The sequence below is a fragment of the Anastrepha ludens genome, chromosome 2 (assembly GCF_028408465.1).
Source record: "Anastrepha ludens isolate Willacy chromosome 2, idAnaLude1.1, whole genome shotgun sequence".
NCBI lineage: Eukaryota > Metazoa > Arthropoda > Insecta > Diptera > Tephritidae > Anastrepha > Anastrepha ludens.
In genome coordinates this window covers 57,541,455-57,613,543 of record NC_071498.1, presented here as the reverse complement: position 1 = coordinate 57,613,543, position 72,089 = coordinate 57,541,455, and the positions used below count along the sequence as shown (strand labels likewise).

The 72,089-nt window shown below is 34.2% G+C and overlaps 1 protein-coding gene across 9 annotated transcripts; it reads left to right on the top strand.

The window, feature by feature from the left end:
* Window positions 1–29,946: 29,946 nt before the first annotated feature.
* LOC128871536 (uncharacterized) lies at window positions 29,947–71,687 on the top strand. 9 transcript variants are annotated; one of them, XM_054113369.1, is made up of 9 exons: window positions 29,947–30,056; window positions 32,166–32,346; window positions 38,330–38,542; window positions 44,627–44,675; window positions 46,404–46,513; window positions 58,820–59,050; window positions 64,309–64,557; window positions 66,740–67,124; window positions 70,576–71,687. In XM_054113369.1, exons 2-8 carry the CDS (start codon window positions 32,256–32,258, stop codon window positions 66,760–66,762), a joined length of 966 nt encoding a protein of 321 aa, XP_053969344.1. In that variant the 5' UTR covers window positions 29,947–30,056; window positions 32,166–32,255; the 3' UTR covers window positions 66,763–67,124; window positions 70,576–71,687. The 9 variants fall into 9 exon arrangements, with proteins under 9 accessions (XP_053969344.1, XP_053969342.1, XP_053969341.1 ...); XM_054113367.1 differs by having other exon boundaries at window positions 44,606–44,675; XM_054113366.1 differs by having other exon boundaries at window positions 44,606–44,675; window positions 58,820–59,170; window positions 67,079–67,124.
* The last annotated feature ends 402 nt before the right edge of the window (window positions 71,688–72,089 follow it).

Genomic DNA, 72,089 nt, shown 5'->3' with positions numbered 1-72,089 from the left:
AGCGAATTTTGATCCCTCCCAGCAAATGATTTCATATTTTAAGGCAATACTGAAGTATTATTAGCCTTCTTATACTGGTAAATCATTTCATAAATTTAATTAACTGCCACTTTTTTTCTCTTTTTACAATTATTTTTAGGTAATAGAGATTTCGACAAGAGACTGGCCGGCTAATATTGCCAACCTCCACCCCATAATGGCAAATTTTGAAAACTATATCAACAGATCTTATCTAAGTGTGTTCTTACACTTGAATCGGCTTGGTATAATGAAATTGAGGAATAAATATATCGGAAAATTAGTTGAGTGCGATGTTGTTTCTAGCTGAAAAAGTCCCTCAGTCTTCTTACCACTAGAGAGTTCTTGTTTTGCTCCATGCTGCATTTCCTACTCGAGGGGTGCCTTTTATATGTCGGGATTAGATAACAAAAACAAATTTTAATCATCGAAAATCACTTTATTGTTTTTCAAAATATTCTCCATGAAGATCTATACACTTTTGCATGCGTTTGAACCAATTGTCGAAGCACTTTTGCCACTCTGAATGAGGTACCTCCAAAACATGCATTCTGAATGCCGCACCCGCTTCTTCAGGTGTCGAAAAACGTTGACCTCTCAGTTTGTTTTTTACGTGCGGGAATAAAAAAATGTGTGAGAGCTCGCATTGTCCTGGTGAAGAGTGATCCGTCTTTGGCGATTGGTTTTCCTAATTTCTTGGAAGACAACTAGCAAACAAATGGTTGTGTACCACTCAGAATTTACTGTTCTGCGTTGTTCTAATGGTTCGGTTGCGACATGTCCAGTTTTTCCGAAAAAACAGGCGACCATTTGCTTGGAAGTGCTTCGTGCGCGAACAACTTTTGTTGGATTTGGCTCATCTTGAAACACCCATACAGTCGACTGCTGTTTACTTTCGGGCTCATACGCGCGAATCCATGATTCATCACCTGTCACGATGTCATAGACGTGTTTCGAAGCCCCGCGATCGTATTTTTTGAGCATTTCCTACGACCAATCGACACGAGCCTTTTTTTGAGCGATTGACAAATTGTGTGGGATCCAACGCGAACAAATTTTTTTGACAGTCAAAAGTTTATGCAATATTGAATGTATGCTGGTCGCACTAATGCCTAAGACTGTCTCAATCTCACGATAGGTCGGTCACATGACGATCTTGCAATATCAGTTCGCGCACAGCATCAATGGTTTTCGGAACAACAACTGATTTTGGACGACCTTCACGAAATTCGTCTTGGAGTGAACTACGACCACGATTGAATTCATCATACCATCGATAAACACTGGTCCTTGATGGAGCTTCATCACCAAAAAATGAATTAAGTTCATCCATGCAATGTGGCTGAGTTAATCCATGTCGAAAGTTGTAAAAAATAATCGCACGAAAATGTTCACGATTTAATTCCATTTTTGGACCGAGATGAATCTTTTAGTGACCGTAAACAACACAAATAGTGCTGGTATTTCAAAACGTTCTGAGTACGTAAAAGCCAAAAAATGTCAAACTTTGCGATACAGCTGTCAGTTGCCAGATTGCAATGCCAGGGTTGCCAAATCCTGCCAAATAAAAGGCACCCCTCGTATAAGCAAAAAACTTTCTTGTCTCAATTAATTATAATATTTTCTACAAATTTTAAATTACTCTAAAATATTAGTTATTATTTGTTTACAGTTCCTTTTAAAAGAAAACATATTTTATTTCTTATATCATACCATAAAAATCGCAGTTTGTTTGATCTGCACTAATGACGCAGCAGGACATCACTTTATTGAAGTAAAAATTTGTTCTGTCATCTTTGAGCATACAACTTGATCGTCATGCTATTGACGAGATGTTAATTTCATGATATTCATATTGGAAGTGATGTTAACTCCTCTGCTCTGTTCTGTGTACTCCCTTGCTATTCATAGTGAATGTGATGTTAACTGCTCTGCTCTATTCTGGGGAGTCATGTTATGCGTAGCAAATGTTAGTTAATTACTCTGCTCTGTTCTGTGTACTCTCATGTTAATCATGTGAAGTGATGTTAATTTCTCTGCTCTGTTCTGTGTACTTTCTGTTCTGGCTCCTCTAATGTTATTCATAGTGAATGTCATGTTACCGCACTGATCTGTTCTGGGTCCTCTAATGTTATTCACAGTGAATGTGATGTTAATTGCTCTTCTTTGTTCCGGGTTGAAACATTACGCCCGCTTAACCGTTTGAGTGCTAAGCGATTTTCTTTAATACATACGAAAATTGCGAAGCAAAATTTGGTCTAAGAAAACTGAAATATGATGGCTTTACAAATATAAGCATAGAGAACACAAAAAGTTACATATTTCAATAATTTTATTTTTATTTTGTAGACTAAACTATTAGTTATGATTATAAGAAAAACTTATTTACATTTTTTTAATATCACCTTTTTTTTTTTTTTTACAACAAGTTCCGGCGTTATTATTCAAATTTTGGCACATTTGTAGTTCCCCACACATGTACCATGCACACCTTTTTTGCAAATCTTGCATATTAGCCGGGAACGCTTTGGATTTTTAGATCCTTTTACACTACATACTACACATTTGCGCAATTTATTTTCAAAATATCGATATTGAACGAAAAATAAAAATTGTTTTTAATGGTCTCAACTAATTTATACTTTTATATGACATAAATTTTTTATAAATATCGCAAAATAATATTCAACACGTTCCTAGCCGAACGCCAAATGCACAGTGATGCAATCGTCGCTATAGCAACGCGCCGCAAATTTGGAGTAATTAGTTATCGTCGCTATATCGACGAATCGCACTCAAACGGTTAAGAAAAATAAATTTGTACTTAGTGCGCCTGCATCCCATTCTTTGTGTGCTACAGCTTAGTGTAGACTTAATTTACGTAACTTAACTCAACTTAAATTAACTTAATATTTTGCCCAATTTCTGGATTGAAAACCTTATAAAGAAATGTATCTAAAAATAACTTTTTTATTTATTATTTATTTTTAAAAATAATTTATTTGATGTGACACTATAGGAAGCGAACTGCTAAACTGATGTAAAAAAAGATACAAAAACAAAGATTGACGTTTTAAGTGATCCTAGCCAATATATTAAGTGAAGTTAAGACTTCACTACCTTAGAGTTTTTAGATTTCTTAATATAATAACGAGTTACTATAACAAAAAAAGGAGTTTCATAACAATATAAAATACACATGAAGAGTCACAGGAATTTTTTTAGTTTCCGCATAACTTTATTTCGTACAATGTTTCGAACGTTTCTTTGTGTTTTTCATTGGATTTCCCTCACTTATTTTTTAATATTATACAAGTATAATAAATTCCTGAAACCAATTACGTTTTACAAACGAAAGAATCTTTTCAATGGGGATGGCTGAAGGAAGAACTTGCCTTGGCTTTTCACTATACTGTACACGCCTACATATGTATATACAAAAATATGTTTTTGTATGTTGATTATAAATAAAATATTGTGTCTGAATGGGTATGTGTATATGTATATGTATATGTGTGCATTTTCGTGTATATTTTAGTTTCTGTCCCTCTGCTTAATTTTTTTGTGCATGTATTGTACATATTGAATTTTTAATCTCTATAAATTTCCTTGTTTACATACAAACATACAAATGGTCGTATGTATTGGTACTGTCTGCTGAAATGAATTGTTTGAATTTGTGTGTTTGGCCTACGTAAATGAACTTGAAAATCAATGATTGGCATTAGCATCCATCTGTATGTACATATATACAAAGTCATACATACAAGCGTATTTCGTAAAGTATGCATATGTATGTGTGTATGTATTTCTGAGTTATTTGTTTTCTGATTAAATTCTCACTCATATTCACATTTAGAATTCGCAGCTATTCATGTGGCTATGCGCAAATGTAAATGTATATACGCACACAAATGTTATACTATACATACAAATAATAAATAATTTAGTTTAGCCATTTTTTAGCACTTATTTTGAATATTTATTATTAGTCAAAAATTTAATTGGAAGGGCAGATTCATAAATATGTCTGTACGTACTAGCATTTAGAGTACTTATAAATTGGAAAGTGGTGAAAGTTAGATACATACAAATGCAGATAATCTACATATGTATATATATATATATATATATATACAATATGTATATTGGGTTGGGGAATAAGTTCATAGCGTTTTTACCGAAGACTTTAATTTAAACAAAAAACAAAAAAAAAATAATCATATCAACAAGTTGATCAATTATATATTCACCGTTGCGGTTTACAACCTCTTCACACCTTTCGACCAATTTGCTGATGCCGTTCCGCCAAAGATCGCTTAGCCTGGTGTCAAAGAAGTTGTTGAGCCTGTTTTTAAGAACCTCTTTGACCCTTCATATGGTTTGACAGGGAGCGGAAAAGATGTTAATCGGTCTGTGCAAGGTCCGGAGAATACGGAGGATGCTGAAGGACCTCTCATTCGAGCTCTTGGAGTGCGGGTTCGACGACTTTTGCAACATGTGGACTGGCGTTGCCATGAAGGAGCATGGCTTGATCATGTCGATCAAAGCTTTTCAGTCGAATAGCCTCATTGACGCCGTGTAGCTGAGCAATGTAGAGCTTCTTGTTGACCGTGGCATTCTTCTTGAGCATTTCCTAGTGCACCATGCTCTCCCAGTTCCATCAAATACATATCATGATATTCTCTGGATGAAGATCCGGCTTGACTCTCGGCTTTGCCGTGTCTCCTGGAGCCACCCACTCCTCCCTTTTCTTCATATTGATGTATAGGTATTGTATCATTTCTCATCTTCTTCTTCAGAATCGTTTTATGACACCTTCTTCATACACTTCAGAATTGTCTCGGGCTGCTTCGCAGCTTTTTGATCTCGATGAAAAGAAAGAAGAACAGGTGTCGAAAATGTCGATTTTTGCCTCCTGGGTATACTTTTTCTAAGCCCCAATACTAATAAAAAATTGAATAGCTCAAAAATACAATTAACATAGTTTTGTAGAGCAGAAAGAGTTCTATCGAATGAACACCTACCTATAAAAACGCTATGAACTTATTCCGCAACCAATAAAAAGGAAAAAAATTTAAAAAACTAAAAATATAAATACATAAAAAAAATTAAAAACATGCATTAGACCTGTACATTAAGACCTTAACGGTGTAACATATCAAAATATATAATGCACATTTTTTTCCTAAATGAGCTCTCAGCGACTCCAAGTGAAATTTTCAAACAAATTTATCTCGTAAATTGGTGTCAATCTGACAAAACGGGAGACGCCATTGCATTTAGAAGGCCCCAATTAAGTAAAACCAACATTCAAACCAAAAAGTTGAAAATCCAAGGCCACTGTTTTTAATGGCTCAAAAAATCAATTTTAATATCTCATGAAGTTTTGCAGATTGACGTGACAAAGTAAAAGTAACAGCACTCAAGCGGATTCATTTTTTTTGTCGTATGCCATATTGGTTGGGGTGAAAAGAGAACTCGCGGGCATTATTTAATTTTAATTTTTTGTAAGCTTTATTTTTTAAATTTTTTAGATGACAAAGCCTCGAGTTAAACCAGGAGGGTTTCTTATGAGATTTCCAATTTCGTAGAGGAACAAAACGGGTAATTGTTGATAGTAACTTGTCACATAAAATACTATAAGATGTTTTAGGATCATCGAAAGAGTTCAAAAATTACCAATCTGTGTTATCAATGTATTCGCTCATCTTTGTAACGTCAGCTTTAGAGTAATTGCGTCCAAGTGTAGTGATCGACGATAGTTTATCGAATTTATAAAATTCAAAATTTATTGAGAGCGCTTTATGATGTTGACTATTACTTAAAATAGGTAAATAGCATTTGGTTGGTTGGTTGGTTAGAGTGGTGATTCAGCCAGAATCCAACTAGCGCTTCCGCACCATTTTGTTGCCACATCCTCGTTACCAAATTGTTTAACAGTTATTTGCAGCAGGACTATATCCAGTCTGTGCGGTTTAGGAACCTTATTAGGTTGTTGACGTCTAAGCCAGACAGTTGCTCGAGACTCTCGAACAGCGGTTTGCCCAGGGTTAACATTCTGTCCCTCCATAGGGCAGGGCATTCACAGAGGAAATGGAAGATTGTTTCTTTTTCCTCCGGTTGTTTACAACTATGACAGTATGTGTTGTGAGGGATGCCCATTTTGGCGGCTTGTTCTCCGATAGACCAGAAGCCAGTTATGACTGCCGTAAGTCTACAGGTGTCCCGTCGTTTCATGTTTATTAATGTCGACGATTGCTTGAGGTTGTAGGTGGGCCATAACGTTCTGCTGTTTTTGCATTTCGTCTGGTCTCTCCATCTACAATCTGCAATTCGAAGGTATTTTAGGGAAATTGCGTTCTTGACCGCACCTAGTGGAGTGAATACTGGTACTGCAAGAGCGCTATTCATGGCAGATCCCCCTCTTGCCAGTTCATCAGCTTTTTCGTTACCTTCTATGTTCCGGTGTCCCGGGACCCAAATCAAGGTTCCTCTATGGTTTTCACTCAAGTTGGTGAGGCTATTCCTACTTTGCTCCACCATTTTAGAGGTTGTTATAGTCGCGTCCAGCGCCTGGATTGCGGCTTGGCTAACCGAAAGAATAGCGATATTGCCCTTAAAAGAGAAATCTACGATTAGTAACCTACAGGCTTCCCCAATTGCTAGTACTTCCGCTTGGAAGACGCTGCTGGTATTAGGGAGACGCACAGATTTTTCAATTCCAAGTCTATGAGAATATATACCAGTTCCAACACCACAATCCATTTTACTGCCATCTGTATAGACTGTGGTATCGAAGTTGTTTAGAGAGAATCCCTTATTCCATTCTTTTTTAGATGGAAATAGCATTGTTGGCAGGATGAATTCAAGTCTGCAGAATTAAAAGCTAAATCCAATATTCGATTGTTATCGTTTAGAACTGAATTGATCTGTTTAAGGCCAAACGATAATAAAGTGCTTACAAACAGTAACTCAATTTCAGATTTAACGTTAGAAGGTATTAGATTATTATTATATGACAACCATGAAATATTTCCTAAATTAAAGTCTCCAAGATACATAATTTCATCATTTTGAGTTAAATTATTATAAATAGATGCTAAATTATTTAAATGCTTTTCATAGATATCATACGTGCTATCTGGTGGAATGTAGGATAACAAGAAGAAGATACAGCGGTTCAATGAAAATTTTATCTTAACACATATTTGTTCTATACTGTTAGAGTATAAGTTTAGAGAAACATTACTACTACACAAATTAGCTGTTACTGCCCACAGTACTCCACCTCCTCTAGAAAGGCCAGTGGTTGTTGGGTTGCGATCTAAGCGATAGACGTGATAATTTTCGTCGAAAAATTCTGATGAAAATATTTGCTCGTGAAACCAAGTTTCTGATAAAGCAATAATTTCGTAATCGTGTAAATGCATATCTCGACGAAACCGAAGTGGAAATAAAGCTGCGGACTTTATTTCCATTTTTTTTATGACACTTCATGCCAATTGAGAATGGAATTATAGCCCTCATACCACTGTGTGACGCCATTCACAGCATTTCTGCGTGAAGCTGCTTTCTCATGCATGCTTCCAAATAATAACCTTCATCAGTTCGAGCTTACTTCAATGTTCTTCTATACTTGCATAAAAGTATGCGCCCCTTAATGGTAGTTCGAAGTGGGAATAACAAGCGCGGGCTTTATTTATTGCTTGTAAATAGTGGGATTTATTTCCATACAAATATTGAAATAACGACTACCTTTTTTTCGCAGCAGTTATTTCTCTACACCTAAGAGAGTGCAAAAGTTCAATTATCTATATATATATAATATATATATATAAATATACCGAGATACATATGTATACATAATTATCACTTGCAAAACTTCATTTGGAGTTTGGCCGAGCTTGTCCTCCTATTTGTTGATTTTTTTTTTTTTATGAGCAGCTTTTTCATGGCAGAAATACACTCGTGGGTTATTGCCTGCCGAAAGCAACCGCTATTAGGAAAAGCTTCTACTATCATTTGATGTTTCATGCTCGAAATTTCAAGCCAAGACACTACCGCAAGGTAGTCAGGCAGTTATCCATTCGGCTACGGCGACCGTTCAATTATCTACCGAACTGAAATCGGTCTGCATCTTCTGTTGTCAAGTAAGGAAAGCGGTAGTATTGAAAGTTTTTGAAGGACCAGCCAACAAGTAGAAATTTGGATGGAATAGGTAATTGGGGTAGGATTTCTCTTATTAAATCAAGAACTACACATTTTCTTACTGACTAATTAGGCCCAGAACTTCGAAAAATATATAAATATGTATATTAACATGTAGAGAGTGTACCATTTCAAGTGTAAAGTGAATACATAGACATAATTTTTTTTTATTTTTGAAAAATTTTTATTTCTTGTTTACATTTTAGCTGATTAAATTCTCTACAAACGTGCAATCTCCTATATTTTCTCATTTCAGTACGCCCTTCGCATTGTAAGGCACTTGCCAACCTTTGCTGGTTATGGCTGACGAATAACGTAGGCAATGGAACCATGAGTTGCACGAGTTTTATGAGGGCGCTGGCATACACATCATATCGCACCCTAAATACAAAAGGGTCACAACTCAAAATGTACTTCTGCTCAAATATGAACGAGACGTTATCAATAAAACGGTCCGCGGATGACATATGGCAAAAATACATTTTTTGTTTTTTGGTAGGACTGTTATAAGCTTACATGGCAAATTTCAGCGTGATATGTCACATAGTTTGTTTTCTGTGCTACTGTAAACAAGTCAAGCTCGAGTGTGGAAAATTTTGAGTTGTGCCCCTTTTGTATTTAGGGTGCGATATATGTATGAATATAAATAAAATAAATAAATAGTTGGCGCGTTCTGTTAGGTGTTTGGCCGAGCTCTTCCTCCTATTTGTGGTGTGCGTCTTGATGTTGTTTCACAAATGGAGAGACCTACAGATTTAAGCGGAGGTTTGCCATTGACTGCCAGGATAATGAACCTGCACACGCCCGAATGGTAATCACGCACCAACTCATTCGGGTACGGCGGTCGCGTGTATGAATATGTAGTGCGTTAATTAACTATTGCAGACGGACTTACTGACAAGTTTTGACAACTTATTTCCATTTACTTAATTTTAATAATTTTTTTAAGAGAATAGTAGTTCGTTCTGATTCAAAAACCTCATAAATCGACCTTTTATACTTAGTGTAAATTAAAAAAAAAAAAAAGATTCAAAAGATTTTCATTAAAATTAGGAAAAAAATTTGTTTCAGAAAATTCTGACCATGCATTTATAGCATATTAAATTTTTGTATGATAAAGGGCAGGTTTTAAGAGGCACAAACATCGGATTGATTTTTAACAATTTTATTTTGCTGACAGTGTTAGGTGTTTTCGTTTATGTACAAAAATGTTGAGCATTCGTTATATGGAGAAAATATTCAAGGCCGCCAGCAATAATAAAAGAAATGCTAAAAATCAACGTACAAATTGTTTGTATTTTTTGAATTTTCCCGCTCACAGTGCGTAGAGATAGAACATTTGGTCGCGCAAAGGTCTTATCGACTACGGCGTCCGCAGACTACGGCGAGCAAACAATTTTGTAAAGAAAATATACAAACAAAAACCATATAAATCCAAATTTTAAACTTCGTGCAAATTAAAAACATCATCAACTTTTCAAAAAAAGACAAATTTTGGGTACCATTGAATTTTGGTACAACAAAGTGCAAGTTTGAAGAAGGCTTAAAAATCTCTTGAATTTTGGCCATTTTTTTTTTGGTGACGGTGTCGGGTAGTTTCTTCCATATGAAAAAAAACTTTGAGCTTTTGTTATATGGAGCAAATAATCACGTGCTGGCGTGACAATAATCAACGTGATTGTTTTTGTATTTTTTTATTTTACCCCGCTCACAGTGGGAAGAGATAGAATATTTCGTGAGGCAATGGTCTTATCGACTACGGCGTCCACACACTACGTCAAAGCAGAAAAATTAAAAAAAATATATAGTTCATTCTGCTACAAAAACCTTATAAATCCACGTTTTATATTTTGTGTAAATTAAAAAACAATTAAATTAAAATTTCATCAACTTTTGAAAGAAAAAAATGTTTGAGTACGTAGTTTTACAATCCATTTAATTCTGAAATAACAAATTGTAAGTTTTTACAGGCTCAAAAATAGCATTTAAAAAATTTCGAGTATTTGTTATATGGAGCTAATATTACGGACTGGCGAGAAGAATAGAGGCGTATTGTAGATGAGGTTTTATCGACTACGGCTTCCGCAGAAGGCGTCGGCGTAGTTCAGTGATTTAAGGTTCAGTGCTCAACTTCATGGATTAGCTCGTCCAAATTAATAGCTGACTTATTAATTTAGAGGAAAGAAGGAACGTTTTCGGTGTTGAAAACATCAAATACAATTCGGTTTGCTTATCAAAATAAGGAGTAAACTATTGGAATGCTTTACTGAATTCTTGCGAGATCGAAGAGGAGAAGACAAATGATTTTAGCGAAATTAATGTATTATAGTTATTTAAAATATATTTTAATATCACACCACTTTGGCGAAATGTAATAATAAGAATAATAAAAGAGAGGTAATAAGAAGAATCTAGCTGCAGCATAAAAATAGGGTGTAATCATAAAAAAGGTCACGATCTCATAGGAGTATTGCGAATTGTGAGCTGTTTTAACGGAACCAAACAATTATTTCAAATGTTAACTGGAGTAGATAAAGAAAATCAGTCAGAATTGGAAATACATTGAAAAGTTCTGTTCCACAAAGTTGATGCAAAATCTTTGTTGTCTAACGAAATATTTTTGGTACTAAGATGGAAAATGCCCTAGTTTTGCGCCCCACTAACATCACTTATTTTGCAAGGTTAGGCTATGCTTGGCGACCTTGATTACGCCGATAACATCGCCCTCTTGCCATGGCATAGCGGACACATGCAGAGCAAACTTAATGACTTAGGTTTCCAAGCTAAAAATGTAAGACTACGAATCGATGCCAGCAAAACCAATACCATGGAAATCAACACCAACACGCCAGAGCGCGGTCGCTGTTTATGGACAACCCATCGACAATGTCAATAGCTTCACCTATCTAGGAAGCGAAGTAACACTGTATGATGGAGGTTTAGATGATTTTGATACCAGAACCAAAAAAGCCGCAGCAGCCTTTGCAAGCTTCGAAAAGTTTTGATTTTACAAACATTTGACGATGAGCACCAAAGCTCAAATTTTTAATCCGAATATTATACTATATCCATTATGCTGTATGTTCACAGCCATACATCTGTCTGTATCTGAGACTCAAAAGTTGGTAACGCTTGTGAAATGGTGTCTTAGAATCATTTTTTGTATTTGCTGGCCCGATAATTGGATTTCAAACGAACTTCTCCTTGATCGAAGCAGACAAAAACCAATGACATTGAAACACGATAACGGAGATGAAAGTGGATTGCCCATTCACTGCGGAAGCCAGCGACTGATATAAGTACAATAGAATTGGACTGAAAGCTACAAGATTCACGCCGCAGGAGACATCCTAAAGGATCTTGGTGATGTAGCCTTAATGAGGAGCTCCCAGAAATCGACGAATTATTATGCGGATACAAATTAAGACGAAAGCGAGAGGTAAACAACATTGGGAAACATTTTTTTCAGCACTATGCGCCCAAAGACGGCGCTATAGCAACTAATAATAATAAAAACAAACAATAGACTTGAAATAAAAAGAAAATAAATAAAAAATGCAACTAATTTATTCCAGGTTTAAACAACTTTTTCAATAATAAACTTCCACTAGTGATAATGACCCAAAATCCGTGCCGATTAAGTTATTTTCTGATAAGAAACAGAAGTTCAATGAGCACAGCAATGAAAGTTGCTAACAAGAGGTCAAATGGTCAACCCACATTTGTACCCCAAAATGCTAACTACCACGAACTTTGGCTCTGTGTAGACCTGCTACATTTCGCGGTTATCAACTTTAACTTTAACATTTGCCGTTTGAACTTTAAGAAAAGTTTTCGTACGAAATCCACTAAGAATGTAAACCAAATATATTTTTTAATTATATTAAATTTAAATTTCAAAAAAAAACTTTTCGGCCATACAAAGCAAATGAGTTTCTTTTCATCTAAAACGGAGATTACACAACAAAATAAATAATGAAATGTTGAAAAAATTCTACATCAATTTGACTCAATTGCAATGTAAAATATTGTATAATACCTTAAAAATAAACATCTTTGCTGTAGATCACATGCACGTGTACAATGCAAACATTCACTCACACACACGCATGCACAGGCATCTTTATGGGAGAGCAAATCCAACACTACTGAATAGAGATATTTTATAAATAGAGGAAGAGCAAATAAAGTGTTTTCTTTTTCTTTTCTGTAACAAAGACTGAACTTTGTGTTTTGTTTACCGTAAAAATGGCCATAAGAATACAAAGGCATCCCATGACCAAATTTAGATAAACGAAAACTGCTTTGGTAGCTGCAAAGCAAATGGGCATCGTCAGCCTTGACATTGAGTTCAAAAGCGAAAGAAAAGAAAATACAACTTTTAACTCAAAGAAATGTTTGGCTTAAGTTTTGTTTGCTGTTTTAGTTAACTTGCTTATAATGGGTGTTCCTTTTCTTAGGCCCAGTTTTTCAATATCTGGTTAATATTGCCTTTAATAGAATTTTGGCTGGAAATTTTCATTTTCATTATTATTAAGGTCTGGTAAGTTGGTGCCGGGTTAATTCAGTCATTGCGAATATCTCATAAAAGAACTCGCAACTCGAACATGCCCTATGCGCCCCTTAAGGCAGTCGCTAGTTACTAGTTCTGGTGAATACGATGGATGCTTCAACAATTCGAACTTTAATTCATGGATTTTAGCAATTGTTAAAATGCTCTTGTCCCTCGCTGCATTGTCCTGAGTAAAATAATGAAAACTGAAAGTAATTTTTTTCTTTTGTAAATTGGTTTTTTCACGAATTTTTTTCCTCTATTGAGAATTTATTCTTTCATCAGTTTGCAAGTAGTCCACAAACGAAACTCCTTTCTCATCCCAAAAAAGATGCTAATACCATTTTGACCGATTTCAGGACACGGACACGTTTCGGGGCCGAAGAACTAGGTTCACACCACTCTTTAGCCTCTTGTTTTGATTGAGAATCATGATAATAGACCCAGGTCTCTTTCATAGTGATGAATCGATGCACAAAATCCACTTTATCCTTTCGAAATCGCTCCAATATTGCTGAGAAAGTCGCATTTGAATGTGTTTTTGTTCCATTGTTAGCGAAAGCGACACCCATTGCGCACCCAGCTTTTTGAAGCCCATACTTCAGCCCAAATATTGCTTACATTGCCCAATGCGATGCCTAGGGTTTCTACTAAATCCCTTTAAGTCTTTTCTATGATTTCTGGTTGTTCAGGTAGTTGCTGTTTTTGGACATCATTGACGTTGATCGTCTTCAAGGTTTGTACGACCACGTTTAAATTCAGCAACCCATCTTTCTGCTGTACTAATGGATGGCGAAAGGTCCATATATACTTTCAAGATTCGTTCCTAAATTTATTAAAATAAAAATATAAAAAATAAAAAATTCGGCCCGAGTCGTCCTCTCCATTTGTAGGGAAAAATCGAGACGCACATCACAAGTAGGAGGATCAGCTCGGTCAAACACCTGAAAAGGGTTTAAGCATCACATATACATATACATATACATATATATATATATATATATATATATATATATATATATTATGCACATAAATATTTTTCCGTTATTCCTATATAGAACATAGGACCATTACAAAAATATTCCAATTTTCTCTCTTTAAAGCTAGGCATTTTATCTCTCACCAGCTTTTCGAGCTCGGTCTGCCTTCTTCAGGTATGTGCAGGGCCCCTGGCCCTGGCGTTTTGCCGTCATCCCTCTGCGCAGGACGTGGCCAATCCATCGCTACTTCCTTCTCCTAACTTCAACGTTAATTGCATTTTGTTGCGTTATCTCCCATAGTCTGTTATTCGTAACGTCTTTTTGATAAAAACTTTAACTTTTTTATACCACTGACAGCCATGTTCCACGACTCACAGCCGTGCAGGAGTACTGACTTTACGTTGGAGTTGAAAATTTTTATTTTAATGCGTCAGACAAAAAGGCTTGACTTACTTTGTGAAGTCTGTGATGAACATCAGCTCCACATCCACCATCGGTGGCAATAATGCTGCGTAGGTAGCAGAAGGAGTTGAAAACTTCTATCGGCTGGTTATTTATTAAGAAACAGTTGTTATTCGTTACGTTGATTCGTTGTGACCAAATTATTGATGTTGCTTTTGAAGCCAGGCTGCCACTTCTGCAAGGCGTTGAATTTTTGCCGCCAAGCCACATATGTAGATATTTAATATATATATAAAATATAATCTAGAATTGACCAATTAACAAAAATTGCCCTGTTGGGCAATTCGGTTACTGATATCCTTTTGAATTACCATACCAATGGGCAGCACTTTTTTAATGAAAAAAGGTAATTTACGCTAGAAAATGTGGCACAGAATTATACCGAGGAGGTCATATACCTGAATTTATTTGAAAACATTTTAAGTTAGGTTGAATTGGATGCCATCAGCCTATACCGACACCCCGTGGCTTATTATCATACTACAAACATAGGAGCAGAACTTCTATTCGAACCAAAGTGTGCAATCGATTGAGCTTTAGCTGCATTCTTTAAATGGTCTCTCCGGGATGCGAGGCGTTCGCAATGCATGTTCCTTAAGGTTTTCAGGTCTCTATCGCTCTTGCGGCTTCAACCGAAATAGCCGAGAAGAACTCTTGTTACTTTCCGTATGTCTTCCGTTAATGATGTGACCTGCTAGCACCACAATGGCTGACTATAAATCTTTTCTGCTAAGACAGAGGGAAATCTATTGCTTTGTTATTCATTTGCCTCGCTCCATAAGTTTGATGATTTTCCGAGTGACGTCAGCATCTTGGAGTAAAATTTCTATTGTCTTGAGGCTGTACATGGCGATTAGTATGGTTAACATCTTCCAGACCAACGAAAGCGAAACGAAAGTACGTTTTCTTGCAATGCCATCTGCTGTTGCGTTTCTATGTGATAAATTCATGTGTATTGGCACCAACTTTAGGCGAAAATCAAAATGCTCAGAAATATCACTCACGGATCTATGAAATTCCACTGCTGTTTTCAGTAGTTGTTTTTGAACTGGTAAAGCTTTTGCTTAGCTGCTTTATTTTTTGAAAACATGAAAATCACTGTTTATTTATTGGATTTCAGTGGCTTCTTGCACTGTCACCATGACCCGTAAGGCAGAACGACTTTTTATTCCTATCTGCTCTGAATAAACTGCCTTGCCAACTCTGTTGTATAGATTGGAGTCATTCCTGTAAAATCGGAGATAATTATAGTAGTTGGTAGCTTCCTTCACGCATATTTTCCTACTTGGCATTTCTACCTTTTGTGAGCTGTTTTAGGTTACCGTTATCATATAGCTGCCTGTTATGACTGTATGACTGCAAATTTCACTTCCAACTAGCAGTTTTCGGCCAGCTGTTGCTACACTTGTTAAATTTCATCGAAAGTGCGATAGGACGTGCTCACTGCTGCCTTACGTGATGGTTAATGCTGAAGGCCGCACAACTTGTAAACTAATAAAGTCAAATAGCGATTCAATTACTTTTTGTGTTATATATTAAAAAAGAAAGAAAAAGAAAAAATTAAATAAAGTAAAAAACTAAAAATAAAATAAATAAACTAAAAAAGAAAAGAAGAAAATAAAGTAAAAAAAGTTAAAGAAAACTGAGAATAAAAAAAAATAGAAACAAAAAATCGTAGAAAGTAAAAATAAAAATAAAAACACTAAAAACCAGAAAAGAATTAAGTAAAAAACTGAGTATAAAAAAAATAAAAAACCAAAAACAGAAAAAAGTAGAAAATAAAAATAAAACTAAAAATTAAATAAAAAAATTAAAAACAAAATAAAAAAGGTAAAACAAAAAGATTAAAAAGAAATACATTTTACACACTCAAAACCACCCGTTACATTTCAATACTATGTATGTAGATGTGTTATAGTTTCACTTTGTCCTGCTTAAAAACTTATCAATTTTCTGATGTGAAAATAAACAAATGAAGAAATAAGAACCAACGTAAAAAAAGTGATAATAAAAAAAATTGCGAAAGTGAAAAAAAAACTTTGCCGAATTGCATGAAAAGCCAATTCGTTTGGGAAATACCTGGCAACTGCGGAGCATAGCACAGTTCGCATTGAGAATGAGTACATATGTATGTATGTGTGTATGTAACACATGTCTATTTGTTATTTACCACAGTTGTAAAACAAAACAACTTTCACTCAACAAAAAGGAAAAACTTTCTAAAGTGGAAAGTTGTGTTTTTTGCCAAAGTTCGTGCGGTTTCTTGCCCCTTTGCTAAGCTGCCAAAAATTCGTTGACTTTTACTTTTATTGCATTTTGATTGACCACCACCATAAGCAGCAGGTGATTGGCGCGCTTTTATAGCATAATTAATTTTGGCACATAATTTGCAGCACAATTGAGGACGTTAGCCATTTGAGGTAAATTTGTGGGTGTTGTTTACAGATTCCTTGTTTGCTCGATATGCTGCGCAACCTTCAAAATGTTCAGGGTCGGAAGTATAGTAATTATAGAATTTATTTTAGCGCAAAATTATTAAGTGACGTAAGGCCGTATTAGCGTTTGTATTTCGACTTTCGTTTGGAATTTTATCGCATTTTTTTCTGCGTAATATTTTTTAGCTAACTATTTATTTTCTAACACTTCTAAGCTCTACTTGCATATTGCGTTCCACAAATAAATTTAATGTATATTATTTTGAAAAAATATTTTTTAATAAAATCTATCTGAGGTAGATACGGAAAATGCATATCAAAGTATACAAAATTATGACAAGGAATCGATTTAGACATGTCTGAAGGAAACCGGGTACAAAATGTGCATGGGCCAAATGTAGGTCGTAATAATTTATTTTAATTTAATTTTTATATTTTAAGTACATTTTATGGAAATTAAGGATCTTTGTAAGAAATATGACTTTAGGCAAATATTCACCATATTACTCGATCTAGATATTGGCTTCATTACATCGGATAATGTTTTTAGTTGCACGCTCCGCATTTCATGTCGAATATTCTGTCTCAGCTATTTCTGGTTCATTAACATACGCTCTAAGCTCTGTAAAAGTTGCCGATGAATTGGTTAACTGCGGATCAGCGGCTACCCCACAGGGCCCAAAGCCAATAAACAGATATACAGGAATCATGGATTGGATCAGCGATTATTTATGCAATTCACATAAAGAGTGATGGTCCAGCCTAGAACGCTGCAGAGCTGCAAAGTGTTTTTTGACAAACTCGAACAGAAAACTGTCGAACTTTCTTCTAAAGTTTGCCAAATAGCACTGAGCACTTTCTCTGTGAGTGTCCTGCCTTTGCTAGAGCAAAACTACGAATTTCGAGTGCCGATATCATGAAAATGAGTAAAATTCGTTTTCTCAAACTGGAGGATATTTTCTTCTTTACCAAAGAACCTGGAAATTTTTTACAGGACTTGTTATCTCTGTTTCTACTTCTATTCTAGCCTATCTCTTTATTTTTGTCACTGCATCCCTTTACTTTCCAGAGCTCTGAGTACAATGAGCTATTTAGCCTGAGTGTTTTAGGAGTTACCATTCACTGTGTTCTGTTACAAGTTAACTCCATTATAGATATGCAATTATAATACTTTTTTTTAATGAATTTAGTTTTATTTAATCATGTAAATATTAAAAAAAAAATTATATATTCGAAATGGTCACCATTTGCCTTCAAACGACTAGATTAGCACGCTCGGCTTCCATGGATATTGACGTCGCTGCTCGAACCAAAAATTGTTTGAGACTCTCCAAATTTATGTGAGACTTTCGACAGACCATGTTCATCAATTTTAACAACAAACTGTAGTCGAATGGGTTCAGACCTAGTCCCGCTTGATTAGGCTCTTACTACAGCGTTGTTGCATTTTTCTTCCAAGTTGTCTGGTTTTTAGTCTACCACATCCAGGGCGATATCATCAGTATAACCCGCTAATACAGCATTATCGGGTAACTTCACCATCTGAACTGCCATCAGGGCAGCTTTTTGTGCTATCTCTACCACCGACCTTATGGCGTCAACCGAGGACTTCGCTCTCCAGAAGCCGAATTGGATGTCTGAGAAGCCGTTTGGGTCTTCAAGATTCTCCTGTAGTCGTACAGAGATAGTTCGTTCTAGAGCCTTTCCTACTGTGCCTAACATGCACAATGGCCTGTAAGACGATGGAAGGTCAGGTAGTTTATCTGGCTTAAACAGCAGTACGAAGCGCTGTATTTTCTATCTTTATGAAATTTTTCTCTCAGCAAGCGGTGTATAAGTCCGAGAAATCAGTTGGATTTGCTCGTATCGCCTCCTCGATCACCAGGTTGGGAATTCCATTAGGTCCGGGGCCTTGTTTGTCCTTTGTCACTAATGTATCACTTGTAGCCTCCGGCATAGGATATTTTTGGGTGTCCCTTATCTCCTGTGGGGGAAGGAGCGTTGAAACAATTTTCTTAATTATGACTGGACAGGTAAGCTGTGGAGCTTTTGGCCCATTTTTCTTCCTCATTACTGTTTGGTGTGCTAGTCCCCAATGATCGTAGTCGGCGCTATCCCGTAGTTTCATAAAACATATATTAGATTCTGGCTTTGCTGGATTTCGTTTGTGCAACAATTTTCAGTGTTTGTATACCGCGTGCAGTCCTATTCTTAGCTGACATTTCACAGTTGAATTTTATGCCAGTTTTATAATTTTTCTTGAACTAATTTTTTGTTATTTTCATTCTTGAAAACCTTTAATAAGAGATAAGCTTAGGAATTCCACCGATCAAGAAACATCTGAGTATGAGCGATTTACCCGAGTCACAAAGCTCAATAAATTAACCAAAGTGCCATTAGTGTGCGATAAAAAAGCTTGCGAGCTAACAAGCTTAAATAAATAAATCCGTAATATAAATAAATCCACACATCCCGAAGCTCCCTCAATCCTCGTTACTTTCTCTCGCCCACAGCTAATCAAATAACTTTAATTTTCCCAAATTCCATATTTATTTGAATGGAATTTTACTACTTACTTACTTCATATAATCTCAAACTAAATGTGACAGAATTTGCTTTATTTTGCAATAGGAGTGGGACGCACGCTGTATATTTTGCTTTAACATATTTTATAAAACGTCGCTAATACACCGTAAATCACAAACTTCAAGTTCTTTAGAATTATTTTCAGATCATTGATTTCAAGAGTTCTTATGTTGCTCTTAACATGGCATTTGAATTTAGGCTACTACAGTACGCCGTGTGACTCAAAGGCAATAAACAAATTGAAAGGCAATCACTAAATGAATGAAGCCGTAATAAAAACCAAACAAATTAACGTACCTTAGTACCCAATAACAACAACGGTGGCAGAATGAAAATCATAACTCAAGTTAACGTACCTTAGTAGCCCACAGCAACAATAGTAGCAAAATAAAAAGCGCTGCTCAAGCCATGCGGGCAAACAACAGAAGTGCTCGTCAGTAGTTCAAAATGTAGGAAACACCGATCGAGTAGAACGAAGAGTCCCACGGCAGTTCACGTGAGGTGTTGACAGCTAGGCGGTTAGTTGTCTGGTGTCTAAGGGGTTAGGGGTAATGAAAATTTTCAAAAAATTGGATTTTTTGCATTTTCATATTGTGTGAAAATTTGAAGTGAATCCGATAAATACTTTCGAGTTATTCTAAATACAATTAACAAAGGCCGCTCGGGTGCTCTGGAGCGTTCGAGATCAAGTAGCAAAAATTTAAGAGCCTTTTTCTCTAACTAAGTTTTTTGAACTGGTGATCACTGTAACTTAAAAACCGCTTGGTGGATTTCAATAAAATTTATACTGCTTTTAAAAAACATAAAAGACTCGTGTCTGGTGGAAGGATTTTTGTTTTCAAAAATTTCGATTTTTTTTAAACAATTAATAGTCGGGTTTTTCTCGAAAATCTGAAAAATATTTACTGACGCCACCACATTGTTAATTTCGAAAAGAAGCTTCGATCAGGCAGAAGATTATCTATTAATAAAACTAATTTCTCTTGCCCGATCGATTTTAGATGAGTCTCCAAGGACTTGTGATGATCACCGCAAGGGACTTCTGGAGAAACGGGCTACACACAAACCGCGATAACTTTAACAATTATAATTTTTTTTTGAAAATTTGTTAATGTCAAGTCGAAACATAATGTATTAATGCTATATATTTTTATTTTTGTAAAATAAAGCAATTGGCTAGCAAAAAAAATTATTGAAAATCAAAATTTTTTCGGGCCTGACTACCCCTAACCCCTTAAATTTGGCTCTCTTGGCTTTCACTCAGTTTTTTTCCGTTGTCCTCTTGTTACAATTGGGGATTTATGGACGACAAAGGACGACTTACAAATTTGTGCTACATTAAGAAACTCAGAGGATGGGCTTAGGCTCCAGGCTGACCTTAATGAATTCGCTTTTCGATGTACATATTCATGTACCTTTTTAAATTTTAAAAGATGTTTTCAATTCACTCTAAAACTTGTGATATTCTACTTATACAATCGTTAAATCCCTAACAATGTCTCTAATCTGTGAAATGAGACCAAAGACCTAGGAATAATTTTTGACTCTAATTTTTCTTTCTCAATTCTTATCAAGTTTATTATTTGAAAACCATACGGGTTACCATATTGTTAGACTATAATACTAAGTTCGCGTTTTACATGAAATGGCTGCTGAAATCCATACGAATTGCATTGCTGTGAAATATGCGTGAAATTTCATATGTATTTCATGGCAAAGTAGTACTCAGTTTGCGTGTAACAATACAGTAACATGATGCCAATAACATTTTTTCCACCAATTTAAAATGCAGATGTCATCTAAAATTGAGCGAAAACTGACAGTTTGTTTGCGTGTGAAGTGCCTGAGTTCGAATAGTCCGAAGATATGGCAGTTTTAAGTGGAACGTCTTCGTAAAGAGTATAAGTAAATATTCTTTAAATTTTTTTATTCGAATTTGTTTAAAAACACTTTGCTTACCAAAATTTGCCAATTGCTTTTGGGACGATGCTCATGAATTTGATGCGTCTTCTCATTTGAAAGTCAATGTTGGTAGCAACATTTCACGGCAATCCAAATACATGTTGCTGGCGAAATTTCACGGCTGTGAAGTAAGTACCAACCTTAACTGTTTAAACTTCTTGGACCCTGATACCCTAGACAGATGGTGGCGTACTCGAATTAATTCTAATAATTTAAGCGAATTAGGGAAATTTTCGATGGCAACACTGCCAAAAAAATGACAGTTAATATCTATTGTGAATTAAAAATAATGAAACTTATAAAGAGAAGAACAAGAAAAAATATAGGCAATGCTAGCTTGCAGCAACAATGTAAAGGGTGGTTAAGTTTTAAGGGCCGGTGTTAACTTTAAATCAAATACAATTTTTTTAAGAAATGATTATCATTTTTCTTTATTATGATAACATTGGTATGACTCAATTACGCATAAAACAAAATATTGGCCAAATGGCCGCCGCGACTTCGGCAGCATATCTCCATCCGATGGTCCAAATTTTCGATGACGCTGAGGCATAATTGAGGTTCTATGCCGTTAATTTGCCGAATTATCTCATCCTTTAGCTCTTGAATTGTTGCTGGCTTATCGACGTACACCTTTTCTTTCAAATAACCCCAAAGAAAGAAGTCCAACGGTGTCAAATCACATGATTTTGGTGCCCAATTGACATCGCCGCGACGTGAAATTATTCGGCCATCAAATTTTTCGCGCAAAAGAGCCATTGTTTCGTTAGCTGTGTGACAAGTGGCACCGTCCTGTTGAAACCACATATCGTCCACATCCATATCTTCCAATTCGGGCCATAAAAAGTTCGTTATCATCTCACGATAGCGAACACTATTCACAGTAACTGCCTGACCGGCCTCATTTTGGGAAAAATACGGCCGAATGATGCCGTCGGCCCATAAACCGCACCAAACAGTCACTCTTTGTGGGTTCATTAGTTTTTCGGCAATCACTCTTGGATTATCATTCGTCCAAATGCGGCAATCCTGCTTATTGACGAGTCCACTGAGGTGAAAATGTGCCTCCTCACTGAAGATGATTTTCCTCGAAAATTGGTCATTCACTGACGCCCGTTTTCATAATAAGCCTAAATAAGTTCAACGCGTTGCTCGATTATGTATCTTTCCATGGTTAAAATTGAGTTAGTCTGAAGTTGAAAAATATCAAATGTAATGCAGAAAAAAACTTGACATTTAGGTGTGGTTTACATCCAACATCGGCCTTTGAAATTTAACCACCCTTTAGTTTAAACATTTAAATATTTTAAATAGCCATTAAATATTTGTTTTAAATAAAAATTAATTTTTTAGTATCAGTGCAACTTATACCCGTATTTGTTACCTGCGGTATATTTTTTACTGGGACTACTATCCAATAAGAAAATCAGCTGTTCACTAATTCACGTAACAATCATCTGTCGATCTACACTTTTAATCAGAATTAACTGCGCCGATAATCTCGATTAACGCCGTCGTCTGTCTAGGCTATTACACAATTAAATTACTGTTAACCGCGTTTGTTCGGTGTAGTTTGGGATCTGCTTCATTTATTTCAATCGCCAATTTGTTATAACAAGAATAAAAAATCTAGGGTCTGTCAGACTCACGCACGGTAGAAGTGAAACTTCTAAGTTGGTTGTTCCATGAATGGGAGCCCAACAGAAAGAACGCGATAAACCAATTTACCGGGGCTGTGTATTAATTACGAGTTTAGTGAATTTTCTATTCAAACCCACACGTTAACGTCGTGATGTATTTCATCGTACATTTATGTGATATATTTTTTGATATATTTATTTGATATATTTATATTACTTAATATATATTTACCTTGGATTGCCATGTATTTCATCAGGCATATTGGAGACAACTATTTGCGTCACATCGGTCTCACTCTGACTCATTTTGCCCGTAACTTAATTGTTCACCAACACACACTGAATTTAAGAATATCGCTTCGTTCAGTGCGAATCACAGGTCAACGCAATATCCTAACCTCGCTTCACACTTACTGAACGGCTGATGCACGGCGTGGGTAGTTTGCTATAGAGCAAACGGGAGAGAAAGAAAGGCATTCGAGAGAGAAGGGGAGAGACGGCGTGTCTCGGTGGCTCCCTCACATCGTTCAACGCTTGCGATGCGAGAGAGCGACAGAGAGAGCGAATAGGCGAGAGTGGAAGGAGCAGCTGCTCCTTGGCCCCGCCCATTTGACGGATTTCGGTAACGCTCCGAACTTACCGTTTCACTCACCTATTTTCAATCTGCCTTGGGGCCCCCGACGCGCCTAAAGAAGTTTCACTTCAAAAAGGGTACAAAAGATGTTTAAAATAAAAGATTTAAAGGCTTAAGATCTTCATATTTTACTCCCCTATTTCCTTTTAGAGCTCTCGCTTGTTATTAATCAGATTAAAATATCTCGAGTGCAGTAGATCAATTCTATCGCTGTCTTTTCTGTTTAATTTAATTCAAGATGCGTTTCTCTTATTACGCAACAGCTTTCTTATTCTGGTCAGAGCTTTACGTAGCTTTTACCCTTTTTATCTCAAGATATTTAAAACGAGTTTCGATTCCACTACACCTATTGCTCTGGCTGTTATTGAGAGCCCTCGCGAATGTAAAGAGATCTCGAATTCCATTTTTTTTTTTTTTAATATCTAAAAATCAATTATTTTATTTGTGAAATGCATCATTTAATACGCTAAAATAATTATTTTTGTATTGATCAGACTGCATTTTAGTTTTAGCTTGTTTTTGTGTTATTTTATTTAGTAGTCAGTAAGAATTTTTGTGTTTTTGTGTGTTTTTGATTAATATTAAATAATAAATAAATAAATGAAAAATTCACGCGGCTGCCTTTGCATAGCAAGCAAAATAATTTTTTTATTTTTACCAAAAACCAGAGTGCTTTATTTTACTAACATAACAAAAGCGAACAGTGGCTGTCTCGCCACATTTTTTCAAACACCAGTTGCTCCCCGGCGGGCATTTGAAAAATGTCGATTGTATTTTTGTCATGAAAATGCTTCACACAAAGTCATTTGCCATTCGGAAGCGTCATTTGTAGAATAAAAGTTTGCGCTATATTTGCAATGTCTGGCCCACGCTCAGCCTAGTAACAAAAGTTTTTTCCAGCCGCGGTTTTCAGTAAGTATTCTACTATTTCATAAATGTGAAATCCATCTGCAATAATATCGTTAATAAATGGACATGCTAATATACATTCCAAACTTTTCAAATATTCACACCATAATTTGAAATTCGCTTGAAAATAATTATTCAATTTGTCTTTGTACTCCTCTAGTTTTTCCTCTTTGATGTTAACCTCATCTGCTTTTATTCGTGGAAAATTATTATTATTTTTTTTTTAATTTGAAATACCATTTTATTTTATTGGCATACATTGACAGAAGTATACTTTCTGGTTAATAATATGCTATTGAGGGGGAATTATTCGCGGCAATAATCCATTTGTCAACTTATTCGTATACTCAACCCTCAGCAGCTGGTTGCCATGATAGCAGCGCTTACTCGCTTTTGTTGATGAAATTCCGTAGAAATGCAATCGAATGAAATGAAATCAAGTGAATTGAAATTGAATAGAAAATAATTGTTAAGGTAAGTATTACGTATACCTGCATAAGTATTTAATTACTCCTACTGGAAATTGGACAACTGTAAAGGAGCAAAACACAGTTCGTGGCATTTTATTTATTGATCCTCGTATGAGAATGAGTTTGGTGCGTATTTGCATTATAACAGGCTTACGAGAATAAAATGGCGTTGCTATTCCATAAAGGTAGTGTGAGGATTTTACTGATAACATATCCAGTTAGCCATCACCAGCCATCAATCTATTTAAGGGCATAAGCGAAAATTCTCTCTCAAAGAATGAAGAAATGAAAGAGAGTTAAAGAACGCACCCACGTCACTGTTGACAGTAATGATTTCGAGGTTGTAAAAGACTTCGTTTATTTAAGAACCAGCATGAACACCGATAACAATGTCAGCCTGGAAATCCAACGTAGAATTTCTCTTGCCAAAAAGTACTACTTTGGACAAATAAGTAGTAAAGTCCTCTCTCTACGAACGAAACTAACACTCTACAAGGCTTTCATAATGTCCGTCCTAACGTATGGCGCAGAAGCGTGGACGATGACAACATCCGATGAAGCGACGCTTGGAGTGGTTGAGAGAAAGATTCTGCGTAAGATTTTTGGACCTTTGCACGTTGGCAACGGCGAATATCGCAGGCGATGGAACGATGAGCTGTATGAGCTTTGCGACGATATAGATATAGCGCAGCGAATAAAGATCCAGTGGCTTCGTTGTCTGGGTTATGTCGTTCGAATGCATACAAAAGCTCCGGCTCTGAAAGTATTCGATGCGGTACCAGCTGGTGGTAGCAGAAGAAGAGGAAGGCCTCTTCTACGTTGGAAAGATCAGGTGGAGAAGGACTTAGCTTCGTTGGTGTGTCCACCTGGTGCCGGTTAGCACGAGAAAGAAACGACTGGCGCGCTTTGTTAAACCCGGCCAAAATCGCGTAAGCGGTTATCGCGTCAATTAAGAAGAAGAAGAAGTTAGCCTAAATTACTTGACAAATCAATATCTTGACATCAGGGGGACTTTCACATCGGTGCCTTATAGGTGCCTTATATGGTAAGAAATACAAATGCAGAACTGCGATGACTTTGAAACTGAAGGAAACCCGCAAAATCTGTAGGATTGTACAATATCAAATTCCACTCATACAAACCCATTTAAAGGGATGTTCTGGAATCGCCACATTGGAAGCATAAAAAGTTTTAAAAATCCTCCTTTGCATAAATTTCGCAAAGAATGCCGCCCTGATCACATTGCTTGAAGTTCTGGCTATTTCCATAGCTTAAGACAGTAGGAAAGGTACTCGAGTCGACATCACAGCCCTGAAGGTGGTATTGTGGTACGGGCGCGTTCGAATTAAAAATTGTAGATTACAAAATGACAGGAAACAGCTATGAAGCTCTATTGGAATAACTTTTTCCCGAGATTCGTTAAACATATGCACCTATTAATTGGATGTTTCAACAGGATAATGCACCTGTACACGTTTCAATTGTGGCCAGAGCTATGATTGCGTCCCTAGATCTAAACATAATTGAAAATCTATGGGGATGGCTTACCCGTAAGGTTTATGATAATGGGCAACAATTTAAAGACAAGAACGATTTAATTCGAATCATTAAAACGGCCTAGTTGGAGATTTCGTTAGGCTATCTGGAGAATTTGTACAAATCCATTCATCAACGTATTTGTGAAGTATATTATAAACAATGTGGCAGTTTGATTAAGCTCTAACTAATAAATGCATCTGTTCTTATTACTGGTGCAATGTCAGCCATATCATCGAAAGCGATATTAAACTTCCTTCCGGTAGACCTGCAGGCAAGGTGCATTACGCGAGTGCGGCAATAAAGCTGAGCACTTTAAGTAAGTGGTCAAACACAGACTATAGATAGTTACGGTAAAATCCTGGATGACACGTTGGGACTTCCCGGACAGGTGGACTTTACAGTTCCGCCTATACCTGCCACTACAGCGTTCACGACCCTCCTACCCTAGAGGGAAGAATGGGAACGGAATGTGGTAAAACAGGGCGAGCCCATCCATGTATACACAGATGGCTCAAAGCTCGATGATAGGGGGGCGGAGGTTTATGTTCCGAGCTTCTGGGGATCTCCTTCAGTTTTCGACTCCCCGACTACTGCAGTGCCTTTCAGGCTAAACTGTGGGCAATAATCAAAGCCGGAACTTCTACTACGAAGCGATAAGCTCAGTCTTAACACACTGATTTTAGTTATTTCGGCGCACTGCCTAATCGGTAGGCAGAAATTTCTTCAGAAAGTTATGCAAAACGTTAAGCAATGAAAGGCGCATTCATTGTGGTTTCTTGAATTGCTTTTCCTCTCTTGCAAGCTCGCGCATAGCACTGTCAAACAACCCATGGCTTTGTTGATCAAAATATAATTCGGGCACCCAACAATTTCGCCGTTGGCGCCTTATCTTGTACATTTTTACTGTTAAAAGACGAATTCGCAATATTTTTTTCATAGCGTCTACTAGTTAATATCAGAATTCAAAAATGTATTATGTATTATTAAATTTGGTTAACATCTCTGTTTCCTCTTTTTTTTACGAATCATCTGATTGTTATGACAGCGATCAAAGCGCCCATTTGGTCATACAAGTTTTCAGAGTCAAGCAAAGCAAATACAGCAAGCAAAGTCAGCTTACATTGGACCAGCACCTTGAAGATCAAAATAAAAATTTCCATTACTATTTCTCCCTATTTTACTTTTATTTTTATAAAAAAGTTTCTTAAAAACAAAATTGGATGATTAATTTTGCCCCACAATCTCTATTATTATTATTATTGATTTTTATTTTTTGAACCGGATTAGTTTTTCATTTATTTGTATTTATATGTATATTTTTTCTTAATATATAGGGTTTTCCAATAACAGGTGTTATTGGCGAATGGTAAGATATTGTTTTTTATTTTTTTGAATCGGATTAGTTTTTCATTTATTTGTATTTATATGTATATTTTTTCTTATTATATAGGGTTTTCCAATAACAGGTGTTATTGGTGAATGGATTGCGCTATCGAGAGATGATTAACAATTTTTTATGGCCGGAATTGGATGGTATTGATCTGCGGTGCTACGTGCCACACAAGCAACGAAACCATTGATATTTTACAGGAAAAGTTTCCGGACCGTGTTATCTCTCGAAGAGGTGATCACAATTGGATCACAATTAGATCTTGTGACTTTTTTCTTTGGGGCTACGTGAAAGAAAAGGTCTATGCCAACAGCCCAGGGTCGATTAATACCTCAAAGATTGAATTCGTGAGGCTATCGAGGACATGGGGCAGCCACTTTGCAATTCGGTTGTGGAAAATTTCATGAAAAGGATATTGTCCCGTAAGCATGGTCGTGGTGGTCATTTGCCTGATGTTAGTTTCGCTTATTAACGACATACCTTCCTCTTTATAATGAAATAAATATGCGATCATTTATATCAAAAAATAGCATTTTTCTTTGAATATCAAAATAACACCTCTGTTTGGAAAACCCTATAGATAAGGATGTGTCACTATAGGTGTTCAGTAGTATACTTATGTAAATTAGTAAAAATAATAATAATTACAAGTAGAAATAAAAAAAATTCTGCGAACTATAAAAACTGAATCAATTTGCACTACGCCAACAAATGATGCGGAAAAGATTCTCTGTTTACAAACAAATATAAATATAGTACAAAAATGTAAACTAAAATCAGCTAAGGCAGCCAATGATCTCATGATGTTGTGAACATAGCAACTATGCACAAAGTACACACATTTAATTGGTATATAATTATAATAAAAAACTGTAGAATTTTTAGTTTTATGTCTAAAATCCACGCATATGTACATATATACAAATGATAAATATTTGTTTAAAAGTAGATTTAAGTTCACAGGCAGATATGCAAAAATGAAGCGAGAAGGCTAAACAGCAGCGCAAAGAGTCAGCAGGTGGGTGAGTGAGTAAGAGGAAGAGGTCACTGTAGCGTTCAAGATCAAAATTGACGTAGTTATATCTAACATTTGCTGGTATGGTGATTTACTACCAGTGGGTGGGACATATGCAAGAGCAACATTGTAATTTATATGATCCATTAATATGGAAAACAAATTAAGGAGAGCAAAGACCTCAGGAATACGAAAGCGTTTGCAAAAATTAATTTACAAAAGGCCACAAAAAAAATCAAAATTAAATTTTCAGTACATACATTTGCATGTATGTATACATATGCAAGTATGTATGTATATACTCGTACACGTATAAGTATGCAGACCTCGAGGTCTTTAGAGGTAATCTTAAATGAGAATTGACATGCAGCAAGCAAAATTTAATTAAGTAGCATTTTCTTGTGAAAGTGGTGAAGGGAAATGGGTATGCAGCAGTGAAGTTGCTGCCTAAGTTGCAATGAAAATGGCCAAAATCGCTTACGCTGTCATAATTGTGGTTGGAAAATTGGCAAACAATGCCAATGAATACAACCCACCCATGGCTATGTGTGCGTGAGGGTAATTGAGGCGGTCGTTTGCGAGCACATATGAATATACATAATCTCCGATTAACTGTGATCAGCATACACAGTGTCCGGGGCGATCACTTGAAAGACTTTCCAAGGCTTTTTTCAAACAGAATAATACAATTTTTGAAATGAAAATGAAAAAAAAAAATTTTAAAAATTTAAAAAAAATTCAACAAGTAGAGATACTTTGAATATTCGCTAATGTAGCAAATCGGGTGGCAGAGCAGAGCAGGGTGTAGTAGATCGTGGGTGGATGCAGAGACCCTAGTATACATATATGCATGTATGTGTTTAGTAGTAAATATGCACTGCTGGCAAGCACACATGCATATGTATTTATACACATTCATACTCATATATATGTATATGTACATCTGTGTGTGAAAACTAAAAGTGTATATATTTGTTTTGGACGGAAAGCGTTGGCGAAAAGAGCTTTTTGCCACCACTACCGCCATTGCGACGTACACTTACATGTGCAATTTTTCATTGTATTAGTGAATATGTTTATGTTGGCAAATCCACTTTGCACGCATATCGGTGAGTTTTTATACTTTAAGAATAAAAGGAATATCTGTGATAAAGCGAATGAAATTGGTGAAGCTGATATTCAGCATCGAACAGTTTGAAAAAATTCTTCGTTGAGGATAGATCGCTATTTTTTTAGTAGGAGTAAATAAAAATGTAAGAAATTTTTTTGAAAATGTATTCAACTGAGGGTACCAAACAAAAGTAATAATAAAAAATAAAAAAAAAAACGTTTTAGTTAAAGTGAAGAGTTAAATATACAAGTAAATAAACTGAAATAAATTGGACAGTAGAAGCAGGAAGCAAGCAGTTACGAGGAATTACTACAAAAAAAAAACATGATAATAAAAAATAAAAATAAAAAATTCCTAAAAGAAATAAAATAAAAGTAAAAAAATTCATTCATAAAAAGGAAAATAAAATAAATAAAGGAATTAAAAAGCAAAAAATCCAAAAAACTGCATTCTGAAATAATTTTTCGTTGAACTATTTAAGCTTTGCGTATGCCGCATACGGAAAAGTGAACTGAATTTTGGTAAAAGAAAAGAAAATTATAAAAATGTTAAAGACTCTTAAAAGCCGATCACAATGGGTTTAATAAACAAACTGCTTAGCTTTATTTAGATTTGTGTTAATGACGATTATATATCTCAATACAAAGTGCAACGCCAAATGCTCGGCGATAAGCTAAAAAATGTTGATAAATAATTAGAAAATTTTTAAAAATGTTGACAAACCGAAATTTATACCAATATTTTTTAACAATAATGAATCTCGTAGCGGAATACAATGCCAATTAAATCCGATTACACAACAGCTACGACACGCACACATTAATTTTTGGAGCTACTAGCAACAGACAACAATTTTGAAGCTATATGCTGAAAATATGAGATTTTGAAAAATTTTGTAACCGTGCCAAAAATGGCATGGGCAGTCACACACGCAATTTAATTCAAAATGTAGCGATATAAAAGAGCAGCAAGGAAGCAGCTCGGCAACAAGTAGCTTTTTGTTGTTTTTTTGTTTTTTGTTTGCTTTTTTTTCGAAAAATATACCTCAATATTTTTTGTGTGCTAAAATTTTTTTTCGTGTGCAAAGCACAAAAACGAATAGCAAAGAAAAATTAAGTGGGAAAAAACCCAAAAAATAAGAGGCAATAAAAAAATCAAAAATAAAAATGTATGTATTAAAATGATCACCAAGCAAACTGAAGACCGACATCAGCAAGTGGCCATAGCGCCACAGCACAGGCATGAGTATACTGTATACACCTACATACATATGCACATACGAAAGTATCTTTTTCTTCTCAACTTAACCCACCACTGGCGCACTGTGAAAATATTCAACTCAAGGACATTTATAAATAACCGTGAATTTTAGCTGCCGCTATTCACGTTGAAGCCACTTCTTCCAACAACTATGTACATGATCCACTAATACCACCAGCAAGCACCACCATCACCATCACCAGCTTGATGCTGCTCGATCAGCCAAACCAATATCATTATCACCAACACCTTCAACATTTAGCATTTACATAGTATAGAATTTTCCGCGAGCGCACAGCATTGGCCTGTTCCTATATATACGTATGCGAAAAAGCTTTGTTGGTGTTGTTTTTGTGCTGCCCACCTTCGCTTGCCGCCTCACGAAACCTGCACCTTTAACACGACACATAAATTGTGGTGCTCTCGTTTGCTACACACACACACACACATGTGTATATATGCATATTTGTATGAGAGTGTACCATAGTTTTTGTTTTTGTTTTTGGCTATGTGTATGCGCGTAGTTGACGAAACATTTTTGAAAAGTGTGAACATTTTCTCATTATAAGTGAAATTATATTTTTAGTGTTCGGTGATCTTGTCGTCTTTGCGAACGTCGACATTTTCTGCGGTTTTTTTTCATCCGAAAAAGCTGGAGCAGAATTACAAATAAACGAACAGATAGAAAATAACTAAGCATAAAAGTAAAAACTTTAAAATAAGTATACGCATATACATTTGTATTAATAAGAAAAAGTTTTGTACATTGAAACCTGTTGTTATGAAAATTGATCATGACTATATAAGAGAGTGATGTGTGATCGCCATCGTCAATGAAATATACTGAATATTAGGAATTAAATTTTGTATTGCTTGAGAATTTAAATTTCAAAGAATTTGAAATTAAAAATAAACACATCACTGAAACGCTTGCCCAGTTTGGACGTCGCCGTTAATTTACTTTTTTCCTTTGTTTCTTCATTTATTACAGCGAACGAGATATTTGACATCGAACCTCAGTAAACTTAAATAAATAAATAAGGTTTCCTGTTCAAACACAAGCAACAGCAAATCGATCAAAATGTTTAAAAATCATTTGGAAATGATTGGTCGCAACGAGACCCCCAGCAAGAAGGCGAAATTCTGGCAATCTTACATCAGATCGCTGAAAGGTAAGTTTTCAAAGAAAAGTTTTAAAAGAAATTGATTTGAAATTTAGTAGGTAAATATTTAGATTACGTTCGAAAGATGGGAAATAAAATTTTATTAAAAAAAAAGAAATTAAAAAAAAAACGAAAACAGAAAAAAATATTTGGGTTAAGTAGTAATTATATTTTGGTAGGTGCTCATTTTAGGTAGTAATATTTTAAGTTATTGCTCAGCTTGCGGCAGATTTTAAAGTTTTTATCACCTTTCTCAAATATTTGTTATCGTTGTCTAAGCAGCAGTTTGCAAAAAATTCTTGCTTTACTGATACCTGATTTCTGTTTGAAATAGAGCGCATATGAGAGCACTGAAATTCGGGATAAGATCGATTATAATTTTTTTGACTTATTTCTGATGTTCAATATGAATTTTTGAGCCATGTTGTACATGGTGGCGCCAAATTAATAACCCATTGATTATTATTTTTGATTAACTTAATGATTTACGCGCTCCATTGCATATCTGTTTGTATACTGCAGCTGTCTAGTTCAAAAGTGTCAATAGGGTGATTAATTTTGCGCTACCTTGTATTAAAATACTCAGCAAAATTTTCTAACAAATATTTTTGTAGTACTTTGTAGCCCGTTATATCCCTCTGTTACGTATATTTTCCCGCAAATGAGACAAGGAAGATCCACCTATTGAGGAGTTAGAGGGTTAAAATGCTTCACAAAAATGTTAAAACAAAAATGTCCACCTTGCTTTGGCATACTAATGAATTATTTTTCGAAAATAAACTGCATGCTTTAGAAGTTCTTCTTCTGTGCAGTTTCCACTATTTGACCTCTATGAACTGCAACCTAAGTAAGGTCGATTCTACAGTACAGTAGAGTTCGGATGTGTATGCAAATGTCACCTGGCAATACTATAAGTGCACAAGGCCAGAAATATAAATAGCAACCCTCGTAATAGAGGATGAGGATAGCGCAGAAAATTTTCTTTGCCGCCGTGCGGCTTTTCCCAGGCTTAGATGGTACATTTTTGTGTCGCTTGTGTTATGAGTGGTTGAGCTTTATTTTTTGCTCTTGGCAAACTGCTAAGATTCTTAAAAAATGTGAGAAGCTTGCAGAGTAGCAATGAATTTCTACCCATCCGCCTTTCGTTATGATGTACATGCTCTCTCTAAGCCTTAAGTGGAATGGGTAATATAGCCTGTGTCTTTGGAGAAATTCTGGCAGTGAGTGGTCTCGGAGAGTTTGCTCTCCAGTACCTAGGAGCTTGTTTTGAATTATTAGAGGTTACTAAAAACAAGCACCATCTTCTCACTTTGTCTTAGTTATTAATAAGCTTTTAATAACCACAGTAAAAATATTTAAAAAAAAAGATCAACATAAAAAGTTCAACCCCAAAAGTTCAATATAATAATTTTTTTGCCGTTGTGTAGTGGAGAGGTTGTGACACTATTTTCAAGAGTACTTCAGGGTTTAAATTAAAAGCTGGCTTCGCTTATAATTTTTTTAAATCTTTATTTGTACTTTTAAATGTATTTTGTGCACCGAAAAGCAACAAAAAACGAATAAAAGCGACATAATGCGAATTTAAATAGCGACGAACCCAGATCGAAAAATCTGGCGATTACAAACTAGGAGAGCTGACCCCAAGTGAAAGAAAAGGGGGAAAAGCAAAAGAGAAGAAGAAGAATAATTTTTATTTTTTAGTTTATTTCAAAGCAATGACTCTCCGATAAAATGCACAGGGTGTATATTTATAACCTGATATAACACATTTAATGGTCAGAATGCTCGTCAATAGGAGTAGTATTAACTACTTTTAAAACATGCCGGAGGGTACAAAAGATCTTTTAGGTTGAATTTTTGGCTATATACAGATATTACAGTTACTATTATCTCTCAGAACTTGGCAAATTTTGTTTGTACTGCTCAAACAATGGACATTAAAAAATTTTTACCAAAGTTTTCTGTATATTTCCTTGGACCCTTGGCGTTTCTTCAACATAAATAAAATTTCGAGCTATACTAAAATTTTTTTCACATAACAAATAAATATCTATATATATACATATATACTATATACTTACTCAGCATTAAATAATACAACGGATTACTTTTATTGCGTGCACGTCACAAATTCAACAAAAAATCATACAACCGAAGGATTTAAATTTATTTTAGGGCGCCATCAGAAAATTCTTTAAACACATATGCTCGGCGTATGTACTCTAATTTTAATATAAATATGTATACATATATATGCATATATACGTATCACAGTTCATTTGATCTTGCACTCACGATAATGTCTTCATATACCGTTCGATCGGAATGCCTGTTGAAATCATAAAACAAAAATTTAATTTGTATAATAAAATTTTGCGTGCACATGCACAGCCTCACACAAACACACATACATAGACGATAGACGAACTATGTATAACAAAAAGCAGCAAATTTGTGCTATTTTCGAAACGAGTAACCAACCCAGTTAGACAGCCAACACACGAATTATTTTTGTGTTGTACAGAATTTTCACTGCCCGAATTCATAAAACGATATTTCGTAAAAAATACAATAACATGAAACTGAAAAACGATAAGATACATAGACTCACGTAAATTTAAAGAAAAATTCCTAAAAGGCAGCCAGAAACTATCACTTCTGCGAAGATATGCGTTGAAATTTACGTATTTTAGCTGCGAAAAATTGGCTAAAAGCCAATATTGAGAAATAGCGAATAAATAGAGAACAAAAAAACAAAAAAGCAAAAGCAAATGGGAAAATAGAAAAGAATTTCTTCCATACGCTTGAGTTTATAGCTGCATGTGCACTGGAATATATGTATGTATGTACGCATAATGGCGAAAATAATTTAAAGATTTAAAATTGTTTTTGTTATTAAACTAATTTATTGCGCTAAAACTTTTTCACTAATGCAACAAACAGCAAAAATTCAAATGTAATCTCAAAAAAACTTGTGAATTTTATGCGAAATATCTGCGAATTCTCAATACTCTGCACTTAATAGCCATTCCTGAAAATGCATTCACAAAGCTTATGGGCATTCCTTTCATCGGTGCAATTTTAAGAGATTTTAGTGGTACGAAAAATTGGGTCTCCCACTGTTCAGTAATTCTTTTCGTACAATTTCTGAGGTCGCTAAATATTTGTGCTCGTAATTGCGAGCAGCCCAATTAAACGTATTTGAAAAAAATACGAAAGAATTTGCGAAAAAGTATGTATCCAGCAATTTTTCCGGCATACAAGTATATACAGTGAAATTCCTTATAACCGGACACTCACCGTCGCAGTGTTTTTGTCCGGCTATGGGAGATGTCCGCTTATAAGGGATGAAGTCACAAAATATATACCACACATATGAATTGTATTGTACATAGTTTATTTAAGAAATTTTTGGAAGTAAAGAATATTTGCATACTTTAGTATTACATATAAATACATATAGCGATTAAGTACAATACATTGTACAAGTCTTTACATTTCAATACTAGTTTGATTGAAAAAATTAGGTAATGCTTGATTGCTTTAATTTAAAATGTTCATTTTCAAAGTGACTCTCGATATTTTTAATGTGCTGAAAAGCTACATAGTCATTTTTTGCATATTGTTTCAAGCCCGCAACAAGTTTTAAAGCCTCATCCTATGATGTTATAGGCTCACTTATTTCTTCTGAAAATTCATCTTCTGAATCACTTATGTCCATAGTATCATCTTGTTGGTCAAATTGAACTTCTATATTGTTGTCCTCAGTGAAAACATTTTGATCCATTTGGAGAAAACCTTTGAACGCAACCATTCGCATGCAACTGACTTAACAAACTGAATGGAAAACTACTCTTAATTTAAAACACAGGACTTGAATGAGTGTATACATGTTAAAAGGGGAATCACCTGTTTCATTTTTATAATGAACAACAAAGCTTGCTTGTGATATTTTTGAATTTTGTCCGTTTATGAGAAATTTTTTTATGAAAATGGTTTGAAATACCTTGTCCGCGTCCGGTTATTAGAGTGTCCGTTTATTAGGATGATATTTGTATGAAAAAATGAATGAAAAACCTGTGTGCCCAAAATTTGTCCGGTTATTGGAGCTGTCCGGTTATAAGGACTGTCCGTAATGGGGAATTTCACTGTATATGCATATGTATACATGTAAATGCAATGAATGTAGAGTAAATATGTGTGCGTTTCCACCTTGACCTACTGAGCAGTAATGAAGCGAGGTTTATTTAATGTAATATTTGATGAGGTTACAGTTAGAGATTTTTAGTTATAAAAATCTTTAAGAAAACGAGATTTATAAATAAAAATTTGCTATCTGTGCAAAAAGCGAGATTTTTTTGAAAATTGGCTTATTTGTGGGCTTGAGAGTATTAAAAAGTAAACTGGAAAAATTAAAAAAAAACTGAATAATTTTGAGATTTATGTTATTCAATTTAGGTATAGAATTTTTTAAAGGTAATGAGCATTTATTTTTAACATTACTATAAAATTTCTTTTGCATTTTTTAAGGACAAAAAAATATTAGAAAAAAAAATTTGAATAAATATGTTTTTTGAAAAAAAATTAGAATAAACTGAAAACATTTTGAAAAAACTTTAATAATTTTCATATTTATTCAATGTTGAAAATTTAGGCATAGAATAATTTAAAGTTATTTTTAACATTTTTATAAATTTTGTTTTTTAATTTTTAAGACAAAATAAATTTAAAAAAAGAAGAAAAAATGAGAAAAAATAGAAAACAGTTAAAAAAAATAAGAAAATATTTTCTTAGAAAAAACTAAAATTTTTTTGGACAAACAAAATTAGAAAAATTTTCAAATTTATTCAATACTGCAAATATAGGCATAGAATAATTTAAAGTCTACCTGCGGTTATTTTTACCATTTGTATAATTTTTTTTTTGTTCATTTTGAATACAAAAAAATATTAGAAAAAAAAACTGAAAAAGAGAAGAAATAGAAAACATTTAAAAAAAAAGAAATTTTTTAGAAAAGAAATAAATTTTTTTGTGCACAAAAATTAGAAGAAAATTAAAGAAAAAATTTGAATGAACTGAAAATATTTAAAAAACAATTTTAATAATTTTGCGCTTTATTTAATGTTGAAAAAGGAATGGTATAAAACTTTTTAAAGTTCTTCTGTTGTTGTTTTGAAAATTTATATAAATTTTCTTTTGAATTGTTTAGGACAAACAAATTTTAGAAAAAATAAAAAAATTGATTAATTTATTTTCCAAAATTAGAATAAATTTTTTTTGGAAAAGAATTAAAATTTTTTTGTGGAAAAAATTGGAACAAAATTAAAAAAATGATAGAAAAAATTAAAATATTTTGATAAAGATTTAATAATTTTGAGATTTATTCAATGTTGAAAATGTTTAACATTTCTAAGTTTTTTTTTTTAAATTTTTTATGAAAAAAACCTTAGAATAAAATACAAAAAGAATTAGAAAAACATGATAAAAATATTAGAAATAAATTACAAGCAATTTTTGCTTTGAAAAGTTAATATTCGTTGTTAAAAATTTGTGGGGAAAATTTTTGTTTGTTATTTCAGGAAAAATATTTTTTTTTGTAATTTTTCAAAAATACTGGTTTACTGTACGTATTTGAATGTAACTCGGAAAGTTATGGGTATCCCACTTTAAAATTCTCAAGGAATATGGAGTATAGTCTCAGTTATGCATTATTAAAAAAAGTGAAAGTAGTCTGAGTGGGGGTGTTTCTCAAGAATAAGAAAAAAAAAACATTTAGGAGGTGCAATGAAGTCATTAAAAAACACGAAGAACAAAATAAACGTTTCTTTTCCAAAAATGCTGAATAAACAGTTAAATTTCGAATAGCAATAGGAACGTTTTAGTAATTTTACAAACAAAAACAAAAAATAAACAAAAAAATATTTTTATATATTTAATCAATCATTTTTAAAACTATATTTGATCGATTTTTTTCCATCTCATCATCTTTCAGGCTCTGAAGATATTCGTGCCCACGAGGCTCCACGCGTAAGCCGCCCATACAGCTCATACTTGGACTCGCCAATCACATACAGGAGCATCTTCGATGAGCCCGCCACTGCCAATGAGCGTGTGCAGTCGCACGGCTACAGATACTTGCCCGTGAGCAGAGACACCTATGGCTACTCGCCACGCGCCATCTACGATCACCATTACAGCAGAACAAGTAAGTGTTTGTGGGAATGTTGAACAAAATTTTTAAATATTAATACATTAGCGTCATACAATCACTAAAATGCGGCAATTAGGGATGTGCTTTTGAAACAAAAAAAAAAAAAAAGGAAAATAAAAATTATGCTAAAATAACTAAATTTTTATAATTTTTTCAATGAAGAAATTAGCAATAAATAGCTCCACAGGCTTAAATTATCGATATGTATGCCATTAAGTCAAATTTGTTTTATCCAAGAAATTTATCGGTGTTTAAAAAATAAAAAAAAAAACTGAGTCTTGAAAATCTTTATCTGGATTTTTACGCGCCCTATTGCTTACCTGTTTGATTAACCTTATTTTCTAAGCACCGGTCAAGTATACTTAGGCATTCTTCAGCTTGGCGGCTAACAAAAATCATCTCTTCCTATTGATTTCACGTTCAATGCTCTTCAATAATATAGTAAAGTATAAATTTCAAGCTACACTGCCTGATACTGGTTATTCAGAAAAGCGCTCAGCCCGTCAGATTCAGTCGATATGAATTTTCAAAAATTACATTTTTGGGTGTTTCAAATCCCACTTTTTTTATTGCTGCATTCAAATGTAGCAAGTCAAAAGCTATTGATTTGCTTGTCTTAAACAACAGGCAAACAAAACAAAAACAAAAGAAACATTACACTTACTGCTAGACTCCATTTAGTAAAAAAACCATGTTTTAATACAAAATAAATAAATTATTTATTAAAGCAAAATATTTAACATTTCTGTACTCTTTATATAAAGTTGTCTTATAAATTCAGTTACATACAGTGGCGGCCATAGTAATAGTAGAACGACATACTGTCAGTTTTTTGTTTATTATTTAAATAAATTTTTTTTTAATTTTTCTTTCAACGCGTCATACTGCCTGGTTTTTTTTTGTTTTATTTTTGTTTATTTTTTTTAAGCTTTTCTTTCAAAAAATTTTTGTAGTGTTTTTTTTTGTTTTTTCTTCTTTTTTTTAATTTATTTTAACTTTTAGTTATAATTATTTAATTATTTTTTTGTTTTTAATTTTTCTATAAAAACCATTTTATACTAAAACAAAAACTATGTCAGTAAAGTTTCAAACTTTGTACAAAACTTAAAAAATATTCAATAAATTCTCATTAAAATCTCAAACTCTTAGTTAGAGCTTCCGAAAAATGTAGTTTTGTAGCTCATTTAATTTGGATTTGCTATTTTGCAAGTTTAAAGTGATTTAAAATTAGCGTTCATTTTCCATAATTTTATTATGTATTTATTTATGTATATTTAACTGTATTATGCAATTTCTCCATATAACGTGAGCTCAAAATTGTTTGTTTAAAAAAATTTTATAAAAAAAATATTCAAAATTTTCCAGTACATCGCACTACTATTATTGTGGTCGCCACTGTATGTATATCTATTTTTTTTTTATTATAGCGATAAATCTTTCTGCAGGAGAACTATTTCTATTCTTGTTTTTGATCTGATTTCTAGCATTCTTTTTTTATACCTTTACTAATTTCTTTATTTAAAGTGGCTTTTATTGCAAACTATAGCATTTGTAAACGTGTATTTATATACTTATTAGCACATCCTTAATTCGCAGCTTTCCATTTTTTCCATCACAATCAGCTGCTGCTTTGCAAAAAATCTTCAATATCTTATTTCAATGTTTTATTTCAAGCCTACTTAATTATAAAACCAACATTCATTTTCACTGCCAATTTTCTCATCAACAAGTCGAATAGCAAATTCATGGCACTTTTCGACTGTTTCAATCATAGTTCTACAAGGTACATCGCACAATTGCACAGTTGCACAAAATTCGTGTTCATTTTCACATCTACAAGCATTTATCGCATAAATGCAAAGTATCTCGAGTCATTTAGTATAAATTGCATACTTAATTTTTGTTACCCCTACGGTGGACGATTCATCGTTCAGCGCACTTGCGATTGCATCTTTCGAATATGCACATACATACATACGATGACACTGCATGCGTATGCGTCATCCCACAAATATTTGTAACACCTCAAAGGTGTTACGAGTTGGCAAAACCCATTCACTTTGCGGCACCGTTTTTCATTAACACCAAAAATACCAAAAGAAAAAAGAAAATTTGAGCAAATGAAATAAATAGAAATATTTTAAATAAAATAAATATATACAGGCTGGTTTTGCTTGTTGCCAAAGGAAGTCCGTTTATTGTCGTCGACTATTCGTTGTTTCCATATGATTTAATTTTCATAAAAATAGCCCATCAGTAAATTACGTCAATGTAGTGTTTTGTTTTTGATTTTCTTGTTTTGTTTGGCATATCGCAGTGCGAAGTGCGAATATGGTATTACTCAACCCTTGATATAGGTATAGATAGGGAAAATCGTAGTGCTTGTTTGCCCTTTAATTTTAAAATTCTAGTTGTTTTTTCTTTCGCCGGTCTACAGCCGTTTAATCTCCTTTTTCTCTTATATAAATGTTTTTTGAAATTCACAGTAGAATGTGCGTTTTTTTTTAATTCTGTGCACAAATTAAATAATGTTGTTTATTTGTACGCGTATTAGCGCTCGTTTTTTTTTCTCCTTCTAAGCAAGCTCGATATTTCAACAAACACCCTCAAATCCGCATACTAATAAAAACCACATAGCACCCACGTATGCGTGTATACTCGTACATCGATAACATATTATTTGCTAGTAAATAGCTGTGTTTTTCTTTAATATTCAACACATACCTATATACATGGATTCATACACATGTATGCTCAGAACAGTTCATAAATGTCTCCGTTGCCCCTTCCAATACTTCGTTGCCTTTCTCGCATCTCATGGCAAAATTCGCTGTTCATCTTTGATATCAAATAACCGTCGGCTTTTGTGGGAGTTTGCGCCGATTGCCAATATGTGGCGGAAGTGGCTTATTTAGTATATTATTATGTGTGTACATACATACCTATATACTTAAAGAAAATATATGCTAAATATATTCTTCATAGAATGACTGAAAATATGCATAGATCATGTTCGCTTTTTATACCGTTGTACAATACAATTATTCAATATAAAAATACGCTTATTTCGAGAGAAGGAGATGCGCTTGGTTCAATAAGTTCCATTAATATTTTGATTGCCGGTTTAATTTTTGTAACTTAATATTTGTAAGCTTAACCATTTGTAGCAAAATACAAAATTTTTCTTTCTTACCCTAACCTCGTAAATGGTGTTGCTTAGGAGCTACTATGGATATTTCTGCTATGATCAAATAGGGGTACAGCTCGCGTATGTAGTTTTTAAGCTGCTGTATTCTTACAAAAAAGGAAAGATAATCAACGAATACATTGAGTACATCGTTGTAAAATTTCAGTAATAAACTCAAGCAGTAGTAGGAAGTGGATTAAATTTTATTGAAATTCTGAAGGAACTATGAAGAAGTCTGAATAATATTGTAATATTTCCACTGGGAACAAATTGCGATAATTTAGGAGATAGTCTTAAATAAAATATCAGCTGTTTGCTTTTATTGATGAAGTCTGCTTCTTCAATATGGCCGGCAGAGCTGATTGCATTTTTGCATTTGCCATATGAGTATCACTGCTAACATTTCTGTTGCGCCAGCAGAGGAGAGCAAAGGAGCCTATGTAAGCTGTAAAATGCAGTTAAGACGCGGGGGAAATACATAGACAACAACAAAGAAGAGCATACAAATGCTGTTTGCTTACATTGCGGAGGTTCGCTGATACAATATGGTTACCAGAGCTGACTGTACTTTTGTATTTGCCATATGAGTATCAGTGTTAACAGTTTTGTTGGGCCAACAGAGTTCAAAAGTAGCTTATATGGACTGTAAAGCGCTATAGGAGGTAATACATCCATTAAAAAAATGCATACAAATGCTGTTTGCTTACATTGTGGAGGTTCGCATTATGGTTACCAGAGCTGACTGTGAGTATCACTGTTAACATTTTTGTTAGGTCAACAGAGTTCAAAAGGAGCTATAAAGTGCAGTTAAGGCGCGATGGAAATATATAGGCTAGAAGTAAAAAATGCATACAATAATGCTTAAAATGTAATTTCATAAAAAGTATGTTCCATAAAAAAAAACCGTTTATGTTCCATAAAAGTGATTATATTTACGCATAATTCTTTATCTTGCCAGCTTCAACAATCTCTATAAGTAAAATTACCGAATTTGTGCTATATTTTCTTTTTTCCTATTACACACAATTAGCATAATATGAAATTTTTTAACGACATGTTCTGGCTTAAGCATAAACGGTTTTAAACGCATTCATTAAATTGTTTTAAATTCAATTCATTATTAGCAAATGCAACTTTTATTGGACTTTGGTACTTTGTATAATAAAAGTAACAAAACGTTCTCTTTTTCCCATTTTATTTTCTTCACAAACAAACACAAACATTAGAGCCTGTGCAAAAATAAATCATGCACTATTAGAACTACGCAAAATAAGAGAAGAAAATGTTTTTAACAAAAAAAAAAATATTGTAATATATATAAATATTGCGTAAAATTTGGTTTCCATTGATAATCGTGGGAGACATACTCTTCAAATTTCTCGAAACAAAAATATTAGCTAAATGTACTTAAAACTGTTGTACTGTACCGTACTGTTGATAATGTCTTTAAAGCATATATGTATTTACATCTGTGTGTGTATATGTGTACACATTTGTATAACTTGTTTTGGTTTCCTTTGAAAACTCAAAGTGTGTAATGGAAATTCAAATTCAAGTTTGTTAGTTTGTCACTTTTCAATGTTTTACGGTTAATTGTTCTCTTGTTCTTAATAAAGTGTTAAATTCAAAGTTAGTTTTGTAGCTGGTTTTATTAGTTTACCGCTGAATAATTTTAGGAGATTTGACTCAATACCAATACAGATTTTAGATTCAGCATTCTTCTTCTGCTACAATGGCTCAGATAGAGTCTACAGCAATTTCACTCTGCAAACAGGTACTGCAAAGTTTTTCAAGAGTTAAAGTAAATTTTTAAATATTTTCAGATTAAAAATTATATGCAAAACCTTGTTTTTATTACTGTTTGATATTGTTGCAAGAGTTCGCTTTTAATAAAAATCATAAAGAAAAAAATCGAATGCTTTTCTTATACCTCTCCGAATGGAAGCGGCTTTGTTAATATTTAAACGAAATATATTTTTATTTGTATCAGTAAAATTTATATAAATTTGAATATTTTACTTGATTTTCATTTGCCGAAATTTGGTATTTTCTTTCAATCACTTGTAAAGTTAATAAAATATTTTTTTATAATAGTAATACACTTGAATATTTTATTCAGCATCTGTGAGCCATATGGCTTCTACACATACACATTTACGTGTTTGCCCATATTCACTCATACATTTTCATTGCATTATTCGCTTTTTCTTGTTCAACCACTTTTCATTCACTTGCAATTCCATGATAACTTTGTGAAAACATTTCATTTCAGTTTGAATTTTTAAATATTTATACAATCACTGAGTAAAAAAAACAATTCTTCTAGATTTCCATACTTTCAGCACTTGCGGGTTACACCAGACATGCTTAAAAATTACAACAAAAAAAAAATTAAAATTTTTGCAGAAGAGAAAATTAGAAAGAACATACAAAAAATAAAACTAATTACAAAAAAAACACAAAAAAAAAAAACAAAAAAATAATAATAAAATAGAAGAATAAAAGAAAAATAAATTAAAGAAAAAAAATCATACCATAAGATACAAATAAAATATTTCATAAAAAATTTAACACCTTTTCATGCTGATACTCTGCTATATTGGATTTACCTATCATATGCTTTTATCTTTTTATATCTTTATTGCAATTTCCTTGTTTGCTCCTCCGCTTTATACCATGGACCCAACACATTTTCATGCTTCTACAATTTTGCCAACGCTTTCCGGCATATTATCGTATGTATTGCTTTGGATTTTACATGCTTGCGAGATTTTGAGCCTAAATGCTTTAATACCTTCACTGTAAGAAATTTGTTTAATATCAAGAAAATGTAAGATATTATTTTTCATACTTAAATCGCTTAATTCCAGTTCCAGCCAACTACGACGCAGAGAGGGCTTGGAATGACCACTTGAAGCGCATGCAAGAAATCGAACGCAGGTGAGTGGGAGTATTAAGAAAAAAATATAAAAACATAAGTGGCAGAGAAAAAGGCAGCTATGTAGGTTTAAAGACAATCAATGGCTAGAAGACTTGGCATAGTGAAGTCCAATTTTGAGTTAAAAGTCATAAGAATGTCGTAATATAAAACTAATATGACCTTAACTACTTTTACAGCCATTGAATTCCAAAGGTCAATTGTGAAAATTTTCCCAACACACAAGTTGTTCACTTTTTGGTAGCCAATCGATTTAAATATCTTACTGGAAAACACTTCTTATAATGAAATGCCCTATGACCATTTAGAGACCCATCTAATCTCATTGCCCAACACCCGGTGGAGTGCTTTCAGATTATTTTTCAGTTTAAAGAGAGTGTGGTTGTTAGTCTTACCACTTGCGGATAAATCCTGCTCATATGGATCTCAAGTCAGCTCAGCTAAAACTGAATGAATATCAGGATCTGCAATGTTGCCAGTTATTTTTAGCCAGTGTTGGATCGTTTGGGAAGTTTTTCGTGCTTAACAAGATGGGGCACTAGCACTCGTTATCCATGCATTGAGACTCCCCACCGTTTTAAGAGTCTTCTCTCGTGGCTGCCTAGATTATGAAGTCGTCGCAATACACTTCTTCTCCTCAGCAGCTGCAAATTTAAAATTTATTTGTCTTAGCTAGAAATTTTTCAATGCTATTGAGAATTTTTCGGAATGGGTATTAGCTGCCGATGCAATTTTACTTTTACTTTGTATTTTCTTCTCCTTTTTGTTTTCCGTTTTTCTTTACAAATTTTCTTTTCGTTTCCCTTTCTGCTTCCGATTCCGATTCCATTTCCTTTGCGTTTTTTTATGTTTCTTTTTCTTTTCCTGTGCCTTTTTTTCTTTTCCTCTTTTTTCGCTCTTTTACCTATTTTTATATACGTCTTTTTCTTTGCCTTTTATTTTTCCTTTTCCTTTCCCTTTCCCTTTCCTTTTCCTTTTCCTTTTCCTTTTCCTTTTCCTTTTCCTTTTCCTTTTCCTTTTCCTTTTCCTTTTCCTTTTCCTTTCCTTTTCTTTTTCCTTTTCCTTTTCCTTTTCGTTTTCCTTTTCCCTTTCCTTTTCCTTTTCCTTTTTCTTTTCCATTTACCTTTCCTTTTTCTTTTCCATTTCCTTTTCCTTTACTTTTCTTTTTCCTTTTCCTATTCCTTTTCTTTTATTTTTTTATGTTCTTTTCCTTTTATTTTTCCTTTTCATTTTCATTTTCCTTTTCCTTTTCCTTTTCATTTTCCTTTTCATTTTCCTTTTCCTTTTCGGTTTCCTTTTCCTTTTCCTTTTCCTTTTCCTTTTCCTTTTCCTTTTCCTTTTCCTTTTCCTTTTCCTTTTCCTTTTCCTTTCCTTTTCTTTTTCCTTTTCCTATTCCTTTTCCTTTCCGTTTTCCTTTTATTTGTTTTTCTTTGTTTTTTTTTACTTCTGCATTTCCTTTTTATTTTATTTTAATATCCTTTTCAATTTAATTTTTTTTTTACATTTACATTCACTTTTCTTTTTTTGTTCTTTTCTTTATCCACTTACTATTCATTGTTCTTTTCCTTTTTCTCTATATTTACCTTTACTTTTCTTTTTCTTGCCTTTTTTGTTTTTATTTGCCTCTTCCCCTTTCTCTTCGTTTTCCTTTCTCTCTTAATTTTTCATTATTATGTCTCAATTAATTTTAATCTGAAACAATAAATAAAACAACAATTTTTTCACTCCAGATACCCATCTCGCTATGGTCTCTACCTGAAGGACAAGCCATACACACCCAACGCTTTGGTGCCCTTGGAATACGAGCCAGAAGATAAGTTGCTCAAATCACTCAACAAGGGTAAGGAAGATTAAATTTTAAGTAAAACCAAAAACAAAAAACAAACAAACATCAGAATTTAAAAATAAATACTCTACTAAAAACAACGACAACAAAGCGTAACAAAATACACAACAATAATCGTAAAAATTCCTACGTAAACCAAACAAAAAATATGAGAACAAAAAACGAAGGAATCAAATTTAAATCGATGTTTAACGAATTATGTGAATAATTACAAATGTTGTAAACACGAAAAAGAAAATTTAAGATAAAAAACAACATCACGAAAATTAGCATATCCTCCACACTGAAAGAATTTTTTCAAATTCACTAAAGAAACAGCCAGATTAATACAAATTTGTACATTTAGCATTTTAAAGTTAGCTCACTCAACGAAAATTGGACAATTTTTATTGGAGATATGTAAATATGTATGAGAAAATTTGTGAATCCAAATTCTTGAAGTGGTGAAAGTCGAGTGAGCTGTCAGCAGCGGAATGCGCAAACACACACAGATGACTACTACCAATTGGCGTTTTGTGTAAAAGTAATTTGTTTCGTAACTTTTTTTGCCACTAACGCACACATAATTTTTGCAAATAATATCATAAAATTTGTATTTTTTAAATATATTTGCAGCATAAAAAATGTGAGCAAATAGCCAATGTTTGCTAGCAAATCTACACAGCTGCACAAAGTTCGTTTTTAGAAATGCTACTAAATAAATACATCAAATAACAAAGCCAACATTTACTACTACATTTTCAGTAAAATTTAAATTCAATGTAGTAAAATGGCAACACAAATTTTTTGTCTGTAAATGTTTTACTTAAAATACACATACATATACATATCTCTTATTAAACGTATACACTTACAATATATAAAGTAAGTTAGTGGAATTACAAATTGTAGAACAAAACCAAAAGTAAAAAAAAAATCTATATTACAAGTAGTTGAGTGAAGAAGAAATATCAAAAGAAAGTAAATGATATCAAATGAAATGAAAGCACCGCTAAGAAGCAGAAATTCGTTAAATGTTTCATTGTATTTAACATCATATTAAATATGTTTACTTTTAATTTTAAAGAATAAATACCGAACAAACAGAAAATTACTTATCTTAAATTTAGTTAATTACGATGAAGAAGGAAGAGAGAAAAAACTGATTTAAAAGCTTCATTAAACTTAAAAAGAAATACACAAATAAAGTGGTTTTTATTCATAAAGCTTTATTTAAAGCTATTAATAATAATCAATATAACATAACAACAACTAAACATAATAATATCATTAAATAATTATGCATTCTGGGCTTCAAGAGAAATTTATAATCGAAAAAAGGTTAAAATGCCGCCGCTTTCACGAGCAATGCAGTTCAATCAACAGAAAAGAAATTGTTAGTGCTCTAGAGCTTTAAAGCTTTTATTTAATCAAAAAGTTCTGAAAAATTATACACAAAAAAAAACGGTCTTGACAGTTTTAAAAGAAATTAGCCGCAATCTCTACTATAAAAGTGTTTTTGTAAGGAGTTTTAGTGCTTTTAAAAGATCAGGAAATTCAGAGCTTTCAGCACATGTACTACATAGGAAGTGCTGAATACGTAAAAAGCGATGCAAGTGTGAAATGGAGTACGACTCTGAGTGTGCATAAATATATATGTGTGTATGTGCATGCATGCTCATGCTCACATGCGTTTACGCTCTTTGCTCTAAGTGCACTGTTTTCCTGTCGCGAATTTTCGGACAAAATTTAAATCTAAGCGATGCATCCAGTTAAACCTGAAAACAGGTCTAAATTTCTATTGAATAGTATAGTATAATATGCGCGATTTCAAATTATTTGAAGTATCCTCAGTATAAAAATAAATAGAAATGCAATTTTTTCTAAACGTTTCGCTCTAACCATATTTCGCTTGAAGCCCTGAATTCAATCTTTCATAAATTCATTATCATTACTAAATAAGTACTATTTATTTTAAGCTACTTACTAGATAACCTTAACAGCAGTTGTAAAAACAAAAACATATATAACTACAAACCAAAAATTAGAGGGGAACAGAAGCATTAAAACAAAGTTAAAAATGCAATGAACTTAGTTTAGACATTCGCCGCCGCAATTACAAAAGGAGGGAAGTAGAGCAATTAACAAAAAAAAAAAGAATACAATAGGTATAGGTACATATGTAGCTAAGTTTGGATATACGATTTTTGTTCTTTTATTCAGAGGAAAACTTCATTGATTAGTACTCAATTAGCTGTGCAAGATGTGATTAGTAGCATAAAGACGAAGTATTAAAACTCAAAGAGCATCAGAGAACTTTGAGAGGTAAATGTCATTACTCAATTAGTTGTGCAAGATCCCTTCATAATGATAGATTATAGGATTGCAACATTCGTGAGGATATTTTCGGAAAGCGAAAAATTCGCTTGTTAATATCAACAAAAATGAAAGCAATACAACAATAAATTGAAAACAAAATTCCAATTATTATATCAGCTAATCAGCTGATTCTGTCAAATTCGACGGCGAAGTAGCATTATTATACAAAAATAAGGTATCTTAACATTTGGTAAGCTTTTTAATAAAGAACCTTAGGAAATGCAGAAAAAAGGAGCTCAACTGGGCAGGTTAGTTTAAAGTGAGTATTCATAGTTACTGCGTATATCTAGTCTAGAATAATAGAATGAATAATGAGACTAACTTTATTGTGACGTAAGCGCAGATGAGGCGTATCAAGGAACTAAGAAGAGGTTATCGAAATAATGAAGCTTGATGAACGTAAAAATAAAAATTTTGGCTAGGTTAATGCAAAATATGCTGAGTAAAAAAGAGAGATTAGAAAGAAAAAAATGTTTCGTGTCGTGAGCAAAGTTTTACAGTTAAGCGTAACCAAGACACATCAATAAAGAAACAGAAGTGGATCATCTGACTTTACTTCTTTTTAATTTTATATGCGCTCTGAACAGCCAAACTTTGTATACCTTAAAAATACGCATAATTATTGTTCTTGTTCCACCGCAGCTGTGTCTTGCGCGCAACCTTCGGTATGCTCTCAAACGTGATTAATCTCTAATGAGGGGAATCTTATGTTAGAATATATAGGTATGTTAGAATATATAGGTATGTTAGAATATAGAGTAAAGCTGCTTTTTCATTGGTCATTGCTATTGAACTGCTATTAATGCGCCAAAGTTGTGGGAGAGGAGAATGTGGGTTAGACAGAAATGGGAATGCTGGCGTTTTTTAGATTAGCAGTGCCAACTCCATTCATACTAAACTAAAACCTCATACAGCAACAGCGCGAAAAGCAAAAAAGGAATACGTATAACATAAAATAAAAAACAAAAAAAATATTACATTAAAACTACTAGCATTACTATTACATAAAAAAAAAAATAGAAATACTATCGAAAAAATGCAATGCTAAATAAATCATTAATTTAACAAAAAATAATTAAAAACTCTTGTTTTCTTTTATCCTCACCGTCAAGTGACACGGATTTTGGATTTTGAACTTCACTTCACCTGTAGTGGGTTGATTTTTTCCAACAATTTTTTAATTCCTAATTTCTTAAAATGTATAGGTTTTCATTTCTTTATATTTTTCCATCATTTACTAATTTTATTTGATTTTTGTCACATATTTGTGTATATGCATTCTTTTTTTCATTTTTAATTTAACTTCATAAATCATCATTTTCTTTTTTTTGTACTTACTTTTCATTTGCTGTACAGTCCTGTAACTACGATTTTCAAAATAATTTGTATAGTTTCGTAAATCGTTCTACGTCCTCCTCGTACATTCCTTAACTCGACTAAATAAACTTATTGAATAAAAATTTATTCGAAATTAATGCACAATTCAATACACAAAATCATTCACTGTGCGTTCGCCTGTAAATACTGCCAAACAAAAAAAAACATCTAATATGAAAACTCAAACAAGCTACAAATATTTATTATTATTTAAATCAAAGAAGCAAAAAAAAAAATTAACCCATAAAAACATAAAATGAAATATTTAACGAAAAACCAGTCAAAGCATAGCAAAAAATGTATTGTGAAATTCTACGCAAATGCAGTGAAGCGTAAAAATTTGTTAAATGTGTTTTGTACTCTGTGGTGGATTGTTAGAATTTAAAAAGCAAAAAAAAAAAAGGCAGACCAAAGAAATTGTAAGCTTAAAACTACAAAATGAACAGCCAAAGCATTTAATATTTTTATACTTTTCAACCTCGTAAAACAAATTTACCGCCCCAATCCCAAGTTCGGCGCTGCATTGTCCAACTGGTCAGCCACCCATGCCTACTTCCGTAATTCAATTGGCAGCTGATTTCCACTTTTCTCTCCTTTCCTCTCCTATCTACTTGGCAGTTATGCGTGCAAAAGGCAGACATATCATTCCACTGTAAATTCTCCTTTCTACACTCTTTCATTTAAATATCTAATATACTCCTCTTTTTCAATTGGTTTCACTCTAGGAGATTTGACACATAACGCGTTGACATTTCAATTTCAATAAGATATTGATTTTCGCAATTCATTCCAGTCGAGATTTGTGCTCTTTGACTCCTTGGTGTGCACTGACACAAATCGAGCGGTCAATTTGTCGTCCTACTCTGTCTCCAATTGTCGTTATATAATATACGAAATATTAATGTTTTTTGTTATTGTGTATTGTTTCGTGTGTACAATCTTTGTGATTGTCAGCTAATTTATTTTGTTAGAAATTTTGATTTTTATTTGTTGAATAAGTAACTGTTTGAGAATGGAATGTAGGGGAATAATTTTGATCCGTTTTTATCGAGTTGTGTATTTTAAAATACGGTAAGTACAAAATATACCACCTCCATACATATGTATATACGCACATAAATATATAGGGTGTAAAGAAAGAAATACAAAATACGTAAGGAGGTAACAGTATGGACAAAAAGAAGCGAAGAGAAGTAGAAAGATAAATAAATGTGATAAATGGGTAAGACTCCGTCAGAAAATATGAGATTTGCAAGTGGTCGTTCGATTTCTTTGAAACTTTGGGAAATATTAGTTCTAGGTAAGATACATTCGAGCCTAAAAGGATTTTGAAAAATTTTCAAAATTGAGTCATCTACGCCATGTTGAAAATCGGGACCGTGTTTTTTTCAAAAATCAATATTTCTTGAACCGTTGGATGGATTTCAATGCAATTTACAGACAATATAGAAACAAATAAGTAGTTTAAATTAGTATTATGTTAAAAAAAAAATTTCGAAATTTTGACCAAAAAAAAGTAAAAAAAATTTTTTGAATCAATTTTTAGTTGATTTGGCCAGTTTTTTAGATTTTCTGTTATACACGTAACGATTCCTTATGATTTAACCTTTATTTTGAAAAAAAAAAATTTTATGGTGTCTATAATAGTTCTCGAGATATTGCGATTTTAGTGGAAGCGCGCACGCACGGTTTAGGTAACAGGTGTGCAATGCGCGCTGCGTTATGTGTTCCTGTATGAAGTGACTGGAGCAGACTGCTGCAGGTCTGTGCGCGTTTTTCTACTCCCGCGCTGCGTAACCGCGAACTTCACGGTGCGCGCTTCCACTAAAATCGCAATATCTCGAGAACTATTATAGACACCATAAAATTTTTTTTTTTCAAAATAAAGGTTAAATCATAAGGAATCGTTACGTGTATAACAGAAAATCTAAAAAACTGGCCAAATCAACTAAAAATTGATTCAAAAAATTTTTTTTACTTTTTTTTGGTCAAAATTTCGAAATTTTTTTTTAACATAATACTAATTTAAACTACTTATTTGTTTCTATATTGTCTGTAAATTGCATTGAAATCCATCCAACGGTTCAAGAAATATTGATTTTTGAAAAAAACACGGTCCCGATTTTCAACATGGCGTAGATGACTCAATTTTGAAAATTTTTCAAAATCCTTTTAGGCTCGAATGTATCTTACCTAGAACTAATATTTCCCAAAGTTTCAAAGAAATCGAACGACCACTTGCAAATCTCATATTTTCTGACGGAGTCTTACCCAAATAAGTATGACTGTACCTATAGGGTAAAAAATCGACTGTTGAGTGACTTGTGTGGCAAACTAGTGCTCGCTTACGTTTCTTCAAAGTGCTAACAAAAAAAAGGGGTAATGAAAAAATCAGCTGACATGACAGTGAATCCCTTATTATTATAGGGTAACCCAGGTTTTTAACTGAAACTGCATCTGATATCAGATAAGCTACAATAAATTAGGTCTTTGGAATATGCCGGCTTGGTATAAAAAATACGACTTATTGATATATTTGAGGTTATATAACATCCTGAGATATTATTTTTTAAGCTTATAATCGAATCTTAAAGAAAACTCCTCCCTTCTTAAATCATTTTTGTATTGTCAAATGCGCATTTTGTACCCCATCAGGGATGAACTAGAAGGTTGATCTATAAAAGCATTTTGGTTCGAAGCAATAAGTGAGTAAATCTTATATTTTCTCAAACGCTCTAAATGCAATATTTGCACTGAGCTAATTGAGGGTTACCTTTGTAGTTTAATATTTGGATAATTGGTGCTTTTCTAGAGCTGAAGTTTAGAAACGTAAAAAAAGTTAAAACACAAGGTGTGAGGTGGCGCTAATTTATTCATCCAATTTTGTTTTTGAATAAGCTTTTCAGAAAATAAAAAAATGATTTTGATTGCCGGAAATCTTCATTTTGACTTTTATGCACTCCATTACTTGTGCAGCTGCCTAGTTCACAAGCTTCAAATATGACAACGCCATTTGCAAGAATTATGAGTCTTCCGATAGGGCGATGAACTTTGCGCCACTTTGTATGAATGGATTTATTTTTTAATTGAATTTAATCTCAAAGAGAATTTACGTAGAAGATACACAAATATTGTATTGTTTTAATGAGTGAATTGAAAGCATTAGCGAGGGACCGAAAACAGGTGTTATAATGTATTTCAAAAACTAAAAAGTCATGGCTTAATAATTTTTTGTAAAAGACAATTGTTGATATTCTTCTCTCTACACAGATCAAGAATAACTTTTATTCTTCAACTTTTTTGAAAAAAGTACAATTTTAACTATTAATATGGACTATTATTGTTTCAGTTAAGCCAAATCAGATTTTTTTGTTGTCAAAAATAAAAGACTTGATCATATAACCAGCAAATATTTTATTCTATTCAATTTGAATTTAGTATGCATTCATTGGTCTTAACTTCACGATGTCAAAAATATATGGAGGGTGATTCAATAAGGCCGCAAACTTTCTGTTATAAACGAAACAAAACACCATTTGTTTTATCTCATACTTTTTTTAGTATATGGCATTTATATAGGAAACACCACATCCGTTTATTGCCCACCACCACCCCTCTACCAACATAGAATGCTCACATCAGAATTGTGATTTTGTGACTTTGTGGCGTAATTCAGGCTGTATATGGCTTATAGCGCATTTGATTTTCTTCCTTAGCTCTAAAATCGTCTGGACTTTGTTCGCAACAGTGCCATATTTCATGCGCTTTGGGATCACTTGTACACTTTGTTCAACCGAGTATCGCTACATGACTAAGTTTGCCAAAGCAGTATCAATTGCCTAAAAGGCATACAAAAATTAACATAACTTAAATATTTGTTGTCAAAGCGTAACATTTTTATTGTAATTTTATTATATATGAATAACCTTTGTTTGTTGCGAGACTTTTATTATTCAAGGCGTAATTGGTTAGATCTCAGTTTTGTTAAAAAAAAAACTTGGGATAGTTTCATAAAACTAATAGTTTTTACCAACTTATTTTGTGAGTGGTTTAATTTCTAATGCCGAACAGTTTGTGCAGTACAATTGGTGTCATCAAAGACTTGGCTGTGCCAGTAGTGCAATTTTGTGATTCTGATCGTTATTAGCTCAGTCACAGATTTAAAAAGAGCTTTTAAGTGCTCTGATATTAAGCACAAATTGCCCACTATGTACAGAATGGACCAACGGCCATCATCAGACCGTTAGCTGGCTCTCAGCGATTTTGAAGGAATAATCAACTTAGGCTGGCGTAAGCGGGGTAATTACGGCGGTTTGTATACGAAAAAGCTGAGATTGTGTCGGTGGTATACGAAAAAATCAATACAGCCATCGGTAATTTTACTGCGTTGACATCTGAACAACAGCTGATTGGATGAATGTGTGAATGCATGTTAAATGAGCGAGCATTATTCTCCTGCCGAATCTCGAATGACGTAGCGGCCGAAGTTACTCTCACAATTTAGCTTCGGGCGGCCAAATCTGGTAATCTGTCAACTTGAAAATTACCTATAGAAACACTTGTCTTAGCAGAGCATGGTTCTGCTTCTTGGGCTTCCTGGAACAAAAAGGGCATGCAATTATAAAATGTGTGAGATTGAAAAAGAATGCCAGCAAAAACCAACTAATGCTGCGGATAATGCAGAACATCATTGAGGACACAGGACAAATTAGAATATAAGCTCGCTTTTGAAAGATGGATGCACTACCCATTTTAGAATAAATATTTATTATATTTCGCGTAAATCAGCATCGCATAAAAATTGGTTAATACTGTGGCTGCTTCAACATTTTGTGGCATTTTTATTATGCGATTATGTTTACAAATATTTTGAAAATCTGATGTAATTACTGCAATTGCTTTTAAAAATTGTGAACAACAGAGTTTTGGCAGCACATCAAAACAAAATATGTATTATGAATAAAATGTACGACTATAATAGCAGAATAATCAGTTTATATGCTCCTCCACTTGAAAGTGTATGGTTTGTACTCAGCTAAGCCAGCCATGCGAGCATACTATGGAAGTGCATAAGTGTCATGGACAAGTCCACTGCTGTAAGTTCTGCGTAAGCGCGCGTGGGGTGCGGTGATGTTAGCAAGTATTATTTGCATAGCTTGTCCTTGCATCTGTACAAAGCTCACTCGTTTATTTGAGTGTTTTTTAATTACTTTGTTCACTTACTTTATTTGAACGAAGTTTGTGTAAAGTTGAAAGAGCAATAAAAGCTATTTGCAGTACTTATTGTTAGTTAAGAAAGGATATTATTTTTAAATACAAATGGCAATTTAAGAATCTTTAGTATACTTTGTGGTAGAAGCTGTTAGAAAAATTAGTCAAGTATACGAAAAGTATGCAAATGAAAAAAGGGTAAAAGTTGGTTATGTTGAAAGTGAAGGGCTACGTCAATAAGTCAAACTATAGCCCTTCACTTGCAATTGTTGCTGGAAAATAGTATTGTAGTAGCATTTAACACCATTCTTAATCAGTTTGATACGCCATTTTATTATAAAAATCGAGGTACGGATGCATCTATACGCATTTACATTCATTTATGCTAGTATCGCCCGTGGTAGAAAATCGACCAATAACAATTCTCACTGTAAGTAGTAAAAAGGATAAATGAAATAAATAAAAATATATAAATTTTTCCTTTTCAAATCCTGATAGCGATCCATAAAAAATGTTTTAAGATCTTGAAATTTCCGTTGATTCATTTATTTCGTACACTCGATATGAGATTTAAGTTTGTATGGGCGCAGCTACGCCCCCTTTACCAATACCTAATATTTTTGCCTTAAGTACGGCATTGTTAGTGCAAATGGTTCCAGAGAAAAGCTATAAGAAGGTTTCAGTTTATACGAGAGATGCCACGTCCCCTTTTTCAATGCCCCTTTTCCAATACTTACCCCTTTCCACCATAGGCACAGTTTATACAATTCATGCATTCGTATTAAGTTTCCTTTCTGTAGATTAATTCCTTTCCGGTGAACTTCGATTATTTCTTTAATTTTATCGACGTTTTCTCTAACATCAAAAATGCCTGAAGGGAATCGACGAGACCAAAATTGCACGTATTTATCGGTTACGGTATCGGCACCATAAACACAGTTTACAATTTCAAGGGCTTGGCTTGCATTTTCGGCTATATCAAAGAAAAACTGCAAAATGTACCGAATTTTCTCTTTGTTGACTTCCATTGATAGCACCCTGTAACTCACAACTAAATAGAACAAGCAAAAAACAGAAAAATACAATATTATTTTTAGTGTGAAATGTCACCTTAACAAAGGGGCATAAACTTTAAATTGTTTGATCGATACTTTACGAGATATCGATCACTACAGCCATCTGCCGAGAAACAAACCCCCAAACTATATTTTATTGTGGCGTATTTTTTCATTTGACACCTTAACGACGATGGGTCGTTCGCGTCCGGCGCGAAAAAAAGTCATAAGATATCTTCTGAGCTTTAACTAAACATATCCGAATAGTCGTTTTTTAATTTTTTATGTTAATAATATTTTATCATAAAAAAATGGTATGAGACATGCACCGTGCAGTAGCTTCATAAAAATTCATGATTTTTCAACGAATTGGCCGGACACGAATGACCCATCAACATTGCATAAAGCTTAATTTTAAGAATTTTCTTTTATGAAAATATATTTCATTCTCCTAAAAAAACCATATATGTAAGTCCATGTGTCATATTACGTGCAAATCAGAAAAAAAATTAAGAAATTTTCATCAAAATTGTAAACTTTTTAATCTGAGTAGATACACCAGGCCTAGTCCTTCTCTTGCCTACAACTTGCTTTATTGTATCGTTGAGTTTTTCAACGTGAGGATGTATTCTTTTTCCTGCAATCACTATTTTTAGGGCTGAAGCATTTACATATGTATATCAATTGGCAAGACCTGACCTAGTTAGCTAGATCTTTATTCTTTGTAATATACTTTCTATGCTTTTGTCGGCGAAAAGTTCAAATGGCTCATCGTTTCACCTCGTATATAAAAGTAGGATATTCTTTATCGAAAACTCAAAATGGTCGCCTTATTAATTGTTACTATCGTTCAAGCTTTCGTGCCATGCAATAAAACGGGCATGCTGAGATATTTATAAAGCACGATGTAAATACTGCAGAGGTGGGGTTGTCATCAAACCGTTAACCAGCTCTCAGCGAATTTTCGAAGTATTCAGCTGACGCCTCATGGGATGTGACGGCGGTGTGTTTACGAAAAAACTGAGGTTGTGTGTTACTACGTTATCGTTTGAACAACGATGGATTGGACGAGCTTCAGTATATAAGTATGTATTGAAATGAGCGGACATAGTTCTGCTGCCGAATCCACAATTTTGTGGCACCGAAGTCACTCTCACAGTTTTATTTCGGATGACTAAGTCTTACGGTGGAGAGAACAACGGTGCGCTACCTTTATGGCTTCAGAGTATTTTTCCGAGGATAGCTTAATCAATAAATTTTAGTATTTGTCCTATTTTTGCGCGGTTACTCATTGAAGCAGTGTGACGGACTGGTATGGACTATTTGGCAAAACTCATTTCGAAAGTTTATTAGGTAGTGCTTTAATTCATTGAATTTGCCTGGACTTTTAAACTTCACATGCTGGACTTTAATTGGGAAAGGAGGAGGTTTTTTGACTCGGTTCTCTGCATGGAAACTTCTGTTATTGTTTTTGTCTTTAGATAATATTGCGACTTGTGGTGTAAAATGACACACTTTTCATAGCGCGTTGAAGTTGTAAGCACTAGTCACACCCCCATCAACCAAGGCAAACCCAAAGGAGAAAACAGACTATTCGGGTAGGTGCAAGCCAAGACAAATCTATTAAAGGTGGTGTTGGTAAATCAGCTGATTTGTTGTTTTTCTTTCGCTGTGTCCATGTGGCTGTCAGCACAGAATAAAGCAAGCCGAATTATTTTTTTTGTTTTCTACCTTTCCGTGACAATCAAACGTACAAAACATTGTTGTTGGTCTAGTGCCACCACCTTCAATAAATGCGCCTAGGTACAAACTCAAAAAATACAGGTGTGCTGAATTTTTGATAGGATCAGAATGCTGGTTTTGGCACCAGGTAAAACATCATTGGCGAAAACAACTATATCGAGTTATATAATCATATTTCAACAAGAATGCCACATTATCTGCGATGCGGACAGTTAGAAACTATTTTTTATTTAGTCACGCCTGGCAGTATTGGTGTTATCGACCATAATGCAGTGCGACCTCTAATGTACTTGACTGCAAGCTTGTAATTTGAGACTTCTAATTAATTTGAGAACTTCCTCAGGCTTCTGGTACTTCATTTATGTAGTTGTATTTTATCACATAAGCACTAGTAAAATGTGTCGTGCGTATTATTATTAAGTAAAACTACTAGTAAATTTATCACAAGTAATAATTGTTTAGTATTTATTTGATTACTTCAATATTAATTGATTTTCTCGCACGCCTTTGTGCGTGTTTTTTCTCTTTCTCGCTTTCTCTCTCTCTCCCCCTACAGAACGTTTAACGCCATCGTCACGTCCAGGACGTTTATACCGTGCCGGCAGTGAACCCTACATGCCAATACCAGCATTGCGTGAACCGAGTGTGTCACGTGCCTCACGCGCACCATCGGCTTTCGAACGTGCACGCAGCTTGGCGCCATCATTGTTCGATCGCGCACGCAGCTTGGCTCCCAGGCCATTGTTCCGTGCCAGCTCGCTGGAACCTTTGGATGAAATCTTTGATAGTAAGTTAGAAAATCCTGTTGCAGAGAGACCTTTTGAGCGTGCCGGCTCACCAAGTCCCACTCCCGTTAAGGCTGGCCGCTGGGGACCGCGTCCCAATGAAGTCGCCTATGATGCTAATGGTACGAGCAATTGATTGCGCTTAAGGAACACTCATGCCGCCACTCTCGCTCTGCGCGACATCCCACATCACAGTCATTCCTCATTTTATTATCGGCCTACCAAAACCATAACCAATTGTGAACTAAGTGGAGTGGGGTGGAGTGTAGGACGGCTTGGCGGCGTGCTGTGAAAATTAGTTGCAAACAAAATCCCTTTCAATATTCGGTTTTTAGTGTTGCGGTTAATGTTTCGCTTTTATTTTCGCTTTATATTTTCCATATTTATTTATTTGAATTGGAATGTTTTCCCCGCTTTTAATGGTGGGATGGAAGTAAATTAATATTTGGCAGCCCAAAAATTTATTGCGCATGAAAATGTCATTAAATTATGATTTTTATGCCTTTTGAATATTTAGTCGTATTTAGTATTGAAGAAAAATTGTTTATTTGTGCGACACTTAATTTGGAATGCTTAATGCCAATAGCATCAAAGTTATTAAATTATCCCTGTGCTTTCCTTAAGATATCCTGCTCTAAGCTTACGTCACCTCCAATGCCCTTAAGGCTTAAGGCTTTACCTTTTTTTCTTTTAAGTATTTAACTAAGTGCTAATGGCTATCAAAATGAGGGCCAATATTTCTAAGTACCCTTTCCCTTTTTTCATTTTATTTTATACTTTCAAAAAATTATTTATTTTCGTATGATTCGTTTTATCTGCTCTTTTTATTTTGAATGTTTAATTTTGTGGTTTTATGGCTACATATAAAAATATTTCCGCATGCATTATTCGTGCCTAGTTGTTGTAGTTGTATGCTTAGGAGGTTTAGTTAATTAATTAAAGCTATAGAAAAATCATCAGTCAGTGGGAAATATCCACAGCTTCCATTCAATGAAATTGGTTAACTAAGAGTTAGGCCCCCCAGGATTCAGGACGTACGCCTCCACATAATCATGGAATTTATATTATAATAATTTAGTATAAGCAGAGAGCCATTAAAATCAACAGCCTTTTTTAATACTGAATCGAGTGGAAGAAATATTTTTTTACTTAAAATTTAGTTTGTGCTAGGTAGGTTAGGTAAGGTTGGACTGGTTGACTTGCAGTCACGCGTAGACTAGTTCGGCTCATAGCGATACCAGATGGAGTTCATTAATATTTGTGTTTTGAAATAGTCCTCCCGAATTCATATATTAGTTTCATATTTAAGGAGGCATTTCCAACTAACTGCTGGGATATCTTCCAATCTATCAAACTGTGGTGCCCCCAGATATTTTAAGCGTTTTTTGAGCTGTTTTTTGTTTTATTTTAAGTTGTTTTGAATAACGTAGGAGAGATGCATTACAGTTTTTCTTGAACCCAGCTCCCTACATTTCTTGCATTCCTCACTGTTCCACATTCTTATCTTTTAGGCATACGCTGCTACTGGGCTATGTGCCGAGGAGCGCGCCTATCATAGTTTTAAAATCTCTTCGTGTTAGTGATAGTATAAGATAAGGTAGGTGCTAGGAAAAGATTTACTGATTGATACAAACTTCATGATGCCTAAAATAGAATAGTAAAATGTTAGAGAATAACTTTTCCTTATATTAAACCGCCAAGTGTTCGTCCATCTTCATTAAGTCTATTCGTCTTAAAAATGAATTGAGCTTTCGCTGATGGCAAAATCAAAGACGGAGTATAAACCAAGTATCAAGGACAGGGTGGTTTTCCGAACTAACTCTTTAAAAAGAAAACATTTTCTATTGAGTAAAGTTTTTTACGAACTCTATTTACCTAAACAACTTAGTAACCTTCAACTAACCTGAGCTCTAGACAATTATGTCCAATACCACTCAAGACAACAAAAGCGCATTTTTCGTTGATTGCCACAACCAAGATCTCATTAGTATAGCGAAGAGACGTTAGGTCTGGTTAACAAAAGTAGAAACTTTGTGCTGCTCGAGGAGAGAAGTTTCAGTATGGTCACTGTCACACGTTCTACACCGACGGATATCAAACCAGTGATGGTAGCGGATCTGTATCGTACTTAGACGAAGACACTAAGTGCTCCTATACCACAGGACAAATGGAAACGGTATTCCTTACGGAAGTCTATGCCATCTTGAATGTGGCGTACTGGCTAATTGAGAAAAAGTGGCGGGTTAGCAGTATTGGAATTTATAGTGACAGTCAAGTTGCACTGAAAGCCTTTGCTAACCCACGCTGTTCTTCGAAGTTCATCGGTGAATGTAAGACAAAACTGAACAGTGTTTTAAAACACAACAAATTAGTCTTATTTGGGTGCTTAGACATTGTGGTAATTCAGGGAACGAGTTAACTGATGAATTGGCTAATGAAGGCTTTGCAAATATGCCACTAGGCTCCGAACGCTTTCTAGGTATCAATTCTGAATCGAATTAACTATGGATTAACGACTTCATGAGGTCTACCCATCCAACGTTCTCTGGTCTGGGTTGAACTCGGTCAGAGTAGCCAAGTGCTTTGTGAAAGAAGCAAATAGGAAAATAGCGACCTATCCCCTAAAACTCAGCAGAAAGGACCTGAGAGTGCTGGTGGGTGTAATCACAGGGCACAACGCCTGTGGTCAGCATATGGCTGCCGTGGGGGTCATCGACGGCCCGATATGTCTATCCTATCTTGAGAATGACGACGCTGCAGAGCATTTTCTCTGTGGCGTTATCCAGAATCAGACTTAAGATATTGGGTTCTGATATGGTTGCGATATACTGTGTATGGATAAAGTTCATGCTCTTCCTCTTCCAGATCTCTTAAGGTTCATCAATGAATCCAAGAGATTTGTGGAAGAGTGACCTCAAACTAATTTATCCCTCTTACCACCCACTTTTTATCTTTCCTATCTCTCTATTCTTTCTACTGAAAGCTATCCGGGTGTAGTACAATGGCCCCTGACTGAATGCTTGGACTTGTCCAGTCCCCACAAATCTAATCTAATCTAAATGGTCGCCTTGAACATATATATGTATAGTGGGTTGGAAATTCAGACAGAAAGAAATTAAAAACAAAAAAACAAGACTGAGCGATGATCTTACATTGTTGTGTTAGCCGCTTCATGCTAGTGCTGCAATTTATCAAGGGGTTAATATCTAGGCCTGCTATAATTGCAGGCGTGGTGAAAAAATGAACGTGAAATTGCCTAAGTTTTAACCCCGCGAGAGTAGGACAGCTGAGAAGAATATGTTGAAATGATTCCTCACCATCCTCAAACCAGCTACTGAAAATAGGACTCAAAGTAATGTCGATTGTCTCCGTAAGCATACATAGTGAATAATGCACGGAAAGTACACCCACAAAATTCTTCAGCTGCGACTTTGCTAAATTATAAGCTCCTTTAATCCTACCGTGGCCTGAAGGTTCATGCGATCTTGGAAGTCGGTGTACGAGTCGAGCTCGCTAAGTTGATGTGCAGCTCACCTTTTCAAGTGCAGAATGTAGGTGGTCAAGTGGATGACAACTTCACTTGGAAGTTGGTGTACCAGTCGAGCCCGCTGAGTTAATGTGTAGTTCACCTTTCCAAGAGCTAAACGTACGGGGTAAAGGGGATCAGAGCCTTGTTCTTTCGCGGGAGACCGCCTCGGGGATACCCCGTCTACATAGCTCGTTACCACAAGACATTTCTGCAAATCCCCCTATGGCCAAGCACCCAAATAAGTCTAATTTCAAAGATTTCGTAAGCGCTCCATAGGAAAGTTTGGTATTCCTCAATCAGTTTCGGTCGCATTAGCATCGAGCCCGGAGCTCTAATTGCCGCTTGGCTCTCAGAGTACATGGATGTTTACTTCCCTGGCTGTAGTTATACAGGTGAGCAGTCAATCAGCGGTTTCTTTGATTGCGGCTACGGTTCTGCTTGAAACAGACTCCAGTGGTCTGATAGCTTGAACTTGAGTTTAATGAGAGCTCCTCCTGAAACACTCGTCCACCAATCTTAGCAATCCTGGAATGACCAAAATTGCGGCCATGCTTCTAGTTCGAGCACTCTCAGTCTGACCGCGGAACTTTTGCCCGCATTGTTCACGCGTACCACATTAAGCATTACACTAAGCGCTGGAACAGGAGTGTCTTGAAGAAACCTATTGATTTCAATTAGGATATCAGATCTTTGAATGGACTCCGACTTCTTAACGGGCTTCATTATCTTAATCAAGTGCCGCCAAACAAGGAATCCACAGAATTCGCTTTCCTTCCTTTATTATAAGAATAGTAATAATTAGTGTAAGATTTTCTGACAAAATCTTTTTTTTTGTATTTTGGTGTAATAAAATCATAAATTAATATAGTTGAGATAACATTTTTTTTTAGAAAAAATTAGTTACTTTAAAATTAGTACTTTAAATTTAGGAAAACTCTTTAGTTACTTTATTTATATTTCTAAAATTTTTTATTTGTTGTTAGTAGTGGTATGCAATAGTGTTTTTTTATTTTCTGAATTTCCAATGCATGCTTTTTTTCGTAGTATAGTATTATCCAGCTATACCCAAACGTAATTACTTTGCAAATTCTATGTAGTAGCCAGTAAAGTATTAGCTATTAAAGTACTTTGTAGGCGCTAAGTAGTAAACCTTTGCGAAGCACGCAACTTACAAAATAAAAAACAAAAAAAGAAAAAACCAATGAATTTGTGCCGGGTCCCAGCAGCGGCAAGTTTCCAATCCGTCACTTTCACGGTGAGCTACAAATGGCATTTTCCCAATGAGAAAATACTATCTCGGCAAATCAACGCTTATACACACATAATGAGAACTACCAATTTGTAAGTGTGTATGGGTGTACGGAAATTAGGAAGATATCAAAATTGTTGTACATTTTCTGTTCTTTGTTTAGCTTAAGTTCTAAATCATTGTTTTTCTCTTTTTTTCGTGTGTTTTCTCCAAAATTAATCGCCGCGTCGTAAATTATTTTTCTAGTTTAAAAAACACAAAATTTTCTTTCTACTCTTCTTACTTCATCCCTTCGCTGTCATATACACAAAAAACAAAAAAAAAAAACAAAAAAACAAAACATCTCCAAATATATCATTTAAAAAATGCATCATTGTGTGACATCCACCGACGAAAATAACAATCAACAATCAAAAACATATTGCCACAACAACAACCACCATATTGCCAAATATGCCAACACCACACAAACAATGAAATAGGACTTCCAATCTTCCATCCGCGCAACCGCATCAGGGATTTGTTCAACCCCAATCCCTATACACCCATCTCAGCGTTCATACGCGATCCCTTCTGGTGGGACGTCGATGATTTGGCACCTTTACGCGCCTTATCCGTGCCACGTGCCCTATCCGTGCCACGGGCCTCTAGCCCCATTACGCGCGATTCGTTCTTGTCGCCGGTGAAGAATCGTTACTTGTGGTCGAGACATCCAGCTAGACCATTAACCCGTAAGTATTTATTGTAATTATAAATTAGTTCTATTATTACTTATAGTAAATAGTAGTAGGTTTTGTTATTATTTTATTTTACTACTTTCGAATAAAGTGGATTTCGTTTCCCTTTGTTCTGCATTGTGAAATGAAATGTTTTGTTTCTACTCCCATTTACAAAGAAAACAAACACAAAAACTAAAAATCATTATTCCCATTTTCCAGCACACAAGCATACAGAAGTTGGTTTCTAGTTGTTGACACACATATTTACGCACACTGTTGATTGAACTTAGAAAACAGATATTTTATTTAGATATACACTAAACGAAATTAGCTTTTAGTTGATACCTACTACAGGATCTCTATTATTGATAATACACATTTTAAAATTATTCACGCTCATAACTTGAAATGCTCCATTCACGCTCACTCGTGGTGGCAAATTTTTCTCACAAAGCCACTCACACTTATTCGCAAAAAGCACTAATTGCGTGTATTCATGACTTTGCATAACTCAACACAAAAATAAGCTTACTTACACATACTAATTACAAATCTTCATTCATACGCTCTCACTTCTCTCACATATTCACTAACTTTCTAATTATCATTTGAGTATTCTCAGAGTATTTCCTCGCGAGAACACAACTTCTCTCATTGCTGCCAACACTTTTATGTAAAGGGTGGTTAAGTTTCAACGGCCGGTGTTGCTTTTGAATAAAACACAATTTTTTTAATAAATTATTGTCACTTCTCTTTATTATGATAATATTGGTATGGCTGAATTACGTATGGAACAAAATATCGGTCAAATGGCCGCCGCGGCCTCGGCGGCACACCTCCATCCGATGGTCCAAAGTTTCGATGATGCTGAGGCATAATTGAGGTTCTATGCCGTTAATGTGGCGAATTATCTCATCCTTTATCTTCATCTTGAATTGTTGCTGGCTTATCGACGTACACCTTTTCTTTCAAATAACCCCAAAGAAAGAAGTCCAACGGTGTCTAATCACATGATCTTGGCGGCCAATCGACATCGCCGCGACATGAGATTATTCGGCCATCAAATTTTTCGCGCAAAAGAGCCATTGTTTCGTTAGCAAACTACGTGCGCGGTATTTAAGAAAGTATGGAAAATAAGAAGCAAAGAAGTATTAATAAACATGGGTCGCAAACTAATCGTTTTAAAGATATTGGAAGTTATTATTTTCTGAAAAATTATTTCCAAACACCTGCTTGTTTACTTTTTACAAACAATAAAATAAAGCAAACAAACAAAACAAAAAACGAAGTTAAATAAAATGTTCAAAGCGCTCCCCTTCCGTTTTCAAGAAGGCAAAGGTGTGTCTGAAGAATACTCGATTTCTTACGAAAACTTCCTCAGGGGCTTGGACTGTTTTGATGAATTGTTTGTTGTTGATAATTGCAGTTCTTCAAGGCTATTGATGCTAATTTTTTCCCAAAAAAAAAAAGGAATCTAGGGGGCTTAAAGCAGGCAAATTGCAGGCCACGGGGTAAAATTTAGCGGAAATGATCTCTAACTGCAAAGGAAATGTGAGCTGTAACACTGTCAGGTTGGAACCACATTTATTGCCCTTGGTCTAAAAGAATGTCGCCCAAAAAATAAGCAATTGTGTTCCGCAGAAATTTTAGCTTAAAACCGCCTGGTAATCGGTTTGATAAAACCACAGATCCCAAAACCTTTCGTCTACGAAACCTGTTTAACTGTTTTGCTTATTTTTGTCAATACTATTACCTTTTTCCATTAAGACGCACGCCACAAATAGAAGGAAGAACTCGGCTAAACACCTAACAGAAGTGTTCGAGCCAATTATTTATTTTTAATCTACAAGATTGGAAAAAATAATAAATTTCTTTTCACTACACCTTCATATTTCCATTACGTTTTTAGCTCAAAAACTTTAAATTTATTGGATGTTTTTTAATTATTTTTTTTATTACCTTCTTAAAAACTCTATATTCTCGTAAATACTGAACACCCCCACTCAAAGTCATCGCTAATCCAAATTAACTTCACCCACATTTTTACTCAGCAATTTTTCATTCAAAATTTATCATGTTTTTCATTATTCACACTCTTCTTGTATATATTTTTAAATTTCTTTACATTTATTCATCTAATATATAAAGAATTATTTTCTCAATAAATCTAACTCTCTATTCATTTTCATGACAGCTGAAGGCGAGGAAATTTTCTAAAATGAATATTTCCAATAACTTTGCAAATCATCGATAACGAAAAAAGAAAAAATAATAACATAATAAAAAAAATCGTATAACGAAACTTAACAGCTAAATTTTTGATTCATTTAACAAACTTTATCAATAACAAAAACGTCAGTAAATGATTAAAAAGATTTTCAACTTCATACAACAAAACAAAAAAAGTATAAATCGAAGCATCGTAAAGTATTTAGTATAGAAAGTGTGATCAGATAAAAATTATACGCACATATACTTACTTACTCGTATTTGCAAAACTACATTTACTCGAATTCTATATTCTAACCAACAGCCAACCTTTAAGCCAATCAAATTGTTAAAGAAAATAAAGAAAATTGGTAAGAACACATTTGACATTTGTAAATATGTATTCCATGCATGCCCGTTCTCAGTTGCTGTGTAGAGCGCCATCTGTTGCACGATAAAAAAATCGAAATTAATATAAGCTGGTGAATTACATTGACGGATTGGTAGTATTTTCTTGTATAATATTTTATAATTTGAAGTAGTGTGATGACATAGTGGCCATGTATTCTATAATAAGTATTTATATTAGTATCTAGGTAGCATTTGTATGTTAAGCTTGTGAATGATATTATTACGCTTGTATTTATCAAAAGAAGTTTCCAGCAAGTGGGTGATTGGTAGGAAAATGGGTATATAAGTATAATTTCCTCTTATCCAGACAACTTGGTTTTGATTCTATACTCTACTTATACGAGAATGTAAGGCTAGCACTGCTCTCTGTTGGAGATGAGGAGGCTTGATTTAGAATATCCTGTTGATTTTTCTAAAGTTTGGTTCTGTATATAAAGGCAATATAGCTTAAAACTTGCGCTACATCCATTAATGTATACTTGAAAATATTACAGCGCGCGTGGTATAAATTTATCTGCTTTAGAGCAAATTGTTGCCTTGACAATTAGTGAGCTTAAGCAGATTAGGATATTGTCAAAAAGCGGGCTTTTAGTAGGCCAGCTCTCAGAAAGAAGAAGAGTATATACATGAAGCGAAATACGTAAAGTGTAACCACTTAAAGCGTCATAGCTTCAATTTTATTGAAATTTGGTGAAGATATTCTACTTACTATAAAGTGTTAAAGGGTCATTCAAAAGACGCCCTTAGATGTTGTTTTAAAATAAATACAATTATGTAGATTGTTTCAGGTTTATTACTATTATATTATTATTCAATATATATATATATACAATATATATATTCAAAATGCGGCTCTCAAGAATTACATTTGAAAATGACATCATTTGAATGTCCACCATGTTCACGTCTACAGGTAAAATCCGCCAAACAATCAATTCATGAATGCCTAATAGTTGGGAACGACGAAATATCGATGTTGAAGCTTGTTCAGCAGCACTTTGTGCTATAGCAGCAATATTCTCAACAGAAGGTCCAGTTTTTGGTCTGCCAGTCATTTTTCTATCATCAACAGAACCAGTTTTTCTGGAACATTTTAATTGCTGATTTATTCGGACTATTATTTCCACCAAAAAAACACGAATTTTGCGATATGACCGACCATTTTCATAGTACGCTTCAATAACTTTAACGCGTTGTTCTATCGTGTAAAATTATACATTTGACTACTTCACAAATCTCACAGATAACAAGTAAAAACGCAATCGCCTCGGAATTATTCACTACTGACATCTAGGCGCCATTTCTAAAAGACCCTTATAAAATGCGCAAAAGGGAGGGGAGAAAATAATGTTTAATTGGATAAATGGTTGTCGGAATAGTTAGGTTCAAAATTTTGTTTTTTTGAATTGTAAGTTAAACAACTCTTAGTTTGAGTGAAACCAAAATAGATTTTTCCTATAGCATTTTTGCATACTTTCCGAGAAAAATTACAAAAAAAAGGTAAAACTTGTTTTAACCCAATTTTTTTTTTAATTTCTTTGAGCATTATTAAAAGAAGGAAGATATCAAATTTCAAAGTTTGAGAGAAAAAATTTGAAAATAATAGGACTATGAATAAGTTCGTGCGGTTTTTTTTTCGAAATTTGAAACTTTATTGACGTAAAATGGTTACAAATTTAATATTCAAAATATTGTCCATCGCTTACTACTACTTTTTCCCATCTTTCGGGCAATTCACGGATTCCCTTTGTGAAAAATTCGGTCGGTTTTGCCGCAATCCACGAATCGATCCATTTTTTGACTTCATCGTAATTACGGAAGTGCTGGTCAGCCAGGCCATGTTGCATCGATCGGAAGAGATAGTAATCGGATGGCGCAAGGTCTGGACTATACGGCGGGTGGGGTAGGACATCCCATTTGAGCGTTTCTAAGTATGTTTTGACCACTTGTGCAACATGTGGCCGAACATTGTCATGTTGCAAAATAACTTTGTCGTGTCTATCGGCGTATTGCGGCCGTTTTTCTCGCAGTGCTCGGCTCAAACGCATCAATTGTCGTCGGTAGACATCCCCCGTAATCGTTTCATTCGGTTTCAGTAGCTCATAATACACAACACCCAGCTGGTCCCACCAGATACACAGCATAACCTTCAGGCCATGAATATTCTGCGCCGACGTCGATGTTGAAGCATGGCCAGGGTATCCATACGTTGCCCGACGTTTTGGATTGTCGTAATGGACCCACTTTTCATCGCCAGTCACAATTCGATGCAAAAAACCCTTTCTTTTGTGCCGTTGAAGCAGTTGTTCGCATGCCATAAAACGGCGTTCAACGTCTCTTGGCTTCAATTCATACGGCACCCAATGGCCTACCTTTCGGATCATTCCCATGGCTTTTAAACGTTTGGAAATGGTTGATTGATCAACTCCCAAAGTTTTTGCAACCTCTTCTTGCGTTTGAGCCGGATCTTGATCGAGCAATTCCTCCAATTCGGTATCCATGAACTTTGGCGGCGCACCCTCGCGTTCTTCGTCTTCCAAGCCAAAATCACCACTTTTAAAGCGTGCAAACCACTTCTGGCACGTTCGCTCAGATAGAGCATGCTCACCATAAACTTCCACCAAGATACGATGACTTTCGGCTGCTTTTTTCTTCATATTAAAATAATGAAGAAGAATTCCCCGCAAAAACACATTATTTGGCACGAAATTCGACATTTTCAAGTGTGGTAAAAATATTGTTGTTTACGCTTCAAATAAAAAACTTATACTGACGTTTGTGCCTTACGACAGTAGCTCTCCAATGAATGTTTGGAAATGTGGATCGATGGAATAATAATCAAGTTACGCCATCTGTTGTAAAACCGCACGAACTTATTCATAGTCCTATTAAAAAAAAAATTAAAAAAACAATGTAATTATTTGTTAAAATTTAAAAAAAAAAATAATAATTTTTAGTTAAATTTCTTTGATTTTTTGCTAATTTTGTTTTATTACATCCTCAATTTCTTAAACCTAAACCTCTCCCGGGGCTGAATCGCATTTAGTCTCGATGCGTTGCAGTTAGCCTGAAGTTTGTTGCGAAGACTTTGTGGGAGTGGTCAAGCGATCACGAATAAGAGAAATAGAGAGCTTGGAGAAAAAATTAGTAAAGTGAATGATCACCCAATTTGTTGGAAACTTTCTATTTTTTTTTTTTGTAATTACCCCTCCTCGTATTTAAAAGTAGACTCGGTCGAATGAATTTTTGATGAAAAGTAGTGCATCTTAACCTTTTTGGAAGTAATCTTCTCTTAGGTATATTTGAATGTAACATTTTAATTGATTGGATTGCCATGACTTTGTATAAAAAGATAATAGTCAACTTTTTAATTTAATAAATCGAAAACTAATGCATTTGTTTTTTCTACAGCACACCGTACGATTTTGTAAACACGACGACAATGCGATCAAATGCGAACTTTGTTTTAATAAACAAGCAAAACGAATAATGAAACGAGGCCCACTAAAAAAAAACGATATCACATTAGCCGATCTTATCCATCAAACGAAAATTTTTTCAACGCACCAAAGAAGATCAACATCAACAACAACAATAAAAACCATTAGAAATCGTCACCAATGCAAGAAGTAAAATGAGCTCTTGAAACGAGAACAGGAGTTTCAGTTAACGCAGAAAATAAAAAAAGTTAAACTGGTGGACAACAGTAATAAAATAAAAACAACAATAAATTAGAAAGTCAAAAATTCTATCTCAGCAACGAATCTATTTATTTACTTGCAAAATTTTGTATTTTATATAAATTATGTATTTATTTAATTTTTTGTGCTGCCAATGTTGACAATAATGGAAGATAATATAAGTTAATGAGAAGCGAAATAAATGTTACAAAAGAAAAAAATAATAAAAAAATAAAATCAATAAATAAGAAAATAAAAAATACAAATAAAAAGACCTGAGTGCATATTTCCCGAAATTCGTTTTTGCGAACAACAGCAAAAACCGAATTATTTTCTAATTTTATTATTAACTGCAACTCTTTACTAAGTATTGCAAATTAAAAAAAAGGGTTTACATTTATTGTAGAAGTGAAGAGCTTCACGCAGAGGCTGAAAGTGTTTAATGTTTTAAGATTACTGAATTTAGTTGATTCAGTGATTTTGTTAGTAAGTAATAGACGAAGAAGAATTGTTCCTTTTTTGTATATTTGTGTAAATTTTATTTAAAATTTTAGTTAAGAAAAAAAGAAACACAATAAATTAAAAAAAAATCAACAAAATTCAAGCATTAAGAAAACATGTGCACACACCCTGTATTGCGTGGGTTTTATGAAAGCAATTCGACCAGCGAGTCCTTTGCATTTGCACGTACATTTGTGTGAAATTGTTAAACTTACAATGTTAAGTGGTAAAGTAAATCGAAAACATTTGTATTAAAATTTAAACTGAATTGTATGTCTGCCAACCTTTTATAAGAAAGGAAAAGTTATAGAAATAAAATGCAATTACAACAACAACACCACATGATTGCAAGTGTTCAAGTTATTTGTATTATACACCCAGCGAAAAAATAGTAGCACATAAATATTTTGAGAAATTTCGACTTTTTTTTAAATCGATAATTTGTTTAAATTTGATTTATTAGTCTACGAACACAATTTTCTTTAAAAATATTTACAGCACAAAGTAGGGTAACTCTCGACTAAGATTTAAGTATCTGGAAAAGAGAGTGTAAGGTAATTGTGGTGAAAATAATTAAGAGGTGTGCCCAATATCAGACTGTAAGTTGGCTCTATTGTGCAGGAATCAGCTGATTTGCTGACGTGGCCGGGGCCATGACAGCGGTTTGCTTACGAAAAACTGAGATTTTTTTTGGTTATATACGAACAAATCAACACAGCCGTCGCTCATTTTACTGCGTTGCCG

Bases quoted from the DNA above. Each gene is read 5' to 3' on its own strand.
- LOC128871536 (XM_054113363.1), top strand. From the start codon at position 32,256: ATGTTTAAAAATCATTTGGAAATGATTGGTCGCAACGAGACCCCCAGC. The intron at 59,171-64,308 runs GTACGAGCAATT...ACAATGAAATAG, and splicing joins AGTCGCCTATGATGCTAATG to GACTTCCAATCTTCCATCCG. The intron at 64,558-66,739 runs GTAAGTATTTAT...TTTTCATGACAG, and splicing joins TCCAGCTAGACCATTAACCC to CTGAAGGCGAGGAAATTTTC.